The sequence below is a fragment of the Ambystoma mexicanum genome, chromosome 10 (assembly GCF_040938575.1).
Source record: "Ambystoma mexicanum isolate Mex_15411 chromosome 10, UKY_AmexF1_1, whole genome shotgun sequence".
Taxonomy (NCBI): domain Eukaryota; kingdom Metazoa; phylum Chordata; class Amphibia; order Caudata; family Ambystomatidae; genus Ambystoma; species Ambystoma mexicanum.
In genome coordinates this window covers 718414829-718486917 of record NC_090932.1, presented here as the reverse complement: position 1 = coordinate 718486917, position 72089 = coordinate 718414829, and positions in this window count along the sequence as shown.

The window sequence follows — 72089 nt, the reverse complement described above, 5'->3', positions numbered from 1 at the left end:
ATGTTAGAAAATGTAAGAACCCACATAAAAGGAGAGGTCAACAAGATGCTTGATCTTGGGGTAATAGAGCCCTCTACTAGTCCATGGTCTAGCCCAGTTGTGTTAGTACCAAAGGCAGGATCCAAGGATTTGTATTGAACTGAGTTCTTTTTCTGTGTCTTTTAGGTGCCGCGACGTTTTCAGCGTGGATGCCGGTTATGAAGAAGAAATGTGATGAGTAAGCGCGGTATGCGGTGCCTCTAGATGTTACCAAGCTAACCTGGAGTGTCTTTTCCCTCTTGCAGATGGATGAGAAGTTCCGGAGACAGAGTTCCCCCAGAGCGGCTGGGATTCAGGTAAGCGTTTGAAGCTCGTCCAGTCTTTAAAAATAAGCGAAGATTTGCTGAATGCTTACTAATGCCTTTTTTCTGTTCTTTTCCCTTTTCCTTAGGAAGCGGCGTGCCGGGATGGGAATGACACCGCCAAAGATGCCTTCAGAACAGAAGGAGCGATGAATGATGGGCAGAAGCGCTGCAAGGTAAGGCTGTTCCTAACAGTGTTCTTGTTCTCGCAGGAGCTGAGCGCAGAAGAAAGATGCAGACCTACTGGAGACTGATCCGAACACGGTGAGTGTCATGCTGCAGGTGCAGAAAACACAAAGCATGTTTCTTAGCCTGGGCGTGGCTTAAATAGTCTCTGGGCTGAACCACACCCAAAAGACTAGACTGCACATGCAGTTCTGGGAATCGAAATATGTGGGGGCATCCATCTTGTCCCCATCAATGCACTACAAGTCCAATCCGCAATGTTATCCTATGGGAGTGAGTGAGTCTGTCGCCACAAGTGCCAAGTCTGACTCCAAATGGGTCTTTGGAGGGATGGAGAGGCCCTTGAGGGTCATGTAGGTGATTGTGGCCTGCCTCCAGCCTGACATCTTGGAGGGCTGGGGACATGAGGGGCAGGAATCATGACAGATGCCCATCCTTTGCTAAGGATGGATGAGCTGGTGGATAGACTTGGCTCAGCCAAGTTCCTCAGCACATTTGATCTCACGTCAGGCTATTGGCAAATAGCCCTGACTGACCATGCCAAGGAGAAAACTGCATTCTCCAGCCCAGTTGTCTTATACCAGTTTAAGGTTATTCCTTTTGGATTAAAGAATGCACCTGCTACATTCCAAAGGATGGTTAATCAGGTTCTGAATGGGATGGAGGACTTCCTCATGGCATACTTGGATGACATTGCAGTGTTCAGCCCTACTTGGAAAGAACATATTGACCACCTAGGATATGTTTTGCAAGCACTTGAACAGGCCCATCTGACCATAAAGGCAAGTAAATGCCTAATTGGTCAGAGTAAAGTGGTTTACCTTGGGCATGAGGTAGGAGGTGGCAAAATAAGGCCTTTGCTCAGCAAGATTGAATCTGTGCAAAATTGGACAACCCCTTCTACTCAAACCCAGGTGAGAGCCTTCCTAGGCCTCACTGGGTATTACAGGAATTTAATTGAGAACTATGGATCCATAGCTTCTCCACTGAATGTAATCGCTTCTCCTAAGTTCCCTACAATGATCAAATGGAATGAGGAGTGCAATCATGCCTTTGAAAGCCTGAAGAAAGCCCTTTGTCAAGCTCCAGTTCTCAGAGTCCTGACTACCACCAACCCTTCATTGTAAAAACAGATGCTTCAATATAGGTATAGGTGCAGTACTCAGTAAACTGGATGAGAAAGGTATGGAACACCCCATTTGCTTCATCAGTTGGAAACTGAAGGAACCTGTGACAAGGTGGGCAACTATTGAGAGAGAATGTTTTGCCATTGTGTGGGCTTTGAAGAAGTTTAGACCATACTTTTATGGATCTACTTTCATCATTCCAACAGACCACCAACCCTTGAGATGGTTGATGCAAATGAAAGGGAAGAACCCAAAACTGCTAAGATGGTCAACCTGCCTCCAAGGTTTTGATTTTACCATTGAGCACAGGTCAGGATGTCACCACCAAAATGCTGATGGTCCCTCTAAGATGTTTATAACCGACTAGAGGTAAGAGACTCATCCAGGAGTGGATTAGATCCTCCTGTCTCTTAGTCTGGGAGGGGCGAGTGTTAGGGAGAATTCTCATTCTATGGCTAATTTCCCTTACCTATAGAGTCCCCCAGCAGCTTTGCTGGATTTGAAGGGTGTGTTTCTTTTTCCTGCTAAGAGTGAGTCTCTTTTTCCCACTCTTAGGCATTTTTGCTATGTGTGTTCTAGGCTATTTTTTGTGTTTAATGTCTATGGGATTTTCTCACCCCATAGAAACCATCTTCGCTCACATGTGTTGTACAGCACCCTCAGTGCAGTGACACAGGGGAGTCATAGTGACCCCCAAACATAGACTCCATACCCTGGGACTGATTACTGTCTCCCAGGGCATGTAAAGTCCCACGCAACTTTACTAGTCAATTTCTATGAACTAAACCAGTACAAACCATCTTACTATGGAGGTACTGGAAAGGATGAATAGTTTTTCCCTTATGTTCATTTTCGAGAGGGTACCGTACAGTCCCTCTCTCAAAAGTTTCTGGCTGGTGGCAGTGGTTACTACCGTAAATATTCAACCGCAAATATTTTCCTATGGGATTTTCCCATTGTTCGAGGCTACTACTTTTTCTGACAGCCTCTAACATACCGCCGGTGTATTTTAATATTAACTTTACTCCAGTAGGTTTTTATTGCCAGAACTGTAATATAACTTCTTTCTCGTGTCTTTCTCTAAACTCCTAACCCAGGTCGGGGATCCTTTGTTCGTCCTTTTGGCGGGCTTCTGCCGAGAAGCCCTCCTTTCGGCGCCACTGAGTCTGGGGTGGGTCCATTGTGTGGGAGGGGGAGTAGGACCCCTGGACAGGGTTGCCTCAGCAACCCATGTCGCACTCTATCCTGATAGGCTGGAGGGTCTCCCGCCACGATGACCACTCCACTGTGTGAGTGACAGCTTGGCTGTATGAATGGGGATCTTTTTGCATAAAAGCAGGGTCCTGAGGACTGGAAGAGCAAGACGTCGCCACTAGAACTAAGAATCCAAAGAGGACAGAAGCCAAAGACATCTGCAATGACTGAACCACTGGTGAAGCCCTGCTGCAGCGTCTTACCACTTTTCTCCACACGACGAGAGAAGATCTTCACCTCCAGGAGCCTTCTTCCCTTGAGCTGGTGGGGCCAACCAGTTTGCCAATCGCCGTCCCGGAACTACCGTGGTCGAATTTCCTGTACCCTGTACTCGGAGGCCGGATAGCCAGGCACAAGTCCACCCGGACCGCGATTTAAAGGAGCGTACCTTTTATTCGTCGGGCAGCACCGTGGCTGGTTTCATCCCTGGGTAGTGCAGTAACTCGAACCTTCCTGCACGACGAGAGCCTCTCTTCCTCTGCGGATCACCCGAACTGCAGAACTCCCAGGAACAACCACCACCGCAGGAGCCACTTCTCCATTTAAAGGTACATTGCTCTGCCAGGCCGCCCTTTCTTCGCGGTAGCACTAAAGGTGTCTTAAATCCTTTACCTACCTGTTGGGTTGGCGGCCCTTCTCTCTTAACATTGTCTTTTCAACTTCTGCATCCACCTCTTCAAAATCATTAACCAAAGACTTGAGTGCAGCTAAGAGAACATTTTGCTCCTGGGCCCTTGCCCTGTACCAACTGACTTTGGCACAGGCCTACTGACTCTGGTCACATTTGTTAGACCTGCCTTCTTTAGATTGATTTTCATCTAGAACTGTGTGGTGCACCTAATTCTTACAACTACCCTTTCCTTCCCATTTTTAAACCTTGTGAAATGCCATTTTGCTCAGTTTTCATTTAAGTATTGCCTATACTGATGCACTGTCTTGCTTAAACTGGCCCACAAACTTAGGGGAAGTGTTGCTAGGGTGTGTAAGAAACTATTTCTGAATAATTTGTGTTTTCCCTCCCTTGTAAGGAATTGTCAGAGTATCCCTTGTGTGTAGTTTTCACTGTGCCATTTTGCTCAGTTTTCACTCTGGTTCACTTGGTCTGCAATTTAACTTGGCAGTGTGTATATTTTTCCTCTGACTTTATTTAACTTGCTTGATGACTGTGATACATGTGTTTCATTAAAAGTGTAGAAAATAAATATATAACTACTTTTTAATACAAAGCTTTGGTCAGTGTTTCCTTGTGCCATAGTACTGAAGGCCTACTGTGTAAACCATGAATACTGCTCATCTCCCTCTTGAGATAAGTCTGACTGCTCAGCCACAGCTACCAACTAAATCTTTGTGGTACAGAACGATACCAAAGGGTATTTATTGCTCTCACCTGTAGTCTTAATCTTGTGTAGTGCTCCCTAAGGGAACTGCCCAGGATTTTGCCTAACAGCATCCTTCGTCCAGTCATCAGCTCAAACGGCAACAATTTTGTTGCAGAAGAAAGGGTAGATCTGATGGCCATCAGGACAAGAGGTAATCGAATGTCCCAACTTGGCCCAGAAACTGCCACAAACTTTTTTAATATGCTCACAATTGTCTTGTTGTATCTCTCACTCCACCACTAGAGGCTAGCTGGTATGCAATGTGTAGTTTCCTTTTGACCCCAAGTATCTCCCACATCTTTGTCATCACTTTGCTAGTGAAGTGACTACCTCGGTCTGACTCAATCCTTTGGGGTAGTCAAAAACGCGAGAAGATGTGGTTGATCATCAGGGCAGCTGCGGTTTCTGCCTTGCAGTTTGGGGCCGGGAGACATTCCACACATTTAGAAAACAAGCATATCACGGTCAACATGTACTTGTTCCTCCTAGAGGAGTGAATCAAGGGCCCGATAAAATTGACTTGTAAATCTGACCATGGCAGTGTCATCCCCCTCTTCTGGAGGGGAGCACGGTGTGTGAGTGATGTTGGCTGAAATTGTGCACACACAACACACCCCTTCAAGTATTGGTCAATGTGCTGCCCCATGTGCGGCCAGTATGCAACCTCTCGCAAGATTACTAATGTCCTATCAAACCCCCAATGACTGGCTGTGGCTGCATCATGGGCGTGACTTAGCATCAGGCTTCGGAATGAAGTGGGGACCACCCACTGGTCATGGCCAGCTATGGATCTCCTCACCAACAAACCGTCTTGGATTCGGAACATTTTTGGACATTTCATCAACACTCTGAGGTCCTCTTTCTCAATGTAATCGGTATCCAACAGGGGAAAGTTCTCAGGGTCCTCAATGTATTGATAAAACGTACCAATTATTGGATCCCCTTTTTGAGACATAATCAAATCAGCATCTGGGGTCTCCTTACTCCATTTTTCAGTTGAGAGATCATTGTGAGCATTTGTCTGGGACCTAGTGATAGCAGTGACCTGGATTTCCCCCAACAGGGACTTGATCTCAAGTAAACCCCTTGGATGGCTCCGGTTTTGACAAGCTGATCAGCTAGGTCATTTCCAGTTTTGTCTGGTCCCTCTACCCTAGAATGATCCTTGATCTTTTTCCAGTAGATGGTCATCCCATTCGAGGTGACCAGATCATCAATATTTTGGATTAATTTTCCATGTTTCAAATGTTTATTAGCACACAGAATGCCTCTGGTTTTCCAGTTAACCAGGTGCTCCACGAACCCCTTCCGTACATAATCCGAATCTGTGATTATGACCAGTTCGTGGAGTTGGTGTTTGACAGCAGTGAGGATGGCTTGATGCACATCCAGCAACTCTGCCACTTGACTACTTTCGGGACCGATTTTGTACTCAGCGGAGGGTTCTGGGGCATCATTCCCCCATGCATTTCCTACGCCGGCCACAAGTTATTTTTCCCCCGTTGTTGTCAACATGGTAGGAGCATCCATCCACATAGACAGTGGGCATTCCCTCACACTGGTCTTCTTCATAGACTTTGTGTGGGGAATTAAGGTATGCCTCCATGTTGTCCTTGATTTTAAGACTTTCGTCCTCAAGACAGTTTTCCCTGGCACAATCATGCAAGTCAGCCAGACCTTCGCGCGAGGGGACTATTCTTGTTTTGGCCATATCTCACCTCCAGAGGAAACCATTGCATTGACCGGTCCAGGAATTAATTCGGGAATTACTCACATTCCCGGACCGGATTCTGTCACTTTGGAGATATTGCAGAGGCTGGTGTGGAGTCTCCACTATGATGTGTTCCCCCTGGATAAACGGGCGGTAATCCTTCAATGCCCACACTGTTGCCAGGAGTGCCTTCTCACAATCGTTGACTTTTTCCTCCACAGAGGATAAAGTCTTACTCGCATACGAGATTACTTTATTGACCTTGTAATGCTTTTGATATAATACTGCAATCAAGCATGTATTTGAGAACCCTGTCTCCAAGAAGAACTCCTTGTTTTTGACAGGTTAAGCTAGGCAAGGCGCTGGTGAGAGGCTTCTTTTGAGTTTTCTTACTGCCTCGGCTTGCTCTGGACCCCACTCCCACTTGATCAAAAGATGGATCAGGGGTCTTGTGATCTGTGCATAGTCCTCAATGAACTTTCTGCTGTAATTAGTTAGTCCAAAGAGGCTCCTTAGTTCCCACAGAGTTGTGGGGTCTTTTAATTTCTGGAGTGCTTCCATTTTCTTTTCCTGGGGACAGAGACCCTGAGGAATTATCTCATGGCCCAAAAAATTGACACGGGTTCTGCACCACTGTGCCTTTTGAAAGGAGAGTTTTGCTCCGGCAGCCCTCAACTGTGTCAGAACATAACGGATCTCCGCTATGTGTTCCTCCACAGTTGAGCTTTTGACTAGAACATCATCTACATAGGCCAGGTTACCCCTTTCATCCAAGTCGGGCATGGCCTTGTGTAGAAAGATATTACATTAATTGCCGAAGTTGATGTATCCGAAGGGAGTCCGGGTCCATGTGTACTGCTGCCCCAAAGGTAAAGGCCAGCTTATATCGGTCCGCCCTACTGACAGGTACAGTCCAGTACCCATTGCTCATGTCAATGGCAGTGAATACCTTTGATCCCTGGATCTGGGCCAGCCCTTGGTCAATGTAGGGAAGAGGCCATCGGGAAGTATGGACCCGTTTGTTGAGCTCCCTTAGGTCAGCACAGAGTCTCCACTGGCCGTTTGATTTCAAGATCCCCAGCACTGGATTATTGAAGGTGCTGTGGACTGGACGAATTATCCCACGGGACTCAAGGTTCTCAATTATTTCAGTAAGGGACTCCATTGATGCGAGAGGCAAGCGATATTGCTTCACAAACACTGGAGTCATGCCAGGGTCCGTGGGAATTGTTGTTGTGCGGATGTCGGTGTGACCACAGTCATATGAGTCCACCGAAACTTAAGAAAACTTGTTTCAATTTTTGCTTTTGCTCCAGAGTCTCACAGGCATCAGCTAGTTTGACTCTCTCTTCAATCATCTGCCTGAAGCCTGGAAAGACTTCTAGTTTTGCGATCTCAGCGGCCTCCTCCAGCTGGGTGGAGAAGTCCCTGGTCAAAGTGCTGATTTATACTGATGGCTTCCGGTGTGGAAGGCAGTCCTCGCGGACTTGAAAGATCACCTCATCCCTACTGAAGTCACTGGTCACATCTTTTTACCATGAGGGCAGGAAGTGTACAGCATGAAATTCCCCCCATGCCGGGTGAAGATCCTGTCTGGTGTTGCGTCATTGTTGCTATCACTGTCAAAGCAGTCCTTGGGGATTGGTCCTATCAGCTCATTACCTAAATCTATGGAAAAATGTCAGTCAACTGCCATTCCAATAATGGTGCCTGCGGCCAGAGTGATACTCTTTAAGTCGCTGTTATCCACCTCTATTGGAATGGTGTTGTGTTCTATGTTGACTAGTGGTGTTGGGTTTACCCCCAACCCTTGCCGTTGGAAATGAGCATTGAGGTGGACATAGGCTTCAGGATTTTTCAGTTTCTGTCCTCTTTGAATGTTTACTTCCAGTGAAAATTGGCGGGTCCATTCTGGGATGGTGACTTCCTCTCCAATCGGAATTTCAACTGCATAGGGCAGCAGTTGAGCTGACCTAAATGCTTTCTCTGGGTCATTAAAGTCCATGGGATTACCCGCTAATCGGGACCAAGCTTTGAAGTTTATTACGTCCAAACTAATGGCAAAGCAATTGATAATGTCACTGCCTAAATAAAATGCAGCAGGGACATCTCGCACGACCCAACAATTATGGACTATGCTCTTGTTGCCTATGGAAATTTTGAGCATACACCTGCTAGGCAGGCGATGTTTGGAATTGGGTGTTTCCAGGTCCATTTTCCAGGTGTCTAACAGTTTAAATGTGGGAATGGCTGGATCTTTTGGGAGTTTTTGGAACATGGCTTTGCTGATGAAGCTCTTACCGTTGTTCACACACACTCGGGCGAGAACATAGTCCTTCCTTTCATTTAACTGAATACGGATGAACTGCTCTCCAATTTTCTGAATATCAGACAAGCTTTGAGCTGATTTATCCTTTTTCTGGACTATAGGAGTGGGATGTCATGATCTCTGCTTCCAAAAGGTCAGGGTTTTCCCAACTCCCTTGGAAGCAGATTCATAACCCAGGTTCCGAGTGCCAACCAGTCCCAATTGGGACCTTTTGGACCCAGTCCTGGCGCCAGTGGCACCAGGCTCATAAATATGCCCAGTCCCAGCGCTGGAAGCGCCGGGCTCATAATGCTTGGGTGGACTTGCCTGCAGCAGACCATGCTGCTTACTTGCCTGCCAGTTGAGCCTCTGATCCTCTTCTGTTTGGAACTACTTTTCCTGTTGGGTGGGGCAGGAGCCACTCCCTAGGTTCAGAACACTGGAACTCTTCTGGAAAGCAGGAACTCTTTTCTTACCTAGGCGTGGCTGTGGAAGGAGACACCTTAGCACTACAGGAGGCTATTTAAACCACACCCGATGGATGAATCTTGCTTTGCATTATTCTGCATCCTCTGCAGCAGAACGCTCATCGTGTCTTCTGCATCTGATCCTGGGCCTAAGGAAAAAGGCTTACCATCCTGAATCCAGTCTTCAGCAACACCTATAAAGACAAGAAAGAACAGGTTAGCATTACGGTCTTCAGTGACAGCTCTTCACTTACCTGGGCCATCGGCTGTCACCAACGCCTCGCGCTGCATTCTGAAAGACAAAGGCTTACCTACTCTTCGTGCGCTCCGGAGGTCTTCACACTGCATTCCGGCATCTGAAAGACAAAAGCTTACCAACTCTTCGCACGCTCCGGAGGCCTTCGGCGCTGCATCCCGCATCTGAAAGACAAAACAAGGTGCGTTTAAAGACATTGGGGAACTTTAATACTCACGTGCCATTACTCCTTTCCACATCTAACCCAGTGGGTATTCCGGCACCCTGCAGCCGCTCCAAACTTGTACCTGCAAAATAAAAAGACAGTTAGAGCGCATCGTGAAGCAGGCAACAAGCGCTTACTTACGTGCTTCCAGGCGCTTCTATTCATCACACGGGCTCCATCTTCAACTCACTTCAGCCCGTCATCCACCATCGCCGGAACCCTGCAAAACAAGAGACATCATTACTAAAGACTTTAAAGACATTAGAATTACTCGAAATTTACCGTTCGTGCAGTAAACGACGGACAGCAGTCCTCTGAAGTCAAGAGGCCTGCTCCCCTTATCCAGTGAAGAAACTGGTTACAGCACCCTGCCCCGAGGCAGATGGAGAGCAGGGCGTTCACTTACCTAAGGTGAGAGCGTTCACCTTCGGGGTTCTACAGGAGAAGAGAAAGGGAAGAAGAGAGAGACATTCAATAACCCAGTTCATTAATCCCATATTTTCTATCTGCAGACATCTTACCCTTCGAGTCAAACATACAGTGCACAGAGGTCCAGCCCAAAGAGCCAGCCGTGTGTTACACATCACCTTTGAAGATACGGTATATGCCCAGTCAAGACCGGCGCCTCCACGGGAATCAGGTGAGCGTTACAGAATGCAATGCCTACCACAAAACTCCCGTCCAGGCGCTATGGAAACCTCGGATACCGACCAACTAGCCCAGTTATTTGGGGAACTAAGGGCAGAAGTGCATGCAGCCCGTCAGGAAACGAACGCTCTAAGAAGGGAACTGATTATTTCCAAGGAGCGAACAGATGATCTGCCTAGACAATTGCTACAGTCACAAGCCGGACAGACCCCGTTACCCGCATCTGGGGGAAATCTTCCTTCTACATCCTCTATGAATCCAGTGCAGATCAACCTACCTGGGAATGTACCTCTGGCTCCGCCCGAACGATTTTCTGGTGACCCAAAGAGGTTTGCAGTATTTATCAATCAGTGCCGGTTGCATTTCTTATGCCGGCCAGCAGCCTTTCCAACTGATCAAGCTAAAGTATCTTTCATGCTTTCGTACCTTAGTGGCAATGCGGCAGACTGGTCCATCCCTCTAGTAAATCAAGATGATCCGGTCCTCCATGATTTTCAAGCTTTTCAGCTCAGTATGGAAAAACTGTTCGCAAGACATTCACAGGGGCAGGCCTTGGACAATGAGCTTCTTTCGTTGCGACAAGATAATCAAGACCTTTTGGCTTATATTGCGTCTTTCAACAGACTGATAGTGGAAACTCGATGGCCTGAGGACAAAAGGATTACGCTGTTTTATAGAGGTCTACGTGGAGAGCTCAAAGATGTGTTAGCCCAAGTAGTGAATCCCCCGCAAGACTGTTCGGACTATATTGACTTAGTCGTTCAAATTGACCACAGACTGCAGAACAGGAAGGCCGATCGTTCCAAGTTTGATGCTCGAGTATTTTCCAAACCACCAACTCCTACCAAAGGAGTAGACTCCGGGGAACCCATGCAAATAGGGGGCCTGAAAGGACCACTAACACAAAAGGAGCGGGAAAGGAGAAAACAGCTGCAATTATGCCTCTATTGCGGAAACTCGGGGCACTTTCTTCGAGACTGTCCGGTGAAACCAGCCAAGAAGGCAGTAGGAGCTGCAGTTACCAGGGTCACAAACTCTGAGCAGGGAAATGACCTCGCCCGACAAGAATAGAGGTCCTCTTGCCGAGCGTTAAAACCAGTTCCGTGACCTCGCATTTCGTGATACCTATGGTCCTCATTAGCCCTGAACATCCGGATCGATTACATGCGATTGAAGCTTACGTCGACAGCGGTGCCATCGGCAACTATGTGGATCATGAAATGGTTTTGAGGATGAATCTGACTCTTTGTCCAAAGGCTGTAAAGGACGTCATTACTATGGTGGATGGTACGGAGATAGCCTCCGGACCAGTAACGCATACCACCCAAGAAATGACGCTAGTAAGTCAAGATGGACACCATGAGAAGATCGTGTTCGATGTGATCAAGGCCCCTCAGTTTCAGATTATTCTAGGAATTCCTTGGTTAGAGAAGCACAATCCTCAGATCGATTGGCGAGCAAGAACGGTCCAGTTTCCAGAATGTGTCTCTACTTGTCACCCTCCACCTGGTGTTGCACTGGCAGCAATTTCTTCAGAGACTCCCCAGTAACCTCCCGAATACCTAGAATACCAAGATGTTTTCCGGAAGGATCAGGCTAACTCTCTACCTCCTCATAGGTCTTATGACTGCCAGATAGACCTTATACCTGGATCTACTCCTCCTTGTAGTAGAATTTATGCCCTCACCGAGCCTGAGAACCTTCACCTTCGACAATACCTGGCAAATGGGTTTATTCGTCCTTCCAAGTCCCCTGCTTCTTCAGCTTTGTTCTTCGTTCCAAAAAAGGAAGGAGACCTTAGAACTTGTATAGATTATCGCTCCCTGAACCAGATCACCGTTAAGAATAGATATCCGTTACCTTTGATCCCTGAACTCCTGGACCAAGTCAGAAAAGCATGCATATATACAAAGCTGGATCTTAGAGGATCTTACCTCTTGGTACGAGTAAAAGAGGGCGATGAATGGAAGACGGCCTTCCGCACCAAGTATGGGCTATTTGAATATCAGGTCATGCCCTTCGGACTTTGCAATGCCCCGGCCGCCTTTCAATATTTTATGAACGATGTCCTCAGAGAGCTCATAGATGTGTGTGTTGTTGTTTACATTGACGACATCCTCGTTTATTCTTCATCGGAATCTGAACATCGGAAACACGTGAAAATGGTCCTCGAAAGATTGCGTCAACACAAACTTTTCGCTAAGTTGTAAAAATGTGTTTTCAACGTGACTGAAGTTGAATTCTTGGGATTCATATTATCACCTGGCGGAGTGCGTATGGATTCAAAGAAGGTCGATGCAGTTCTCAAATGGCCATCACCATCCTCCGTAAAAGGTGTGCAAAGCATGTAAGGCTTCGCTAACTTTTACCGCAGGTTTATCCCCGAATTCTCTCGAATAGCCCAGCCCATCACTGCCTTGTTAAAGAAAAACAAACGTTTTGAATGGTCTACCGAGGCGGAACAAGCTTTCCAGGATTTGAAGACTAAATTTATCTCTGCACCAATCTTAAAACACCCTTGCCCCGAACTCCCCTACATCGTGGAAACTGATGCTTCAAGCCTTGCCATGGGGGCAGTTCTATCACAAAAGGACGCGGTAACCAATCAGTTGCATCCCGTGGCATTTTGGTCCCGCAAATTCTCGCCTCCTGAAATCAATTACACGATTACTGACAAGGAACTTCTGGCTATCAAGTCTGCCTTTAAGGCTTGGCGGCATTATCTGCTGGGGGCCCGACACACCGTTACTGTGATTACGGATCACCGAAACCTGCAATATTTGAAAACCGCAAAAGCCCAATCCTCTAGACAACTTCGTTGGGCATTATTCTTTGCCGAGTTTGACTTCATAATTACCTATCGACCTGGTACAAAAAACGGTAAAGCTGATGCCCTTTCTCGGATGGGAGTGGAAGAACACTTGATCAACCCTAAACCTATACCAATCATTCCCGAACAAAGAATTCTGGGTGTAATCGCCACACAATCCATAGAGGAAGTTAAGGATAAAGCCAGGCAACTTGTAACTCCAGCAGACATACAGAATTGGCATCTGCAAGGAAAGGACTTTGCAGTAAAGGACAACTTATTGTATTTCCAAGAACGATTATACCTACCCAGCACAGATTTACAGAAAGAAGTAATCTCTTGTTATCACGATTCTTTAATGGAAGGACATCCCGGTATAGCCAAGACATCAGAAAAGATCAAGCGCTACTTCTGGTGGCCGTCTTGGAAAAAAGATATCAGAGACTTTATAATGTCCTGTGGAGTATGCGCCCAAAACAAGAGTCAAAAGGAAAGACCAGCAGGCCTCTTACGCCCTATTGACGTCCCACCTCGCCCTTGGCATACGCTTTCTATGGACTTCATCACCGATCTACCTCCATGCTCCCGATACAATACGATTCTAGTAATCGTGGGCTTATTCTCCAAGATGGCGCATTTCATTCCGCTCAAAGGCTTGCCAACAGCAGCAACTCTGGCCCGAGAATTTCTCGAAAACATCGTCCGACTGCACGGTTTTCCTTCGGTTCTAATTTCGGATCGAGGTAGTCAATTTATTTCTCGTTTTTGGCGAAGTTGCTGTCGGTCGGCTCAAATTGATGTGAGACTATCGACCAGTCACCACCCTCAGACCGACGGACAAACCGAGAGGACCAATCAAACTCTGGAACAGTATTTACGCTGCATGCTGCAACAAACTGAAAAAACTTGGAAAGACATCCTTTGGATAGCCGAATATGCCTACAATAACTCTGTCCATTCGGGAACTGGGAAAACCCCGTTTTTTCTTTTGTACGGCAGTCACCCTCGAACCTCGGAGTTGGATCCCCTCCAAGATCTTGAAACACCAGCAGTAGACTACCTGCATTCTACAATCACCCAAGCCTTTAAGGAAGCTGTTTCTCACCTTCAAAGGGCTAAAGAACAATACAAGAAAGGAGCAGATCAACATCGGAAGGAAGCCCCTCAATATCGAGTAGGGGATCAAGTCTGGTTATCCACCAAATATCTACCTCTAAAAGGGCCACGCACATTCAACCCAAGATACCTTGGTCCCAATTCCATCACTACCATAGTAAACCCAGTAGCGGTCAAGTTGGACTTGCCCCCGCACATGAAGATACATCCGGTCTTCCACGTCTCTCTATTAAAACCCGTGCAACCTCAAACCCGACTAACTAAATCTCCAAAACCTATCTTAGTTGATGGGGAACTCGAGTTTGAAGTCAAAAGCATTCTGGACTCCAAGATCTCCAAATCTAAACTATTTTACCTAATTGACTGGAAAGGCTACGGCCCCCAAGAGAGATCCTGGGAACCTGCTGAATATGTCCACGCTCCTCACCTAATCAAAAGATTTCACCGAACATTTCCTGACAAGCCAAAACCCCCGGAGAAGCCCGGTTTGGGAGGGGCCTTGAGGAAGGGTACTGTCATGATCTCTGCTTCCAAAAGGTCAGGGTTTTCCCAACTCCCTTGGAAGCAGATTCATAACCCAGGTTCGGAGTGCCAACCAGTCCCAATTGGGACCTTTTGGACCCAGTCCTGGCGCCAGTGGCACCAGGCTCATAAATATGCCCAGTCCCAGCGCTGGAAGCGCCGGGCTCATAATGCTTGGGTGGACTTACCTGCAGCAGACCATGCTGCTTACTTGCCTGCCAGTTGAGCCTCTGATCCTCTTCTGTTTGGAACTACTTTTCCTGTTGGGTGGGGCAGGAGCCACTCCCTAGGTTCAGAACACTGGAACTCTTCTGGAAAGCAGGAACTCTTTTCTTACCTAGGCGTGGCTGTGGAAGGAGACACCTAAGCACTACAGGAGGCTATTTAAACCACACCCGATGGATGAATCTTGCTTTGCATTATTCTGCATCCTCTGCAGCAGAACGCTCATCGTGTCTTCTGCATCTGATCCTGGGCCTAAGGAAAAAGGCTTACCATCCTGAATCCAGTCTTCAGCAACACCTATAAAGACAAGAAAGAACAGGTTAGCATTACGGTCTTCAGTGACAGCTCTTCACTTACCTGGGCCATCGGCTGTCACCAACGCCTCGCGCTGCATTCTGAAAGACAAAGGCTTACCTACTCTTCGTGCGCTCCGGAGGTCTTCACACTGCATTCCGGCATCTGAAAGACAAAAGCTTACCAACTCTTTGCACGCTCCGGAGGCCTTCGGCGCTGCATCCCACATCTGAAAGACAAAACAAGGTGCGTTTAACGACATTGGGGAATTTTAATACTCACGTGCCATTACTCCTTTCCACATCTAACCCAGTGGGTATTCCGGCACCCTGCAGCCGCTCCGAACTTGTACCTGCAAAATAAAAAGACAGTTAGAGCGCATCGTGAAGCAGGCAACAAGCGCTTACTTACGTGCTTCCAGGCGCTTCTATTCATCACACGGGCTCCATCTTCAACTCACTTCAGCCCGTCATCCACCACCGCCGGAACCCTGCAAAACAAGAGACATCATTACTAAAGACTTTAAAGACATTAGAATTACTCGAAACTTACCGTTCGTGCAGTAAACGACGGACAGCAGTCCTCTGAAGTCAAGAGGCCTGCTCCCCTTATCCAGTGAAGAAACTGGTTACAGCACCCTGCCCCGAGGCAGATGGAGAGCATGGCGTTCACTTACCTAAGGTGAGAGCGTTCACCTTCGGGGTTCTACAGGAGAAGAGAAAGGGAAGAAGAGAGAGACATTCAATAACCCAGTTCATTAATCCTATATTTTCTATCTGCAGACATCTTACCCTTCGAGTCAAACATACAGTGCACAGAGGTCCAGCCCAAAGAGCCAGCCGTGTGTTACACAACACCTTTGAAGATACTGTATACGCCCAGTCAAGACCGGCGCCTCTACGGGAATCAGGTGAGCGTTACATGGGATTTTCTGATTGTGAATTAGTAAGAATTTCAGAGTGTTTCCTTCCAGTGTGGAATGCCACCTTATACTGGACGGAAGGTTGATTTTCAGAAATAGAGAGGACTCCACATCACCAGTTTGTTGTCCTACTGCAATTGCTGTCACGTCTGGGATTTGATTATTCTGGAAGTGAAATTCAATTTGGTCAGGTTTTTGTTCAACCATGTGGCATGTGCCGTTTAAACTAACATGATTGACACTAAATTTTATTGGTTGGTTAGTCTGGGTCCAGAGGACCTTGTTTACACAATTTATGAGGGGTGACAATCTACGCAGGATGTCATTCCCTAGTAAACAATGTGTGCCCTCTGGAGTCACAAATATGACCGGGTGCTTCACCTTGTGTTACCCAATTTTAATGTACAAATCTGCAGTCCCCTCGACGGGAATTTCGTTCCCGTGAAAGTTCTGAAGTTGTCCAGGAAGAGGGGTGAGAGGAATTTGGTATTTCTCCCCCCTTCCCGAATTCAGTTGATCAAAGGCCCTTTTTGACAGAAAGGTAGCTTGGGATCCAGTGTCCACCAGTGCCAAAATTGTACATTGCCCCTATATTTGGACCGGGGCATAGAATCTTCTCTCCTTTTCCTCAAAGGGGCAGAGGTAATGCACATTTTTGGCCCACTGGTGGGTTAGTTTCTTTGCCTTGGCCACTGACAAAGAGGTGATTTGGGCAGAATTCTGTTTGGGCTCTTGAGAATCTGCAAGAAAAGGGTGCCAGCTATATATGGGAGAGGTTTTGGGTTCCCCTGGTTCTGATTCTGGGCTGCCCCCCCCCTTTTTGGAGGCAGTCACCAGGACGGGTTTGAACCAGGGGATTTTCGTATTGGTGATTCTGGATACTGATGATGGGCGGTTCTAACTCAGTCCCCACCTCTACCCAGTCTGGATTTGGATCCTTTGGGACCCATTTTTCTTTGGGAGGTGTTCCCCCGTCCGTGAAGGGGAAGATCCTTTTCCCAGGATCTTCTGAGGATCCCTCTCCTTCAAACTGGAAGATTTGTACTTCCTCCTCCAAATGGGTCTTTTTGGGCTCTTTATTTCTCCTACCCGCCCTCTGCTCCTTGGGTTGCAGACTTTCGGAGCCAGGTGATTTTGGTTCCAGTTCCTGGGTTTCCAGGGGCTTTTCACAAGTGGGGAAGGAAGCTTCCTCCCAGGCTTTACACTCCCCTTCCCCTTGTGCCTCTTCCCTGCGAACCGGTGGGTTGTCGGGGTTCTTCTTCCGTCATTGCTCTGGAGCACCAGATCCTGGATTTGAGGCATTCTGAGCCACCATGCTCATCTGTTGAGCCCTCAGCATGCGACCCAGATCCTGTGCCATGTTCTAGACCTGGCGCTCTAGTGGTGACACGCGCTCTGGCTGGTACAGGGTCCTCATGTCTCCCCTGGGTTGATCCCAGGAAGGGTAGCTATCCCTTCTCACAAAATACCCTGGGTTAGGGAAGTTTGGGTACCCCCCCACCCTTGGCCTCCCCTCTCCCAGATTAGGCTGTCTGGGCTCAGGAAAGTGGGGAAATAAGGATGGGTTGTTTTGGGGGTTGAAAATTTGTGGGTACCTAAGAAAGACATTTTTTCCGATATTTGGGGGATTACTGCCCTCTTGATAAAAGTGAGGAGGGAAGTTCCCTGGGTTTCCTGCTGTCTGGTTGGATCCCCCCCCTTGGGCTGGAGGAGTCCACACATAACACAGGATGGGCCTATTACCCTTGTAGCACGGGCTGATATAGTCAGGGGAGTTAAGGGTCCCATTTGTCGGGTTACCTCCCTGGCTCCCTGTTTGTGATTGGCCTGAGGGCCTTCTGGGTTTGGGGTTGTTTGGATTCTGTGCAGGAAGGTTTTTAGGCCCCCCCATCTCCAGATCTAAAAAGGGGGCAACCTTCACCTCCGCCACTTCAGCAGCAGCAGGGGTGTTGGTTGTTTTGGGGCTTTTTCCACTATTTTTATTTTCCAATGGCTTCTGTGCGTCATAAATGCGCATGCCTTGACCCAGTCTAGTGATCTTTTCTCGTGAAAGTCCCTCACTAGCTGGGTCATGATATATTTAGGGAGAGCATGAAAGAAGGTGTTTACAAATTCTTTACTGTCAGTATGCACCCTTCTAGTGGTCTGCGCAAAAGCATGTTTTAATTCCTGAACAAATTCCTGCAGGGCCTGATCTTCCCCACATTGGAAGTTGTAGGCTGCCTTGCGAGCCTCTTGAGGGTTCCTGTGAATGGAAAAATGTTTCAGGATGGCCGCTCTATAGGTGGACCATCTGATCCTCCAACCCCGCAAAGAAGCTGGAGTACTCGAGAGAAAATGTCCACTTCACATACTGAATACAGCTTTGGCTGTCCTTCAGATGGAAAGTGTCCATCATATGTTCAAATAGCTCAAGGTGCTTCCAAACTGAATATTTTGCATTCTTGTGGTAGGGCGTAATGACGCTCCTAATGGCTTTTATTTGTTTCAGGGGATCCTTGAGCAAGGCCCTTTTGACATTGTTGGCTTTTTTAGTTCGGGTCACCCTAGTCCACTCATCCTCTGACTCAGAGGCACTGCTACCAGAAGTGGCTGTCTGGTCTTCCAGGCTCTCCCGGATTCTGCAAACTTGGGAGTGGCTGGCAGAATGTGGGGGCCTAGTTTCTTGAGTCCTGTGGTGCTCATAAGAGTCTTCTGGCTCTTCCTTGCTCCCAGGATTGGCTGAGTACCCCTCCACTGTCCTAGCTGGGAAGAGGTTTTTAATATACTCTTAGTCGGCCTATCCTCATGGAATTCCCCACTAAATTTTACCGTCTGATCTCTGGATAAGTGATATTTCTGCGGATCCATTTGTAACGCTCACCTGATTCCCGCAGAGGGGCCGGTCTTGACTGGGTGAATGCCGTATCTTCAAAGGTGATGTGTAACACACGGTTGGCTCTTTGGGCTGGACCTCTGTGCACTGTATGTCTGACTCGAAGAGTAAGATGTCTGCAGATAGAAAATATGGGATTAATGAACTGGGGTTATTGGGTGCCTCTCTCCTCTTCCCTTTCTCTTCTCCTGTAGAACCCCAAAGGTTAACGCCCTCACCTTAGGTAAGTGAACGCCGAGCTCTCCATCTGCCTCGGGCAGGGTGCCGTAACCAGTTTCTTCACTGGATAAGGGTGCAGGCCTCTTGACCTCAGAGGACTGCTGTCCGTCGTTAACTGCACGAACGGTAAGTTCTGGGCACTTCAAATGTCTTAAAAGTCTTTTGTAATGATATCTCTTGTTTTGCAGGGTTCCGGCGATGGCGGATGGCGGGCTGATGAGAGTTGAGGATCGAACCCGCGTGAGGAATAGAAGCGCCTGGAAGCACGTAAGTAAGCGCTTGTAGCCTGCTTCACGATGCGCACTAACTGTCCCTTTTATCTTGCAGGTACAAGTTCGGAGCTTTAGAGAAGCTGAAGGGTGCTGGAATACCCACTGGATTCGGCGTGGGAAGGAGTAATGGCACGTGAGTAATAAAGTTGCCCAATGTCTTTAAACGCACCTTCTTTTGTCTTTCAGATGCGGGATGCAGCGCCGAAGGCCTCCGGAGCGTGCGAAGAGCTTGTAAGCTTTTGTCTTTCAGATGCCGGAATGCAGTGCGAAGACCTCCGGAGCATGCGAAGAGTAGGTAAGCCTTTGTCTTTCAGATGTCGGAATGCAGCGCGAGGCGTTGGTGACAGCCGATGGACCAGGTAAGAGATGCGCTGCCACTGAAGACCGTAGTGCTAACCTGTTCTTTTTTTGTCCTTACAGGTGCTGCTGAAGACAGGATTCCAGGATGGTAAGCCTTTGTTTCCTTAGGCCCAGGATCAGAAGCAGAAGACACGATGAGCGTTCTGCTGCAGAGAATGCAGAATAACGCAAAGCAAGATTCATCCATCGGGTGTGGTTTAAATAGCCTCCTGTAGTGCTTAGGTGTCTCCTTCCACAGCCACGCCTAGGTAAGAAAAGAGTTCCTGCTTTCCAGAAGAGTTCCAGTGTTCTGAACCTAGGGTGTGGCTCCTGCCCCACCCAACAGGAAAAGTAGTCCCAAACAGAAGAGGATCAGGGGTTCAACTGGCAGGTAAGTAAGCACCATGGTCTGCTGCAGGTAAGTCCACCCAAGCATTATGAGCCCGGCGCTTCCAGCGCTGGGACTGGGCATCTTTATGAGCCTGGTGCCACTGGTGCCAGGACAGGGTCCAAAAGGTCCCAATTGGGACTGGCTGGCACTCGGAACCGGGGTTATGGGTCTGCTTCCAAGGGAGTCGGGCAAGTCCTGATCTTTTGGAAGCAGAGATCATGACAGCACCCCCCCTCAAGGCCCCTCCCAAACCGGGCTTCTCCGGGGGTTTGGGCTTGTTAGGAAATGTTCGATGAAATCTTTTGATTAGACGAGGCGCGTGGACATATTCTGCAGGTTCCCAGGATCTTTCTTGGGGACCGTAGCCTTTCCAGTCAATCAGGTAAAATAGTTTAGATTTGGAGATCTTGGAATCCAGGATGCTTTTGACTTCAAACTCGAGTTCTCCATCAACTAGAATAGGTTTTGGAGATGTAGTTAGTCGGGTTTGAGGTTGCACGGGTTTTAATAGAGAGACGTGGAAGACCGGATGTATCTTCATGTGAGGGGGCAAGTCCAACTTGACCGCTACTGGATTTACTATGGTAGTGATGGAATAGGGACCAAGGTATCTTGGGTTGAATGTGCGTGGTCCTTTTAGAGGTAGATATTTGGTGGATAACCAGACTTGATCTCCTACTTGATATTGGGGGGCTTCCTTCCGATGTTGGTCTGCTCCTTTCTTGTATTGTTCTTTAGCCCTTTGAAGGTGAGAAACGGCTTCCTTAAAGGCTTGGGTGATTGTAGAATGCAGGTGGTCTACTGCTGGTGTTCCAAGATCTTGGAGTGGATCCAACTCCGAGGTTCGAGGGTGACTACCGTATAAAAGAAAAAACGGGGTCTTCCCAGTTCCCGAGTGGACAGAGTTATTGTAGGCATATTCGGCTATCCAAAGGATATCTTTCCAAGTTTTTTCAGTTTGTTGCAGCATGCAGCGCAAATACTGTTCCAGAGTTTGATTGGTTCTCTCGATTGTCCGTCGGTTTGAGGGTGGTGGCTGGTCGAAAGTCTCACATCAATTTGAGCCGACCGACAGCAACTTCGCCAAAAACGAGAAATAAATTGACTACCTCGATCCGAAATTAGAACTGAAGGAAAACCGTGCAGTCGGACGATGTTTTCGAGAAATTCTCGGGCCAGAGTTGCTGCTGTTGGTAAGCCTTTGAGTGGAATGAAATGCGCCATCTTGGAGAATAGGTCCACGATTACTTGGATCGTATTGTATCCGGAGCATGGAGGTAGATCGGTGATGAAGTCCATAGAAAGCGTATGCCAAGGGCGAGGCGGGATGTCAATAGGGCGTAAGAGGCCGGCTGGTTTTTCCTTTTGACTCTTGTTTTGGGCGCATACTCCACAGGACATTATAAAGTCTCTGATATCTTTTTTCCAAGACGGCCACCAGAAGTAGCGCTTGATCTTTTCCGAGGTCTTGGTCATAACGGGATGTCCTTCCATTAAAGAATCGTGATAACAAGAGATTACCTTTTTCTGTAAATCTGTGCTGGGCAGGTATAACCGTTCTTGGAAATATAATAGGTTGTCCTTCACCGTAAAGTCCTTTCCCTGCAGATGCCAATTCTGTATGTCTGCTGGAGTTACCAGTAGCCTGGCTTTATCCTTAACTTCCTCTATGGATTGTGTGGCGATTACACCTAGAATTCTTTGTTCGGGAATGATAGGTACAGGTTTAGGATTGATCAAATGTTCTTCCACTCCCATCTGAGAAAGGGCATCAGCTTTACCGTTTTTTGTACCAGGTCGATAGGTAATTATGAAGTCAAACTCGGCAAAGAATAGTGCCCAACGGAGTTGCCTAGAGGATTGAGCTTTTGCGGTTTTCAAATATTGCAGGTTTCGGTGATCTGTAATCACAGTAACGGTGTGTCGGGCCCCCAGAAGATAATGCCGCCAAGCCTTAAAGGCGGACTTGATAGCTAGAAGTTCCTTATCAGTAATAGTGTAATTGATTTCAGGAGGCGAGAATTTGCGGGACCAAAATGCCACGGGATGCAACTGATTGGTTACTGGGTCCTTTTGTGATAGAACTGCCCCCATGGCAAGGCTCGAAGCATCAGTTTCAATGATGTAGGGGAGTTCTGGGCGAGGATGTTTTAAGATCGGTGCAGAGATAAATCTAGTCTTCAAATTCTGGAAAGCTTGTTCCGCCTCGGTAGACCATTCAAAACGTTTGTTTTTCTTTAACAAGGCGGTGATGGGCTGGACTATTCGAGAGAATTCGGGGATAAACCTGCGGTAAAAGTTAGCGAAGCCTAACATGCTTTGAACACCTTTTACGGAGGATGGCGATGGCCATTTGAGAATTGCATCGACCTTCTTTGAATCCATACGCACTCCGCTAGGTGATAATATGAATCCCAAGAATTCAACTTCAGTCACGTTGAAAACACATTTTTCCAACTTAGCGAAAAGTTTGTGTTGACGCAATCTCTCGACGACGATTTTCACATGTTTCCGATGTTCAGTTTCCGATGAAGAATAAACGAGGATGTCGTCAATGTAAACAACAACACACACATCTATGAGCTCTCTGAGGACATCGTTCATAAAATATTGAAAGGCGGCCGGGGCATTGCAAAGTCCGAAGGGCATGACCTGATATTCAAATAGCCCATACTTGGTGCGGAAGGCCGTCTTCCATTCATCGCCCTCTTTTACTCGTACCAAGTGGTAGGCTCCTCTAAGATCCAGCTTTGTATATATGCATGCTTTTCTGACTTGGTCCAGGAGTTCAGGGATCAAAGGTAACAGATATCTATTCTTAACGGTGATCTGGTTCAGGGCGCGATAATCTATACAAGTTCTAAGGTCCCCTTCTTTTTTTGGAACGAAGAACAAAGCTGAGGAAGCAGGGGACTTGGAAGGACGAATAAACCCATTCGCTAGGTATTGATCCAGGTATTGTCGGAGGTGAAGATTCTCAGGCTCGGTGAGGGCATAAATTCTACTACAAGGAGGAGTAGATCCAGGTATCAGGTCTATCTGGCAGTCATAAGACCTATGAGGAGGTAGAGAGTTAGCCTGATCCTTCCGGAAAACATCTTGGAATTCTAGGTATTCAGGAGGTAACTGGGGAGCCTCCGAGGAAATTGCTGCCAGTGCAACACCAGGTCGAGGGTGACAAGTAGAGACACATTCTGGAAACTGAACCGTTCTTGCTCGCCAATCGATCTGAGGATTGTGCTTCTCTAACCAAGGAATTCCTAGAATAATCTGGAACTGAGGGGCCTTGATCACATCGAACACGATCTTCTCATGGTGTCCATCTTGACTTACTAGCGTCATTTCTTGGGTGGTATGCGTTACTGGTCCGGAGGCTATCTCCGTACCATCCACCGTAGTAATGACGTCCTTTACAGCCTTTGGACAAAGAGTCAGATTCATCCTCAAAACCATTTCATGATCCACATAGTTGCCGATGGCACCGCTGTCGACGTAAGCTTCAATCGCATGTAATCGATCCGGATGTTCAGGGCTAATGAGGACCATAGGTATCACGAAATGCGAGGTCACGGAACTGGTTTTAACGCTCGGCAAGAGGACCTCTATTCTTGTCGGGCGAGGTCATTTCCCTGCTCAGAGTTTGTGACCCTGGTAACTGCAGCTCCTACTGCCTTCTTGGCTGGTTTCACCGGACAGTCTCGAAGAAAGTGCCCCGAGTTTCCGCAATAGAGGCATAATGGCAGCTGTTTTCTCCTTTCCCGCTCCTTTTGTGTTAGTGGTCCTTTCAGGCCCCCTATTTGCATGGGTTCCCCGGAGTCTACTCCTTTGGTAGGAGTTGGTGGTTTGGAAAATACTCGAGCATCAAACTTGGAACGATCGGCCTTCCTGTTCTGCAGTCTGTGGTCAATTTGAACGACTAAGTCAATATAGTCCGAACAGTCTTGCGGGGGATTCACTACTTGGGCTAACACATCTTTGAGCTCTCCACGTAGACCTCTATAAAACAGCGTAATCCTTTTGTCCTCAGGCCATCGAGTTTCCACTGTCAGTCTGTTGAAAGACGCAATATAAGCCAAAAGGTCTTGATTACCCTGTCGCAATGAAAGGAGCTCATTGTCCAAGGCCTGCCCCTGTGAATGTCTTGCAAACAGTTTTTCCATACTGAGCTGAAAAGCTTGAAAATCATGGAGAACCGGATCATCTTGATTAACTAGAGGGATCGACCAGTCTGTCGCATTGCCACTAAGGTACGAAAGCATGAAAGCTACCTTAGCTTGATCAGTTGGAAAGGCTGCTGGCCGGCATAAGAAGTGCAACCGGCACTGATTAATAAATACTGCAAACCTCTTTGGGTCACCAGAAAATCGTTCGGGCGGAGCCAGAGGTACATTCCCAGGTAGGTTGATCTGCACTGGGTTCGTAGAGGATGTTGAAGGAAGATTTGCCCCTGATGCGGGTAACGGAGTTTGTCCGTCTTGTGACAATAGCAATTGTCTAGCGAGATCGTCTGTTTGCTCCTTGGAAATAATCAGTTCCCTTCTTAGAGCATTCGTTTCCTGACGGGCTGCATGCACTTCTGCTCTTAGTTCCCCAAGTAACTGGGCTAGCTGGTCGGTATCCGAGGTTTCCATAGCGCCTGGGTGGGAGTTTTGCGGTAGGCTTTGCGTTCTGTAACGCTCACCTGATTCCCGCAGAGGCGCCGGTCTTGACTGGGTGAATGCCGTATCTTCAAAGGTGATGTGTAACACACGGTTGGCTCTTTGGGCTGGACCTCTGTGCACTATATGTCTGACTCGAAGAGTAAGATGTCTGCAGATAGAAAATATGGGATTAATGAACTGGGGTTATTGGGTGCCTCTCTCCTCTTCCCTTTCTCTTCTCCTGTAGAACCCCAAAGGTTAACACCCTCACCTTAGGTAAGTGAACGCCGAGCTCTCCATCTGCCTCGGGCAGGGTGCCGTAACCAGTTTCTTCACTGGATAAGGGTGCAGGCCTCTTGACCTCAGAGGACTGCTGTCCGTCGTTAACTGCACGAACGGTAAGTTCTGGGCACTTCAAATGTCTTAAAAGTCTTTTGTAATGATATCTCTTGTTTTGCAGGGTTCCGGCGATGGCGGATGGCGGGCTGATGAGAGTTGAGGATCGAACCCGCGTGAGGAATAGAAGCGCCTGGAAGCACGTAAGTAAGCGCTTGTAGCCTGCTTCACGATGCGCACTAACTGTCCCTTTTATCTTGCAGGTACAAGTTCGGAGCTTTAGAGAAGCTGAAGGGTGCTGGAATACCCACTGGATTCGGCGTGGGAAGGAGTAATGGCACGTGAGTAATAAAGTTGCCCAATGTCTTTAAACGCACCTTCTTTTGTCTTTCAGATGCGGGATGCAGCGCCGAAGGCCTCCGGAGCGTGCGAAGAGCTGGTAAGCTTTTGTCTTTCAGATGCCGGAATGCAGTGCGAAGACCTCCGGAGCATGCGAAGAGTAGGTAAGCCTTTGTCTTTCAGATGTCGGAATGCAGCGCGAGGCGTTGGTGACAGCCGATGGACCAGGTAAGAGATGCGCTGCCACTGAAGACCGTAGTGCTAACCTGTTCTTTCTTTGTCCTTACAGGTGCTGCTGAAGACAGGATTCCAGGATGGTAAGCCTTTGTTCCCTTAGGCCCAGGATCAGAAGCAGAAGACACGATGAGCGTTCTGCTGCAGAGAATGCAGAATAACGCAAAGCAAGATTCATCCATCGGGTGTGGTTTAAATAGCCTCCTGTAGAGCTTAGGTGTCTCCTTCCACAGCCACGCCTAGGTAAGAAAAGAGTTCCTGCTTTCCAGAAGAGTTCCAGTGTTCTGAACCTAGGGAGTGGCTCCTGCCCCACCCAACAGGAAAAGTAGTCCCAAACAGAAGAGGATCAGGGGTTCAACTGGCAGGTAAGTAAGCAGCATGGTCTGCTGCAGGTAAGTCCACCCAAGCGTTATGCGCCCGGCGCTTCCAGTGCTGGGACTGGGCATCTTTATGAGCCTGGTGTCATTGGCGCCAGGACAGGGTCCAAAAGGTCCCAATTGGGACTGGCTGGCACTCGGAACCGGGGTTATGGGTCTGCTTCCAAGGGAGTCGGGCAAGTCCTGATCTTTTGGAAGCAGAGATCATGACACCATTTCTCTAATTCTCCCCTCATTGGAGTGTCCCTGTTCAGAGAAGATTGTCCTAGCACTTGGGAACCCATACATAGATACCCGCCCATCCAGTTCTAGGAGGCGCTGACCTATTGGCCCCATATTTCCCCTTGGGTTAAAGTCTACCATCCCCATGGTCCTTGGTTCATGTGAGCCAGTGGACACGGGCATGGCAGAGTCCATGGAGTTGAACAGATGAAAGTCTCTGGAGCCAGGGTTCCCGAGTTTATGCTCAGGTGTTTCCTTCTCCCATCGGATCTCATCTCTCTCAGCCCCTACTCCCTGTTGCCATGCAATAATCTGACCCTTCTGCTGTTCTATTAAGGCCTTACTGGTCTCTATTAATTGTTCCTGCATAGCCACCTGTCTATGGAGCATGTCATTTTTCTCACAGAGAGCCTCATTGTCTCTCTGTGCTTCCTGTCTAATTTGGGAGTATTGGGCCAATTTTTGCTGAAGGAGGGTCACCTCCTGAGTCTGATCCTTCCCAGCCTGGACATTCTTTGCTATAGCATCTTCCACCCTCCTGGTGTGGTCAAACAGTTTTTCGTAGTCCCTTTTGAGCTCACCCAGTCCCTGAAGAGCCAGACAATTTTCTTCCATCTTGGTTTTTAAAAAACGGACTTCCTGGCTTATGGTGTCCGTTTCCTGAATTAGAGTACCCCTCTGTGCAGCCAGGTCGTCCCTTTGTTTTTTGAATGCACAGCTTTCTGGCGCTCTTCATCAAATTCGGTTTGAGATTCAAGGTCTTTAAGAATGTATTTATTATTTTCTTCTTTTATCTCATCAATCTGATTTCCAGAGCGATTATCTGATCTGCGCAGGCCCTATTATAATTTAATTGCTGTTCCAGCTTTTGTTGGCTCTGTAATAGAGAGTCCAATCTTTCCTGACACTCTTTTTGCAGTGCCAGTAATTTGGTATCCTGCTCTACCTTCTCTTGCTGCAGGATATCCAGATCTCCTTTTACTTTTATCGGCTACTGTCTGGTTTCATTCTCTGATTCTTGGCTCTTTTGTAGCCTTTGCTCTGTAGAGTCCAAATCAGTTTGGGTTTTTTACTAGTGATTGTACTTGCCTTTTTGCCAGATTTAGGTTTTCGGCATATTTTTCCTATATTTCTCCAATGTGGAGGTACAGGTATGCCGCTATTTTGCCAATCTTACATGGCTCTTCTTTTACCTTAGGGGCCATGTACAATTCACTAAGTGCCATGTGTAATGGACCCTGATCCTGCCATATATCTAATTCTGTGGCGGTGGCTTCTTTTTTGATTTCCTGCAGCCAGACATTCTCATCCTGCTCTGTCCATTCACCCCTGACAAATAATTTGCAGGTGTTCTTTTGCCATATTAATTTCTACAGGGGTCACCATTGTGGAAATATTAATTTCCTTCTGACTTACAGGAGTTATTTCATTTTTGCAAAACAGGCCAAAATCCTTAGAGCGTTTCTATTTAAGGGCGTTTTTACAGTGCAACACAGTGTGGTAGCCCAACAGGGCTTATGTACCCTGTCAGTCAGCACGCTCTATTAGACTGTCACAAGTGGTATGTCTAATTCAGAAATCCCGGATGAGCTCCCAATCTGTAAGTGATTTCAATCCGACACTTCACCTAAGTGAACGCCTAGCGTGTAATGCACAACTGATATCCTTATTTATTTTGTGTCTTAAAGTTATTTTATTCTGAACGATGTACCACTCATATCACGCCCCTCTCTTGGAATCCCCCCGGTCACACACTGAACCAGGAATCAGGCTGGTTTGCAAAGTTAAAATATTTAATTATGTAATTACAATATAATCACACTATGTTTAATGAGTATACAATGATCACCTACGGGGTGATGTAACACTAAGCAATCTCTTTAATCAGAAGGAGTAATAGTGAGCAAAACAACTCAGCACAGAAATAATACTTTGTATAGGTTCAGATCAAATAGCAGTATGGTTACTATTTCCCCCCTGCACACCCCTCAACCCCCCAACAGGCAATGTAAAGAGATAGGAGGAGAGAGAACAGGTTTCAGGAATACAGAATTCAACAAAATGTCAATCCCAATTTCCCCCCAGCAAACGCAAGAGAGAAACAGAACTGATTGGCAAACTGTCAAATGGTTTTTAAAGTTATCTGAGAATGGAATGGGTAAAACACTAAATATAGTTTAAATTGCTGAAATTGTTGAAATTCTTATGGGAGCCGCTTTAGATAGTTGCAGACAAACACTAGCAATGATTTGATACTAATGAGCAATGTGAAAACTTAAAACTGAGGTCGGGTGCAATCAAAAGATGTTTCACACGTGTAATATTTTGTCAAAATGAAAATTTGCGGCAAACTTTTCTGCGTGATGTAATTGTTTCTAGCATACAATTTGAGGAAGTGATGGACGTTTTAGTGGTGGTCGTTTTTATGAGATAGGCCAAGAATGGGAAAACAGGGATGCACTTTTCAAAGACAAATGGGATTTCTTTTACACTAGGTTATGGCTATAGAAAAAGAGAATACCACACAGGAATCTACATCAATCCTGGCCAGGGACCCCTCACGTGGTGGATAATCAGATGGATGGTCCTCTCGCAGGGTGCTCTGCCAGGAATCGGTTAGTGGGTGAATCTGTGTGTATTTTTCCAGTCTGAGCTGTCTCTATTTATGCTTTTAATAAAGGGGGTGTGTGCTGGTTTATCCCAATCGCGCCTCCTTAGGCAGGCGATTGGCTAGAGTCTCTTCTCTCCCTTGATTGGAGAAGAAAACAGGGTGTCACCATGATGGTTCGAGTTTATGGGTCAGAGAATCCTCCCCTTGTCCCTTGAACATAAATTCTACTTTTGGTACAATACATATTTACATGTGTGCAATCTTTATAACAATAACATATATAGATTACATATTTCATGCAGCAGATACTCCTCCAAGTCTAGTCGCTGTGGGATCTTGTGTCTGCTTTTGACAGAATTTCGCTCTTTTTTGTCTGGAACACAATGACCAGTTTACCTGAAAATTTGTACAAATATGCGGTTTGAACATGGGCATAAGGGTATAACGTTTCATACTTCTGGCACAAATACATTTGGTGTAAAACCACCTTTTCCGACGTTTCCTTCGAGAACATGTCACACGGTTTTGCTGCCTCTTAAAATGTACAGTCACAATTTAGATACACAAATATGTGATTTTTGTAATTCAAACAATTTTAAGTGGTGAGTTATAGGTCTTTAACAAAATGTTTCTTTGTGAATGTCCAGCCCCAAATGGCTGTTTGTCTCCGCCTCCTTCTGGCTCTCTGCAGTTAGAAGCAGTCTCCTCCCATTTCCTCCAGAGGCCCAGGCCATTTTACGACTCTTCACACTTAGCCTTCCTTTAACTGGAGGAAGTCCATTGTCTTCTTCCCCTGGCAGACCAAATTTTCCTCCCCTAATCTAATCATCACAGAGGTGTGATTTCTTGGTGGAGTGAGCAGAAGGGAGATGCCTGGCCCCCATGGGGGAAGCTGTTGGACTGGTTAAATTGCTTTAGACAGTCTTAAATTCAATGTCATTCTGTAACATTTTTTTTTCTTGGTTTAAAACAAACTTGCAATTTCAAAACAAGCAGCTAGAACACTTATTCCAGCTTCTAAACCATGGGATTTAATAGTGACAACCTAGGTTACTCTCAATAACAGGTCACTTAGTTTTCAGACATTAGATTTCAGTTGCACAAGTTTACAGTTTTAATGCAATCTACTGACAGCTGTCATACAGGCGGCCACGGGTACCGCACCCAGATTTTTTCAGATTTCACAGGCAGGCACATTTTTGCTGTGAATGTTTTGATGACAAATTCAGCTTTTCAGAACATTGGCTGTCCATAATGATTTCTTGAACTAAGTGATTTGTAACACCCAGCCAGAATATGGATGTTTGATGGTGTTTTGTTCCGGCATTCTGCAGTTTCAGCAACCAAGAAAAAAGATTTAAAAGCAGGATTCTGGATTTCTTTCAGCAAAGCACTGCTTTTAATGCAGGCTTCATTTTCACTTGTTGGGCAGCAAAGTGACATGTTTCAGGAGTGCGCTCTCTGTTCCACCACTGACAACATGCATGGCAGATTTGGCAGCTATCTCTTTATGTTTTCTATAGCGCGATTTCCATAGATTTTGGCACGCACAAGGGTTTTTGCGTCCATTTTGATAATTCTGGCACCACCAGAGCACAGTGATGCCGCAGGGCAGAGCATAAGTGGGTTAATACATCCCACAAAGCATGTAAAGTCAAAATAAATCCTCACTTCATAAGGAAGCTTTGAGTTATCTGAGCATTTTGATATGCTGCATATAAAAGAAAGATGTACCAAAAAGTGCTAACCAAATAACATGTCAGCATGTTAAAAATTACCATAATTTGCTAGAAACACATACAATTATCCAAAATGATCAGAATTCAAAACTTCGGGATCTCAAAATATTTGCCTCAATGTGTAGCATCATCTAAGGTTATCACAGTAGCACCAATGAGATTTGAGCATACAAACAAAATTAGCTTTTCTTTGCCCCTATTAACGCAAAACTCAACTATTGCAATGGTATGCTGGTTGTTACCTCACAGTACAATATGAAGAAATTGCAAACTATTCAGAATGGAGCAGTCTGAGCAGTTTGTGTGTTCGGGAGGCAAATGCATGTGTCAAAGGTACATTGGCTATCTATGGAGCAGAGAGTGCAGAATAAAGCTAATTCCCTTGTCTACAAGTGTTTGGCTTCTGATGACCCTCTGTGTTTTAGCTCTCACATCAAAAGGAAACCCATAAGAGGTTTTCATCTCAAACATTTTGGAGGCACCAGCGTTGATATATGGGCTCTATCATTGGCCCTTTTTAGGAAAGGTATGAAGACCTTCCTCTTTAATAAAGGTAAAGCTTAAGGAGGTTTTGGTCTTAGGAGCCTAGAGCATATGCTTTTTGTTGTCTGTACTGTCAGCACTCTGGGGCCCTCTGGTGTGTGGTGCTACAAAAAGAAATAGATCAGATAGATAGATAGATAGATAGATAGATAGATAGATAGATAGATAGATAGATAGATAGATAGATAGATAGATAGATAGATAGATAGATAGATGGGCAGCCCCCTCCTTTTTGGTCAGGTACCTGGGACACCACACATACATTTAGAAAACTAATCACAGTAGTATCAAAAGTAGTAAACATGCTGATTCATTGTCAGTTTGGTATCCAAAATTACTCTGACTTCCTGAGGTGGGCCCCAGTCCCCAGAATCACTAACTCAGTTTTGACATTGTTAAGTGCCAAGGCATTCTGTGCCACCCAAGCATGAATAAGTGAATAGATGCAATTAATGGCCATGGAATATTCTTCATGAATACGTGTCGATTGGAGAAGTGTCTGTGTGTATTCAGCAGAGTATATTTGACAGCCACACTATCTAATAAATCAAAAAGGGGACAAGTAAAAATAGTGTACAAAGTGGGGGCCAAGCAAGAGACCTGAGACACACTGGAGGTCAGTTTGATAAGGAGAGCAGATGTCTTACCAGCAGCAACTCTGTCTAGTCTATCAGTTAAGAAAGATGTGACCCAAGAGGAGCACAGAGAGGACAAATTAACCACCTCCAAGAGGCACTCAACCAGGATAGAATGGTCAACAAAATCAAAGGCCACCAAGAGATCAAACAGCATTAGCAGGGCAGTATGGCCACCATCATTATACATGTGATTTTAGGTTTAAGATCTATGAGGGCAGTCTCAGTGCCAGGATGTGCACGGAAGCCTGTTTGCCTGTCGATAAGGATCCCAAAATGTTTAAAGATGCTGCTGTACCTGAAGATAGGCAGCTTGGTCCAAGATTTTTTACTACAAATGAGACAGAGGTAATAGGGTGATAGTTCCCAACAATGCTGGCATCGAGTGACTCCTTTTTAAGTAATGGTGTGATCAGCACTTCCTTGAGACTATCAGGTACAATAGAGACATCAAATTAAGCATTCATTATTGTAGTAATGATAGGCATTAAAGAATCAGCACAGTCCTTGATCGCGAAGGCAGGACATGCAATCACCTTGCAAAAAGTAGGTTTCAAAGATTTTAGAACCTTCAAAACAAAGTCTCAAGATACATGACTAAAGTGAAATTGGGGATCTGAGAAACATTCCTTAGTTATTCATGGGTGTGAGGAAGTTAAACAGCTCATTGTTTATTAAATTCAATATTCTGATATATTTTTAATTTAGCTATCATGACATCTTTGCATGGTTTCACACCAAGTATCATTCTTCTCCACAGGTAAGTGTTTGGGGGGCTTTTCCCTCATATTCTTTCAAAATGCAAAACAGCTCCCTAAAGTCAGATTTAATATGAGAGTCAAAATCACCCATTTTGGGAGATTTTGCTGACGGATCAATGCCTGACTGACTGGGTCCATTGCTGGTTATTTCAAAATCAGAAGTTGCATCTTAAAAGGTAATTAAAATAAGACTACCCATTCCCTAAATTTGTCAAAATTTTATCAGGGTAAAATCTGGGAAGGGAAGAGGACTGGGAATACAGAGGAGATGGAATTCGAAATTGGGAGCATTGGTGCTAATATTCTAATGGCCTGTGTTTCCTCATTTATAAATTGAATGCAAGATGAGAGATTGTTCTTTTTGGCTCAAAAATGAAAGAACTGAAAATGTTTTGGATGCCACTTTAAAGAGTTGATCGCCTTTGTGAATATTTGCTAATATAGCTAACGGTCAGATCTGGTGTTAAAATTATAAAACACTTTGACAACTATTGTTTACTTTGTTGGTAATTTAGGTAATACAAGTGCATTCCCCATTTTGAATATTTATTTTGAAGCTGGTGTTAAGTCAGGATGGGCAATAGTGCAGTGCAGATACTATCAGCTGTGGTGATACCATGCTTTGATGCAGCCAACTTACACCATAGTATATTCTGGATGTTTTCTCAACAAAATGCATGCTAAAAGAATTCATTCTATTCATTAAGAAATGTGCCAAGTGCAAAACCTCTGCATTATCCTATGTGTAGTACTTAGGTAGAGTGAAGTTCATTGGGGGTTAGGGGGCAGAGAGCATTTTCCACTAAATATCTGTTACAATAGTACATCTCCAGCCCATATTTATTTTGAAGCTGGTGATAAGTCAGGATGGGCATTCGTGCAGTGCAGATACTATCACCTGCGGTGATATCATGCTTTGATGCAGCCAACTTACACCATAGTATATTCTGGATGTTTTCTCAACAAAATGCATGCTAAAAGAATTCATTCTATTCATTAAGAAATGTGCCAAGTGCAAACACTCTGCATTATCCTATTTCTAGTACTTAGGAAGAGTGAAGTTCATTGGGGGGTAGGGGGGTGAGGGCATTTTCAGCTAAATATCTGTTAGAATAGTACATCTCCAGCCCAGAAATAAAATTATATTAAAAGCCTTCCATGAAGGACCCTTTTACAACTGTGCATATTTCTGGAAAGAATGAAATCCATACATGTGCACGGAAAGTCATACGCACATACATTTGTGTTTAGTTAAAGGTACATACACACACACACATATAGAAAACTGCAGCCACAATTTCAGCAAATTCGAGGATACATGTGCATTCAGAATAGAGCAGATAGATTCCCGAGGACAGTAATTGTGAATGTAAACTTACATGAGCCAATGCAAACAAGTCACTTCTTGACTGTAAATGGCTTAGCACATAGCCCTATGTATCAGTTCCTCGCCTACATGCCAAGTGGCATCTACATGGTTAGTGTATTCACAATCTAACACCTGCACAGGGTATTTGGTGTGTAATTATATTTTATTTATTGATGTAATTTTCTCTGGTGCCATACTTGACTTGATGCTGGAGAAAACTAAATGTTTAACCATATGTCCATTGTGTAGAATATTTCAGAGAGACCTTAGTGCTGTTCAGAAAATAGATCAAAGGTAAGCAGTAATGTCAATAGATAAGTATCTACTAGAATATATCAGATTTATATGGAGATTGTTTTGAGTGAAAGTGGATTGCAAGTGGATGCCTTTGTGCACTTGCAATAGTGGGATTCCTACAGGCAGGTAACATTTTGTTTTGGTTTAGATAATTGTGTATGTATGCACACCATGTGTATCATATTGAAGTGGGCTTCAGAGTAAAGCTGGAGACCCAGTAGTCTAAGATTGACCTAATTCTTGTAAATACCTTTTGATTTGTGGATACCTCACTGTCTGTTGTCTGACCGAAATTGCAGGGTGGGTCGTCTGTATGTGTGGCAACATTAGATTAACTTGTCACATCTGCCTGAGCCAATATTAAAACATAGCAAAAACACTTGACAGCATAAGTGCTTATAACGGCTATCACACATTTTTCATTAAAGTTTTTTCACAGCAGTTTTAATTGCAGATCATACCACGGGTGACACCATGTAGCAATGCATTAGGACTCATAGTTCAACTTTGGGGAAAGGAAGGTCATTTTCACTCCGTTGTGAGTTAAACCTGTGACGTAAAAAATTACAGAGGTCTATGCAGCAGGTGCATTAAACTACATAGTTATTTTAGCAATATATGCGATATTTTATCAAAGGGCAACATACTGAATATATTCTGAAATAGCAATGACCTATGTGTAATCTACATTATAGGACCTAGATGCCTTTTATTAATATGTGTGTACACGTGCAGTTCGTGAATGCATTACAAATATCTTTATTATATATAAAACCTAACATCTTCGATTTTGTTTTAAAGGCTTTTCCGTCATAATTATTCACTCTGCAGGTCGTAGAGCGCATACATCATTATTATTTTACCAATGCCCTGCTGCACATCATCTTTAAAAAAAAAAATGGAAAAAATATGAAAGCCATCTGGAGACAATTTTGCCAATCATTCGTTGCGAGTTCAGATGGCAGAGCGCGATGGAAACTCGCTGTTTAATGCTGCACGGATCGATGTCACTCATTTTTACCACTCCCTGGAGTGACCCCTGGAGCGGAAGAAACGAAATCCAGCTCCTACGCAGCTAGAATTCACTACAGTAGCAATATCTGTGTGCGTTTTTGTCAGGGCAAGCCAGCTTGCCTTCGATTCATAAACAGCCAAAAGCAGATACATTGAATTTTTTGATGAACAGCAGACTCTTTATTTGAATGTAAGCATTGTGTAAGCACGCTTTTTTTTATATTTGGATATTCAGACATCTATACAAATGGCACATCATACGGGGGCATTGCTCGTGCATTTAATACAACGTTTTTCTTTGGTGGTGGTGTTCCCATGTTTATAAATGTGGCACATGCAAATTCCCAATCACAGAGGATTTGTAACAGGTGTGGGAGATATACTTAATAACTGGAATGCAAAGACAGCTGTACTTGGGAAGCCATTCCTGCCCAAAAAATACATGTATTTCGACAGATGATGGAGACGAATCTACCCAAGTACCTCTTCCCTCATAATAAAGTTTGCCTTGAAGCAGTTTTTGGTTAATTTTTTTTAAAAATAATAATTGCATGCTTCGTATTATCTTCCCATAACCCAGATACAATATTATTGTTTGACATTTTCTTCGCGGCATGTAATGTGAAACTCTTACTTGCCGTAGATATTTATTTGGCATTCCTTGATGAGTATTTTACCTATGGAACAGAGAAGCTTCCAGATTTGCACGGACAGTCGGGCTTCTGTAAAAATGTCGTTTCAAAGCGTGCGCTGAAGAAATGAGGCATTATCGGGAAGAAATGTATCTGAAAAAATAAAGAGCATGAACGCTGACCTGAGCAGTAAAGAGCTACACCTACATAGCGTCAATGAACAGGGGCTTGACTGCTCTTCACTTTCCTTCCTCCCAAACTTTCTTAACAAATGCCACACTGCTGCAAATGAGCTTCAGGCCTACTCCTGAGGAAGCATTTCTTTTCATGTTTTATATCTTTCCATTTGTTTTCTTCTAATGCCTACTTGTTTCTGCCAAAAGCCCGGGCTCTTATCCATACAGTAGTTTCCTCTATAGATCCCTTTTCCACCTTAATCTTCGGTGTTTTTCCCTTTCCACCTCCTGCAGGTGTCCCCTCCGGCTACGCGTCCGAGTGCGTGCTCCCTGCTGGGATTTTTACTCAGCCAGGTGTCATGGCCGCCATGCTGAGTGATAAACAGTAAGTACAACCTGCCGGGCTAATATTTGCATTATGGCTTTTGCTTTGGAATCAGGGTTGTAATAAGACGGCATTGAGGAGCGCATAATAGTGACAGGGCACTTTCTGTACTTGAATATTTCTCGGCCTACCTACAACCGAGAGTCGTAGGGACCCCCCGCAGGTAGCACTAATCATTGGAGCTCCGGTGGCTGTATCTCCTCACACATTTAACCAAGAAGGAATCATTGTCTTTGATTGTCCATCAGACCTAATCCTTTCTCAGCAGGGCACTTTTTTAGCATAATTGCAGAGAAGAAACCATAAGATGCATTATGTGTTTTTCATTAATAGGAAGTGACGTAAGCCATTTTACTGAAAAGGTCACCACATTTATTGCACTAATCCAGCATTTACAGGTTTCTTCCAGGCAGGAAAAAAGATTACCTTAAACTTGTATGTTTTTTTTTATCCCTTTGTACTATATGAGAAATCCTCTCTGGAGCTGTAAGGAGCCCTTGCATGATCTCCATTAGAATTATGTCAAATCAAAAATGGTCCGCCTAATATTGGGATGGGTGCAATTTGGAACTTGCAGCAATTTCATACCTGCTGCTAGAAATCATGTAATTTACTGCACTGTACATATTCACACACGCCAGATTGGTTTCAGTCATTTTAAGGTAAAGTCTGTGGGTCTCATTTTATTTCTCTTGCTGGAAAAACTTTTTTGTCACTTGTGCTGAAGAGATGGGCTAAAATCAGCTCCAGCAATCAATACTATATTTGAATTTTAAGTACTTGTAAGTAACTGTAGTGCTCTGATCCTTGACAAAAGACTAAGGAGCCTCTGTCATCTTCTTGAAGTTACTTTATACCAGTTCATGTTTCAGGTGAGAGATTACAGGTTCAGGATAGGTAGAGAGTAGTGGAAAACAGCTGGGAAAGACACACACCAGGCCCACTATGTCATTCACCCACGGATAGGTCCCTCAGCCAATCAGGTGGCTGGAAACATGGGCAAGAACTGCCAGTGTCTATCCTGAATGTGAGGAATTGACATCTGGCTAATTAACAAGCAACAAGTACCCATTTTCCTAACAAGTTCTGTGGACAGATATGACAACACTGTCATCAATTATTAAAAATCAATGATCCTGTAGGTCACTGCTCCGATTCGCTCATCGCTTGATGTGCCTTGCAATCTGATGTAAACTGGGCTGAGAATGGGCGTGTGTGGCTGGCTGACATGCCCCGCAGTAGACGTTGGGGGGTGGCGAGAGTATGTGTGCTTCTGCATACTGGGTCCTACTGTGCTCTCTCCCCACCTGTTCCATCATCCTGGCATGGTGCAGTTCATTGTGGCGAATTGCATAGCAAATGTCGAAGTTTCCGTGCATATTAGGGGGCGACCACATTTATGTTTTGCCAGTTTCAGGCAGCCGCCTCATGTGTGAAGGTGCTGAAATCCGAGGAAAGGGGTGAAGTGTCCAAATGACATATAGCAGTCATGTCTGGAGGGTCCTAACAGGTAACTACGCAAAGTGGGGTGCATATTGGTAACACAGTGTGGAATTGTATAAGGAGTAACACTTTACCACAAACTCAGCCACAAACCCACACATTTTCATTTTTATAAATATAGATACAATTATGTGGGTAATTCAAATTCAGGAAGGGAAGTCTGATGATCATATTCCACTTCCTTAAACTCCATGTGACCAGTTTCCTCAGTAGCCTGAGACTCAGCCCCTCTTCTCCAGTGGCACAGAGCAAGTTCAAGGGTCACAGGTGCCTACTTGACAGCTGCAGTGACAAGCAAATATCTTCAACGCAAAGGTTGCGTTTAAGATATGCACGCCTGTTGCAAAAAGTACATAACTATGAGACTGCTGTCTTGGGGGCAAGCTGAACTGTGAATATATGCCATGCCCGAGTTGGGGTAAGGTGGCTAGTACCCCTCCTAGTTATCCAAGCCACACCAAATTGAAATCACATGTGTCAGCCATGTGAGCCCAGTTCAGCTGTAGAAGGGTTATGTGTAATTCCCACAGGCAGGCTTGAGGGTTGACTGTTCCTTTTCTGGGGGCAGGCAACACCCTCCATACTATGACAGCTACTTCACAGGATGATGGCATGAAAACAGGAATCAAAGGGCACACCCATTCACTAAAGGCTAGTCCTCACACCAGGGCGATGCATATTTGAAGGCCTTTGATTCTATTGAGAAGATAAGGGGATGCTTAGTGTAGGCAGAGAGTGTTTTTTTTACATCTGGCGGAAGGTTGCACCATCTTGTTTATCTCTGCCTCTATATGTCCTTCCTGTCTCCTCCACTTCCTGTAGCACAAAGCACTTTGGGTGTGATATCAGAAGGCCACTTGTTACTAGAACAGGGATTTACCCCTATAGCAGGATGGATTTACTGCCATCACCTGGGGACATATTTGTATTTTGTAATTTGGGATTTGTATTGCGCACAGAATGGACCAAAGCATATAATGGCGCTGATGGAAATATAATTCAAGCAAAACATAGACGCAAGTATAGAATTGCCAGGATATAAGGAGAACCCCATCTAAACAAAAACGTTTTTAATGCTCTGCGAAATTGGTACAGTGAGCCAATGGTCCCCAGCTCTAATGGTAAGGAGTTCCATAATTTTGGACAAACACAGAGAATCTTCTATCTGCCCGGGATTTATGCACTTTATGGGATATTGATTGAAGAAGAGCATCACTCTAACTCAACTGTCTAACGGGCTGATAAGAGTGATTCTGATCCCTCAAATATTGAGGGACAGTACCATTAACACATTTAAAGATAAGGCAATCAGCCTTGTATCTAATGCGATCCTCAATCAGCAACCAGTGCAAATCACGATGGAAAGATGACACATGGGCAGTTTTGCCCAACTTAAAGATCAAGCTGACCACCGCGTTTTGTGCTTTTTGGAGCCTGTGAATTTGATTAGCCGGAACAAACTTTCAATCATTTGAGATCTTAAAGCAGTGATTTTACAGAAACCAAGTTCTCTTTATCCCTTTGAAACTCTTAATGTAGCTCTAGTGAGGGGGCTTGGATATTGTTCAATCAACAACTGTTGAAATTGAACAATTTTTGTTGAGGGTGGCAATAAAAACAACTTTTATTTTATATAAAAATTGTCAAATCAATATTTGAGTGAGGACTTCCATATAAAGAAATTTAGTTCCTGTCACACAACATTCACAGGCAGCATTACACATGTGGAGTGGACTGATAGGTCTATTGGATAAAAATCTTCTCTGTCATAACAGTTTATCCTGGATCCGTCTGATCATCCCACTGATGCATATAGATCTTTGTTAAACAAGCTGAAAAATACTCAATTGATAAGGACAAGTATGACGGAAGAAGAGGAATCAGTGCATGTGGCTCACTTAGGATGGGCTGATATATTTGTAAAAGGGTGAGCATAGCAACCATATCTTTCAACCTTGTCCAAGCCTCCAATACAATACCTTTTGTGATCTGGCCAGGGCATATATCTTGGCGAACAATCAGAAGAAATGGAAAACTGCACTTAGTGCAAAGTGCAAATTATGCGAGGAGGAGGATGAACATTTGCACCATTTTGTTTTTGCATGCCCTGCATATGAGCCTTTAAGGTCAAGCAGTATTAAACCTCATTTACTGAAAGAAGATTTTACTGAGAAAGGGAATGCAGCAATGCCCCTTCTTCCGGGGGACTTCACTTCAACTGTGATATCACTAAATCCGTAGCTGGTCTTATTTACGGGGCTTAGCAGAAAAGACAAACTATCCTGAGCACATTCTTCTAGGTTGTTATAGAGGCTGTGATTGAGGACGATTATAGATATTTCCTCAGACTCTCCACTTGGACCTGCCTATGCTCCTTAATGGGGCTGTTTAAATTAGGGGTGAACAGAGTGACATGTGCTTATTCTTCTCAAGCTGAACTCTCTCCTTTTAGGTAAGACATTGTATTCTGTATTTTATTCAAAGGCAATGTACTAAACTGGTTTTTAGTGTATGGAAAGGAAACTTTGTATATTATTTTAATTTGTTTTATATTTCAGTCATCTCAAAGCATTAAAGCTTCTCTCAGCCTCACGGGTAGAAGCTGGGACAACTAAGAGGGTCTGCAGTAGCTTCCTCTGCTGTGCTCTTTCTTTGGGAAGCATCCTTTGATTTTGAGACTGAAGAATACTTGTGGACGCTTGGTAAGGTTGTTCTGCAGAGTGGAGGAAATATTCAGTTTATGTCTATGGGTATTTAACAATCATTTTGGAGCTTCTCCCTGGTTGGTGTAAAAATGGAATGGAAGAGATTAGAAGGTGGCGTTGGGGGAGAGTAAAAGAAGGGAGAGGACAAGAAGACAGGGGAGATTTGTTAACAGATTAGAGTGAGAGTGGTGGCAAACGATTATCAGGATGGAGGAGCATCTGAAAGGAGGAATGGGCAGGGCCAGTGCAATGACTTTCGCCACCCTAGGCACCCTAAGCAAAAGGCCATTTTGACACCCTCCCACTGCCAACTACATGTGCCCTGACTTTAGCATCTTTGTCCCCAAAAAGTGTGTTCACCCCTTAACATGCATGGAGTGCCTTAAACAATTACACACGGCTGTTTTGGCATCATATTTTAGATCTTCTTTTGATAACAAGGTCAAATCAAAAGACTTTTATATGTTACCTAACACTTAGATGTTTAGGAAAAATCTGTGTCAGGCACAATTAAACCCACCTGCAGACGTTCCAGGAGGGATATACCATGATTATGACCTGCCTGGAGTGAGTGACCAGTGGGGTTCTGATGTTGTTTTATCAAGACATCCTGTAGGGCCTCCCTGTTTTTACTTTTGCACCAGCAATGTCGTGTGCTGTCTGAAAACAGGTGTAAGTAGGAAATAGGACTATTGCTAATGCCAAGTTAGTGACTCCGAGACCTGTGAGCACTGTGATTTGCTGCATTGCCACTTTATTTCGATTTCTTTACTACTTTTTAGTAATTGATTACAGAGGCAAAAAACGGTGTGTATAGCACCCCTTGCTAGCCAGCAGCCTAGGCAGCTGCCTAGTTCTCCTATTGCTTTCACCAGAGTAGGGCATATATATGTAGATTATGACCATAATAAAGGTCTCCAGTTACTTGTTTGTATACTAGCATGCCTGCAATAACACTTTAGAACATGCATTGACAAAGGCAATAGATTTTGCTGCTGTATAAGCATTTATATAGGCATAAACTTCATAACTCTAGGTATGCATGCTAATTACCAGATAGTTTAATCATAATCCCAGAAAGAACCATCTTTTACGTCATGTTCTCTGGTACTCACACTATGCACCATATATCGGTACCCAATAACAGTTAATGCAATCAAAAGCCTGGACACCCACCATATCAAAAACCAGGGTACTTATACCTTTACAGGGCATCGCCATAAATACACCAGGTTCTTGCACCATTGCCATTACCATCCAATACCCAGGTATTCACTTCAATATCGAAGCTATGCACAGTTAGGATTCAAGGCAATGCCAGATTCCATTATGTCCAACTAGCAAAGAAGTGCTTGGATATACTATTCCCAATTAGCATAGCAGTGCAAGATTCCATTATGTCCAATTAGGACAGCAGTGTCAGGTTTAGTTATGCCTGCTTAGCACAGGAGGGCTATCCCAATATGCCAGATGATCACATGCAATAGAAGATTCTAACATGCCCAACTAGCACAGTAAGACCACATTAATTAGTTATAGTTATCACAGTAAAGCAAGGCACTGTTATGAAGCACCATCACCGTAAATCCAGACTTCAATATGCCCAGCTAGCACTGTATTTACATATTCTGTAGGGGTTCTATGTGTGTGATGCAGAAGAATGTATTTGGTGCTGTGTGAGTGTGCAGTGCTGTGGCACCATGTGCACTCTGGGGTGGTGTGTCTGAAGTGCACTGCTGGCATGGGATGTGCAGCACAATTCTGAGGGCAGTCTCTGTGCATTGCAGTACCAGCGCATTGTGTGTGGCGGTGTGTGTGTGTGCATCTATGTGTGTGCAATGCACTGCTGGGGTGGTGTATATGTGTGCATGCAGTACAGTGCTGAGACCATGTGTAAGCAGTGCTGGAGTGGTGTGTGCATTCAGTGCGAAGGGTGATGTGTGTGCAGTGCTGTGGCAGTATGTGTGTGCAGTACTGGGATTAGCTTTGTGTGCAGTACAATGCAGTGCTGATGACCATGTGTGTGGTGCTGAAGGTGAACTGTGTGTGTACAGTGCAGTGCAATAGGTGGTGTGCGTGTGTGTATGCAGTTCAGTGATGAGGGGTGTGTATGCAGGGCTTGATGCAATGTGTGCAGGGAAGTGTTGCGGCTGTGTGCCCACATGCAGTGCAGGGATGGTCTGAGGGCAGTAAAGTGAGTAAAGTGCTACAGGCTGTGTGTGCAGCATGGTGTTGGGATTGTGTGGATGCAGAGTAGGGGTGGTGATAGTGCATAACAGGTCTAGAGGCCGCATGTGGAGAGCAGTGTTGGGGTTTGTGCATGCATTCATTGCACGGATGGTGTGAGTGCAGAGCAGTGTTGGGGTAGTGTTCATGTCTGCAGTGCAGTAGGGTGGTTTGATTGCAGATCAGTGGAGGTGTGCAGTGCGGAGGGGTGTATTTGCATTGCTGAGCCATGTAGGTGTACAGTGCAGTGGGGTGGGATGCAGCCAAACTCGTAATGAGGCCCAATTCTTCTTTGTACTGTCCCACTAGCAAATAATATTTAAATATTTCTCCTAGTTGGAGAAGACAACCTTAATAGTTGTATATCTGCTAAACTGTGCAGGGAAGAGAAACCATGTAATCTTGTGTTTCTGAGGAGGGTACATTTTTGTGCGATAAGCTTTTATTACAACGCATTCATTTGATTTAGAAAATGATAAAATGACCGCAATTCTATTTGTATATCAATGCATTTTTACACTGAATCATACAGAGTATGATGTAACATTTTAGACTTAATGCTCAAATCATTTCTTTATCGTTGAAAAGATGCTCTGCAGATTGTATTTGAGTTTTCGTATTTACCCTCCAACCTCTGACAGGAAGGTGGGTGGGTCTGTGACATCATCCAGCTGTACACCCACTCTCCCCTCTACTCTGCCAGGGCACCTTAATGAGCACTGCAAGTTAAGAAAAGCTGTGTCTATTTGTATTTTGAACACTTAGAAAAAGAAATGCACATTTTAGAAAAAAATAAAAAAACGGCCCTGCTTTACAATGGCCAAACATAAAGAGCCCTTCTTTTCCTTTGCTCCGATTGTAGGGGGGGGATACATCCTATTATATCCCCCCTGCTTACAATTCTGAGGGGGATTTATCCCCCTTGTGCCCCCATTTCCTATGCCCATGCTGCCAAGATCCTCTTGCCCGATAGAGCAAAATTCTTTACCCTAGATACACATTTTAAGGTCTTTCCCAAAAGTGTTGGGATTTGCAATTTCTTGGCTGCGATCAGCAGATGTCTTGGCCGAACAACATAAGTTCGGTCTTAGCTGTATTGAGCCGTATTTGGTTTATAGGCATCCAACTAATGAATAGCAACAGTGAAAGGGATGATCCCTGCGGGACCCCACAGTTCAACCTAATCAGATCAGAAATACATTCACCTAATTTCATCTGTTGTTGACGGTTTGTCCTTGCCCCTTTGTGCTTTAACTATCCCTCAACAAAAGACACACATTCCATAACTTGTGTAGCTGGGATAGGGTTAATTTACTTTGCATTGGGGGGGTTCAAAAGTACTTAATTGCCTAAGAATATTTGTTAACCATTGTTTTATTCCCAAAACCTTTTCCCTTTGACACCAAACTCATTACTGCTCTAAATGTACCAGCGATATATTAATGTCCACAGTGTCTTAGTTATTTAAGTCACCTCAGGGTGTAGGAAGTATCTGTGTTCCATCCCAAATGGGTATCTACTGATTTATTGAAACTGAGAGTTTTGATTTTTGAAGTATATTTTTGTGTTACACATGTTGCTCCCTTCTAAGGAAGGGTTATTCAACTGACTGTTACATGAATAAATAATGGTTTAATCAAACAAACTTGAGTGTAAGTGTTTATTTGAATACTTGTCACTGTGAAACTCTGTGTTACAACTCTATAACTCACATTGGCCCATCTTGAGATAAGCCTGGCTGCTCAGTCACTTTACCAACTTGTGTAGTACATGCTTATACCAATGGTTAGGTTAACTATTGCCAAGAGGACAAGGCTGGTGCAGTCTCCCACAGGGGACTGCATACAATATTTCCTAACAGTGGACTAGTGGCCCCTTCCCCAAAACAGCCAAACAGGGGAAACCCTGCATAGGCAGAAAAACCCCTGGAAGGATACCGTGAAAGGGATATCCGGTGAAGTGCTCAAAGAGAACTCAGGATCAAAGGTAGGCACAGTGACTGACTGGAAATCCTTGAAGTGTGAAAAGATGCAGTCCAACTAAATCCAGCTCTGAACGATGTGCAAGACACTGAAGAGAAGAAATCAGCATGTAGACCTAGGCAGAAGGCCCAAGAGCAAGTACAGAGGCAGGAGTCCAAGAGAGCGTGAGTAAAGAGAACCAGGTCCTGATGAGACGGGAACGAGGAAAAGAAGGACAGAAGAGAGCAGGGGAAACCCCAGCGAACCGAAGACCAGCAGACAAGCACAGAGGAGTGGGGAAATCCACTCGGGAAACCATGGGGGAGCCCCGGCATGAAACAGACCCAGTAAGGGTAGCAAACAAAGGCGGGAGAATTACAATAGGCAAAGCACAAGAGATAGGCAAAGCCAAAAGAACGAATAAAGCGCCTTACCCCTAAGGATGTCCAGAGGGTTGCGACATGCCGTGGCTGACAATCTGAATGAAGATATTCATTCAGGCAGCAGCCATGTTGCAAACAACAAGTGCGTTCTTGCACGTTCAGGAAAGACGTGACATACCTTCAATGGTGGAAGGTCCATCGGCTCCACAGATCCCACAGAGGGACAGATGTAACAGGTATTCTGGCATTCCGAGATATGTGTTGTTGGCATAGTATATTCTTCACAAGACAAGGGCGATGATGGCACATGTTCTATGTGTGATGGTGAGGAAATGTAGGATCCACTAGATTGTGTGTCAGTGGAAGAAGCACTTCTTTACTATTGTGTGGGCTTGTAGTTCGAATGTTAGGTTGTTGTCTATTAAAATTCAGAGGTTTTTAACCACTTTTGAAGGTTCCGGTTAGTTTCCCATTTCAAAAGGCAATGGGATGTGGTATTGGTTCAATGGGTTTTGGGCGTGATCATGATTTCTCCTTTGTCTGGGTTGGTTTGATGCTGTTGGTACACACCCAGTCATTTATTTCTGTGAGCCAGTTGATAATGGTTGGGTCTTGTTCTCCGGGAATTGTGGATTTTATGGATTTCTGTGTCATCTGCATAGTTGTAGCAGGTGAGTCCATGTCTTTTGTTGAGGTTGATGAGGGAGATCATGGAAATGTTGAAGAGGAGTGGTGAGCGTGATGGGCCTTGTGGAACTCCATAGGTTGTTGTGGTGGTGCTGACTGAAAGGAGGTAAGCCATGGTGTTTCCATCCTTTCTGCCAGGAAGGATTTTAACCCTAGTAACGCCATGTTGCTCATTCCTATTTCTTCAAGTATTTTGATGAGCATTTTCTCGTGGACTGTGTTGAACACTACCGATAGATATAGTAGTATTAGTACCGTAGTTCTGTTGGAGTTTACTTTGGTTTTTTCAATCATTCCATATAGTTCATTGTGGTGTTTCCATTCCTCCCATAGGTCGGATGCCGACTTGTGCCCAGTCTAAATTGCAGTTTTTTTCTACATTTTCCAGGATTTGTTTGTAGACATAGCTTTCTAGGAGTTTTGCTAGTTACGGGATGTTTGAAATTGGTCAGCAGTTGGTTAGATCTTCCACGTTTCCTGCTGGGTCTTTTAGGAGTGCTTTGATGTGTGCTAATTTAAAGGGTTGTGGCACATTTCATGTTGCTAGTAAGTGTTTAAAGAGGTTGCAGAAGTATTCCCTGTATGTTATTTGTGACCGGATAGTCTTCCACAGATTTAGCGTGCAAGGATCTGCTGCTGAGCTGCTCTGTTGATTTTATGCTTCTGTTGAATTTTTCTGTTGAAATTGGTGAGAAGTCTGTTAGTCTTACGGTTGGTTCCAGTGTAAGCTGGTTAGGAGTGTTGATGTTTTTGTGTATACTCTTCATGACTCGCTGGATGTTTGTGATTTTGTTTCATAGTGGTTTGAAGGGTCATTGCATGGTTTTGCAAAGGGGTTAGCATGTTGTTTCAAGCTGTTCTGTTTCTTATATTTTTAATTTAGCTGAACATCTCTTTATGATTGTTGCATGAATTAGTGATGCATTTGTTGGAGTGTTTTTTTTATTTGTAGTATTTTGGCTTTGTATAGTCATATCTGTCTCTGGTATGTGATTTATTTATTGCTAATCATAGTTTTTTCCTTCATTCTTCTTTCCTGTTTGTTTTCTTCAGTACTCTGTGGTGGGGTGTGAACCAACTCACCATTCTATATTCTTTAGCGAGCAGTCAAATGTTTTCTCTAGTGCAATGCTATTTAGTGTTTTTGTGATCCATGTTTGGATTGTTTCAGTTATTTCTTCAATGTTGGAGGAGTCCAGGGTGGTGGTTGATGGTTTTGCAGATTCTAGTCTGGTAATTAGGTCAGTAGTGTCTTTTATTTCCAGGTTCTTTTCAGAATTGGTTTTGTTTGATGAGTTTAGTTAGTAATCACTTTGGTGGGAGGTTCACAAAGGGTATTATGAGGTGGCTGCACCAGAGAATCTGCATTCAGCAATTGCTGTAGGTGCATTGTTGTTAGTTGATTTGTTAGTGTTTTAGGTGAGTTGATGTTTTCTTCTTCGAAACCAGATGTTGACTTCTCCTAGTATGAGCAGTTAGTCATATGTTATAGCGATGTTGGTGATGGCGTCCTTAAGTGTATCAATGAAAGTAGGGGTGTATTCCAGCAGTCTGTAGATGACTAGGAATGACAAGTTTGTTTTGTGATCTAAGGCTAGGTGTAGACGGAGTGATTTATAGTTTGGGATGTTCATTGCTGCTGCTGTTGTCGTTGACAGGTGATCTCTGTATGCAATAGCAAGACCACCTCCTATGTTTGTTCTCTGTGGGCTTGTTTCAGTTTGAAGTTGTTGGGTAGGAATTCATGTGCATGAACTCTGACATTTTGATTTAACCAGCTTTTGGTGAGTCATAGGATGTCTGTTCCTCACTCACTTAGGTGTTTGTATATCCCTGTGGTGTTTTTTGACATTGATCTGGCATTGGCTAGGTTACAGTGTATCCTTTTCTATTCTGTCTTTTTTTTTTCCTTTGAAGGTGGCATTGGTGATTTGAGTTGGTGTGGATTTCTTTTTCCTTTTGATTCCGCATTTTGGTTTTGTTGCTTCTGTTTCTTTGTTGAGTAGATCTAGAAGGTTGCATTTTGGGTTGTTGTTTTCTACAGGGTCGTTTGCCAGCTCTTGTTGATGATTCTTTGCATCTTGCCAGTTTCTTGTGAGGAATGTTGTGTTAAGTTCAGTTTTTTCAGTTGTGGTTCTACATGTTTCTTGTCTGTACATTGTGTTTCTCGCATTCCTCCTTGTATGTTTAATATGTTTGTCAGAGGTTGGTTTTGTGAGTGGGTGGTACATTGATTTGGTAGCGTGGAAGGTACAGTGATTTTGGTCTTTTATCAGTGACTGGGCTTTCTTCCAGTGAGCAGTTAGGAGAGTTGTTTCTTGGTGTTGATTGGTTCTCTGGTGTGGTGGTTTGAGATGGTTTGTTCTATTTTGCCTATTTCTTGTGTGTTGGTCTTTCCTGGTACAAGGCATTTCTGTGGTGCAGGCTCGATGGTTGGAGGGTAGGGGGCTTTTCTGATTCTGGGTCTGTTTTTCTTGTTAGTTTGGTTGTTCTGGTCTCTCACCAGCGAGTGGTGAAAGACACTCTGTGGTGGTTGTTTCAGAGTTGTTAAAGGTCTCATGATGGTGGGGCCCCTACTTCTTAGTGGCAGAGTTCAATGCATGGGGTATACCATGGTTAGAATTAGCAGCAATGTTCCCTCTAAGCTGTGCGCATGTGCACTTGCCCAGCTTCCTTCTGGGTGCCGCTCAGAAGATTTTTATCAGCGCACACAGACAATTCTCACCTATTCAAAAATATTTAATAAGGCACAAGCCACAGCAATTACCTGAAATTTTCTTTCTCTTAAAATAAGCAACTAGACTTGATATTCTGCTAATTTGCATTACACTACTATGTACCTAAAATCCCTAACAGCAAAATACAACACAAGAGGTTAAAAACGAATATGAAAAACTGGCTCCATGACCAGAAGAATCTAAACAATATATGCCTGCACACATTAACCAAAAATGTTCCCTCCCCACCCATTGACTCCTAAACCTGACTCTACCACACTTTTACCATATGACTCTAACTTCTGCCCGAGAGTCCATTAAGATACTACCGGACAACCTTGAATCTTTCCCTCTTGGCTCTGCGAAAGGTTAGCAGACGTGTACCTACATCCACTTGTTTTATATTTGTTGTAACATGAATAATGTGCACGCGCCAGAATTTCTGTTACTCATTGTGCCTTACCAAAAGCGTCACCCACACTATATAAACTAACTTCCAGCTCAAATATCGGATACCGACTGCAAGTAAGCAGGCTACTTAGATGTGTAACCAAATCCCACACTTCCTCTTCTTTGTACATATGTCACACAAGTGCTTTGAAGCTCCCCCCTTGTAAATTAAAGCATTATGAAACTCAAATATTAATTTGCCCTCTAAATATGTTGAAAAGACAAATGTGATGCTCAGCTTCTCCTACTTTTGTATTACTAACATTATCCTACATTACCCTATAAGTAGAGTGCAACATTGCAATATCATTTACTTAGCCTTCAAGGGATAATGGGTATGGACTATGCCTGGGATTAATCGTCCATAGTATCAAGGCACCGGTTATTCAGACAGGAGAATGCTTTTCACACAATCTGCATTGTTTCCTTTGGGCATAGACCATCACACATTATATGGTAACTCGCTTCTATACAAAAACAGTTTCACTGTGTACTTGTGTAATCCTACACAATGATATAAGGGTGGGGTATGTTGCAAACAATCTTGTAAGCACTGAAAAAGAAGTGTGCACATGCAGAGTCATGACATTCTTAAAACGCACATCATATGTTAAATATGCCTTGCTTGCAGAGCATTGTGGGTCTGCAAATATCCCAGTGAGTGTTTACTGCTACAATCCCTCACTTTTTACAGTGCTCTATCAACTAGTATTGGAGGCATGCACAGGGGCCAGGGAAGGGTAAGGGTGGAAGCGGATGATCAACAAAGCAGCACATTTTAAGGAGCAAGTCACACGTTTCAGCAGTACACTGAAGGAAATGTGTTGTGTGTTTGTGAAAGGATAGGAAATTCTAGTACCTATCTAAACAACAACACCTCCTTTTTTTTCTATGCTCGACTGCTGAGGGCATTTCAATATAACCATGTGTTCTGTGTGTGAAATCTTTAGCATCTCCCTGCATCTTATTTAACTGATCTCAAAGAATTACAGAAGAGGGATCCATTGTTATAGAAGAAGCCACTAAATCATGTGTATCTCTGATGAATTGATGAAATTAACTTAAAAGGCATATATGTGTGGTTGTCTTCAACATGGCTCCATAATAAACCTCAGTAAGGCTCTTGTTTAATTTTATCTAGGCTGTGGTGTGGAAGGGTTGGCAAAATTATACACTTTATTATGTGCCCTGTCATTTCACTCCCTATGTCAGGGGTACAAGCAGGGCTCTAATCAGATGTTGCTCCCTACTTGGAGTCAAATGATTTTTCAGTGTGAAAAAAGGAGTAAAAAAGTCATTAGCTTTGCCAATAAGGATACTTTCTGCTTATTAAAAGATGTTCTTTCCCCATAAAATTCCTTTTGAGATCAGGCATTAATGCCACTGCTGTACTGGTCACTAATCTGAAAAAATATAAGTGGAGCTTTGTGGGTTGAAGCAATATTCATTGTTTTTTGTTTTTGTTAGGCACATTTTAATTTTTTTAGTGAGTAAAAATGCAGTAACAGCCAGGACATTAGCAGGGGTGAGGGGGAGAGAAAGCAGAAGCAAAGAGGAGGGTTTTCAGGTGCTTCCGGAATCGCAGGTGGTTCTCCTCAAGTTTCAGGGTGGCAGGGAGGCTGTTCCGGAGGGAGGCCCCAGCAGAAGAGAACGATCTGCCACCAACTCGTTGCTTGGAGAAGCGACTGACCCTGAGGGAGTTGGAGGCGGATGAGCGAAGAGCTCGGGAGGGAAGGTATCTAGGAAGAGTGAGTTGAAGGTATTGAGGCCCCAGACCCCAGAAGGCCTTGTGGACGATGCAGAGGGTTTTGAACTTAATCCTCGCAGCCATCGGGAGCCAGTGCAGAGATTTCAGTCCTGGAGAGATACGATCCCTGGGCTTGAGGCCAAGGACAAGTCTTGCAGTCCTGTTCTGGATGAGTTGCAGAGGGCGTAGAGTGGAAGCAGGCAGATCTAGAAGGAGACTGTTGCAATAGTCCAGCTTACAGAGAACCAGTGTTCAAGAGACAGTGACCCTCTGGGGGAAGGAGAGAAAAGTAGGAATACCTCTGAGGAGGTGCAGCTGGTAGTGTGACTTCTTAGAGACGTCAGAGATGTGGGGGGAGAAAGAGAGTGTGGAGTTGAAGATGTCCCCAATGTTTTTAGCCTTGCAGGTGGGAGCGTGGAGTGGGCCAAGAGAGGCCGGCCAGAGAGCTACAGGGAAGGAGGGAGTGGGTGTGCCGATGAGGAGAATCAATGTTTTGACACATTGATTTTAATTGGCATTAATCCAACAGCAAATCTATTCTGTTTCTTGACAGCCACATCAGTTATGACAAGAGATATTTGAGGGCCACAAACGCCAGGGAGGTCTTTCGCTGCAGTAACTGGCTGACAAGCCCGCCTATTCAAGGAGTGGAACCCACTTACCCCAATCCACCACCAAGATCCAACCTACCTAACGGTCAATGAACAATAACGCACCAGCCTTAATAAAGACCCCTTGGGTCGAAACATGTGCAGGCTGACCACGAGATTATCGCATCAAGAATAAAATTCCCTTTTTTTGAAAACTCAGAATACAAAGAAACATTTCTTCAAGAATAAATATTGTTTGCACGAGATATCTGGGAACACAACTAAGATATTTGTGAAAATGAGTGATTTTCCAGTGGCATAAAACATACAGGGCTTCATTATGACTTTGGGCAGTATCCTGACATAAATCTGCCAGAAAAACACCCAAAGTAACTCATATTGAGTCCATTGGCTTTTTGGTGGAATTACCGCAGTGGAAATTCCGACGATTTTGGCGTTGAGTTGGAAGATTTATCCTGGAGGCAAATCTTCCACTCCAGGCCCGAAATCGGAATTTGGTGCAGTCGTAAAGTTGGCAGTAATGGAGTTACCGTCAACCTTACCACTTACCGCCAAACGGTAATGAGGCAGACATTTATCTCTGCAGAGAAGTACGCTTGCAAGGTACTGTTCCAGATATTGAAGTATTGGACTGATTGAGTTTTCTGTATAATCACATATGACATTTTATTTTAGCCCATGTGTTTGGAAAAAGTGTTGTAAGATTTTTAAAGAATTGCAGTGGCTGGGAAGAGGAACTTCCTTTCCAAACTCTCTTCTGCGACGGTAGCTCACAAAGTGGCTTACCTCATTAGTCAGTTGCACACATGGAAAATAATGTGCACACAACAGCCAACAGGTTCTGCACATAGAGAAAAATAATTAGAGGGAACATTGATTAGCATTGGAGGTTCAGTGTATTAGAGTTAAAAGTAGCCAGATGACAAGGTGGCAAAGTTTAAAGTGGGAGAGAGGCAGATCTTCCAGACTCTGAGTTCAAAATGCAAAGTTAAAACTCACAGCATTAAAGGTCAGCGCCCCCCAGAAATTGATGGATGGGCGTCCCTGTATAGATTCAAAAATATTATGGCTCATGTCTCTGACAAGGAAGCATCTTATGAGGAGAAAGTCAGGGAATTAGATCTGCAGAAATACTGCCTCCAAAGGGACCAGTTGGTTTGATTTGCAGAAAAACAGCATGAAATGAGGCCCCAAAAGAGCATTCTGAAGACCTCCACCCAGTCAGGGCAGTGAGGGTGATCCTCTGCCAACCCTGTAAGCAGGGAGGAGTGAGAAGACTACTCTCCTGTGCGCCACAGGGGAGAAGAAGCTAGGCCCCACCATTCTGCAAGCCTCTACCAAGCTCACAGAATCAGGGAGCACCTAGGAGATCATGAGGGGACCTCAAGCAGTAGTGCCTCTGAGGGCGAATGGACTCAGGTGACACAGCAAAAGAAGGCAAATAATCTAAAGAGAGTTGCGGTGAAAGAGCCCATTAGGCAGATCAAGGCAATTAGGAATTTCATAACACTGTACCATAAAAATGCAAAATATTCTTTCTGGGAGCATTTGGAAGTCTATGAACAAATGATGGACACTTTCCACCTTAAAGATAGCCAGAACTGCATAGATTATGCCAAATGAACGTTCTCTCTGGAGTACTCCAGCTTCTTTGCTGGACTGGAAGACCAAAACCATTCAAGATGGTCCACCTACAAGGCAGCCATTTTGAAGCACTTCTCCGCTCACAGAAACCCCCAAGAGGCTCGCAAAGCAGCCTACAATTTACAATGCGGGGAAGATCAGGCCCCACGAGAAATTTTGCAGGATCTAAAATGCACCTTTGCACAAACCACCGGGAGGATGCGCACGGATAGCAGAGAGTTTATAACTATGTACTTTCATGCGCTTCCAAAATCCATCATGACCCAGTTGGTGAGGGATTTTCATGATAAAAGGATTCTGGACTGGGTAATAGAGCAGGCTACCCACATATATGAGCTTCAAAAACCTCCCAAAAATAAAAATCAGGGAAAAAAACCCAAACCAACCAACACCCCTGCTGCTGATAAGGTGGCGGAGGTGAAGGTTGCCCCCATTTTGGACCTAGAAATGGGGGAGCCTAAAAATGAACCTACCCAAAACCAGAAAAATCAGAGGCAAAGAAGGCCTTCTAACCAATCAGCGAGAGGTGTCAGTCAGGGAGGTACTCCCACCAATGGGACCCCTAACTCTGCTGATTACATAAGTCCCAAATACAAGGGCAACCAACCTATCTTGGGGTATGTATGGATTCTCCCAGCCCAAGGGGGGGGTCCAACCAGGTAAGTACCGCCCCAGGAAACTTCCCTTCTAACTTCCCTCAGGAGGGCAGTGATTCCCCTAATCCTGGGTTAAGTTTCTTTCCCTGGTATCCACAAAACCCCAACCTGCAAGACAACCCTCTTTTCTTTCCCTGCTTTCAGGAGCCCAGACTACCCAATCAGGGAGAGGGGAGGCCAAGGGTGGAGGGTTACCAAAATCCCCAGTACCAATGGTACTGCGGGAGAAGGAATAGTTACCCTTCCTGTGAACCCCCTAGGTATTAACCCAGACCCCCCACCAGCCGGAACGGGTTTCCCAACTGGAGCGCCAGGTCCAGAACCTCACACAGGATCTGGGTCGCATGTTGAGGGATCAGCAGAACCCTCAGGTGAACATGGAAGCTCAGAACCCCGCAAACCAAGGGTCTGGCACCCCAGAACAATGACAGGGAGAGAACCCTGATAATTCACCGGTTCTAGAGAAGGAGGCACGGGAGAAGGGGGTTGTAAAGCCCTAGAGGAAGCTTCCTTACTCACTCGTGAAAAGCCCCTGGACACCCCGGAACCGGAAAGAAAATCTCTTGCCCCTGAAAATCTGCAACCCAGTGAACAGAGGGTGTGTAGGAGAAATAAAGATATCAAGAAGGCCCATTTTGTGGAGGAAGTTAGTGTGCTTAGAGGATTCTGGGAAAAAAAATCTTCTCCTTCAGGGACGGGGGAATTCCTCCAAAAGAAAAATGGGCACCAAGAGATCTGAATGAAAACTGGGTAGGTGTGGGGACTGATTCAGTGCCACCCATCCCTGAACCCCAGAATTGCCATTCTGAGAAAAAAATAGCAAAGGTGGGATCCTCCCCACAAACTGGTCCTAGTGACTGCCTCCAGGTAAAAGGGGCAGCACAGAGCTAGGGGAAAAAGGGGATTCCATAATCCCATCTTTTTCAGGATGTCAAATTTTTACTACAGGTTCCCAGACTCTGGCACAGAAAATTGTCCAAAATGCCACTGTGTCGGAGTCTAAAATAAAGAAATTTACCACCCAGCTCATGGCCATTACCTTTGTCTGCTTGAGGAGAAGGAGGCCCCAGTGCGGGTGCAAGGCCAATGTGCATTTTCTGCACTGGTGGATACTGGATCCCAAACCACTCTTGTGTCAAAAGGGCCTTTAAGCAGCTAAATTCAGGAAGGCGGATAGACACCAGATCCCTCTCACCCCTCTTCCTGGACGATTCCAGAACTTTGACGGGAATGAAATTCCTGTCGAGGGGACTGCAGATTTGGAAAAATTGGGAGGCATAAGGTGAAACACCTGGTCATAGTATTGACTCCAGAGGGAACACCCTGTCTACTAGGGAATTACATCGTTCGCAGGTTGTCTCCCCTAATAGACTGTAAGGAACAAGGTACTCTGGACTCAGATTAACAGGCCAATAAAACCATGTTAGTTTAAATGGCACATGCCACATGGTTGAAAAACAATCTGATCTTATTGAGTTTCATTTCCAGAATAATCAAATACCTGACTTTACAGTAATTGCTGTAGGACAACAAACTGGTGATGGGAACCCCTCTGGAAGTTAAAATTGGAGAGGAGGTCATCACCCCTGGATGGACCCGACAATTCCCACTTGAATTAAAAATTAAAAGAGGACAGAAAATGCAGAATCTTGATACATATGTACATCTCAATGCCCATTTCCAACAGCAGGGGTTGGGGCTAAACCCAACACCATTAGTCAATGTAGAAAACAACACCATTCACATAGTGGTGGAAAACAGCAACCTCAAGAGTATCACTCTGGGGGCAGGCACCATTATTGGAATGTCAGTTGATGACCAACATTTTTCCATCGATCTAGGAAATGAACTGATAAAACCAATCCCCAATGACTGCTTTGACAATGACAGTGACGATGACATACCACCAGACAGGGTCTTCACCCAGCAAGGGGGGAATTTCCTGGTGTACTCTTCCTGGCCTTACTGGGAGCAAGAGGTGACCTGTGACATCAGGCAGGATGAGGTGATATTCCTGGTCCACAATGACTGCCTCTGCTATATGAGACCCACTGTCCAAGTCAATACTCTAACCAGAGACCTCTCCATCCAACTGGAGGAGGCTACTGAGATAGCAAAACCCAAAGTCTTTCCAGGCTTCAAGCAAATGGTTGAAGAGCGGGTTAACCTAGCTGATGCCTGAGAGACTCCGGAGCAAAAGCAAAGGTTGACACAGGTGTTCTTAGATTTCCAAGATATCTTTGCTGTGGACTCGTATGACTGTGGTCGCACCGAGATCCATACTACAATAATTCTCACAGACCCTGGAATGACTCCAGTATTTGTGAAGCTATATCGCTTGCCTCTCGCATCTATGTAGTCCCTGACGGAAATAATCAAAAACCTTGAGTCCTGTGGGATAATTTGTCCAGTCCACAGCACCTTTAATAATCCGGTGCTGGGGATTTTAAAACCAAATGGGCAATGGAGACTCTGCACAGACCTTAGGGAGCTAAATAAATGGGTTCACATGTCCCGATGGCCTCTCCCCTACATTGACCAAGGGCTAGCCAAGATCCAGGGGTCAAAGGTATTCACTACCATTGACCTGACAAATGGGTACTGGACCGTGGTCTTCAGTAGGGAGGACCAATACAAGCTGGCTTTTACCTCTGTGGGGCAGCAATAAACCTGGACCCGGACTCCCTTTGGATACATAATCTCCTGCAACGAAATCAACATCTTCTTGCACAAGGCCATGCTTGACTTGGGTGAAAGGCGTAACCTGGCCTTTGTGGATGATGTCCTGATAAAAAGCTCAACTGTGGAGGACCACATAGCAGAAATCCATTAGGTTTTGACACAGTTGAGGGTTGCTGGAGAAAAACTGTCCTTCCAGAAGGCACAGTGGTGCAGGACCCGTAGCAACGTCTTGGGACATGAGATAACTCCTGAGGGGTCTCTGTCCCCAAGAGAAGAAAGTGGAAGCACTCCTAAAACTGAAAGACCCCACAACTCTGCTTGAGCTAAGAAGCCTCTTAGGACTGACTAAGTACAGAAAGAAGTTCATTGGGGATCACGCAGACATCACAAGACCCCTGATCCATCTGTTGAAGGGGGGGGTCAAGTGGCAGTGGGGTCCAGAACAAGCCAAGGTAGAAAAGCAACTCAAACAAATCACTCACATGTGACTTGTCTAGCTTACCCTGTCAAAAGCAAGGAGGTCTTCTTGGAGACAGGGTTCTCGAATACCTGCTTGACAGCAGTATTATATCAAAAGCATGACAACGTCAATAAAGTCATCTCCTATGCAAGCAAGACTTTATCCTCTGTGGAGGAAAAATTCAACGATTGTGAGAAGGCACTCCTGGCAACGGTGTCGGCATTGAAGAATTACCGCCTGTTCATTCAGGGGGAACACATCATAGTGGAGACTCCACACCAGCCTTTGCAATACCTCCAAAGTGACAGAATCAGTGCCGGAAATGTGAGTAATTCCAGAATTACTTCCTGGATTCTGTCAATGCAAGGATTTCCTGTGGAGGTCAGCTATGGCCAAACCAAGAACAGTCCTCTCGCGCACTGTCTGGCTGACTTGCATGATTGTACCAGAGAAAACGTACTCGAGGCCGAAAGTTTTAAAACCCAGGACAACATGGAGGTGTACCTGAATTCCCCGCAAAAAGTCTATAAAGAAACAAGTGCTAGGGAATGGCAACAGTTTAGGTGGATGGGTACTCCTACCATGTTGACAACAACAGGGAAAAAGAACTGGGGGCCGGCTTTGGGAATGCCTGGGTGAATGATGCCCCGGAACCCGCCGCTGGGTACAAAGTTGGTCCCCGCAGTAGTCAGGTGCTGAGCTGATGGCAGTTTATCAGGCCATCCTCACTGCCATCCAACACCGACTCCACGAACTGGTCATAATCACTGATTTAGATTAAGTCCGGAACGGGTTCGTGGAGCACCTGGTAAATTGGAAAGCCAGAGGCATGCTGTGTGCTAATAACAAACCACTCAAACATGGCAAGCTAATACAAAATATTGATGATCTGGTCACCTCTAATGGAATGACCATCTCTTGGAAGAAGATCAAGGGTCATTCCAGAATAGAGGGGCAGACAAAACTGGAAATAACCTAGCTGATCAGCTGGCCAAAACCGAAGCCATCCAGGGGGATCTCCTCGAGATCGAGTCCCTGTTGGGGGAAATCCAGGTCACTGCTGTCACTAGGTCCCAGACAAATGCTCACAATGAGCTCTCAACTGCCCAGTGGAGTAAAGAGACCCTAGATGCTGATTTAATCACAGCACAAAAAGGGAATCCCATTATTGGGAAATTGAGGATCCTGAGAACTTTCCTCTGATGGATACCGATTACATTGGGAAAGAGGACGTATGGTTTTGATGAAGTGTCCCAAAATGTTCTGAATCCAAGAAAGTTTGTTGGTAAGGAGATCCATCTCTGGATGTGACCAGTGGGTGGTACCTACCTAATTCCAAAGCCTGATGCTAAGTCATGCCCAGGACGCGGCCACTGCCAGTCATCGGGGGTTTCACACTACTCAAGACATCTTGCATGAGGTTGCATACTGGCCACACATGGGGCAGGACCTCGACCAATATTTGAAGGGGTGTCTTGTGTGTGCACAATATCAGCCAAATTCACTCACACACCAAGCTCCCCTCCAGGAGAGGGGGATTACACTGCCTGGGTCAGATTAACAAGTAGATTTCATCCGGCCCGTGATTCGCTCCTCTAGGGGGAGCAAGTACATGTCAACAGTAACATGCTTGTTCACCAAATCGGTGGAATGTCTCCCAGCCCCAAATTGCAAGGCAGAAACGGCAGCTGCCCTGATGATCAACCACATCTTCTCTTGTTTTGGCCTACCCCAAAGGATTGAGTCAGACCAAGGAAGTCACTTCACCAGCAAAGTGATGACAAAGATGTGGGAGATACTTGGGGTAAAATGGACACTTCACATTGCATACCACCTGTCCTCTAATGGGGGAGTTGAGAGGTACAACAAAACAATTGTGAGCATTCTAAGAAAGTGTGTGGCAGATTCTGGGCCAAGTTGGGACATCCGATTTCTGCTGGTCCTGATGGCCATCAGATCTACACCTTCTTCTGCGACCAAGATGTCTCCATTTGAGCTAATGACTGGGCGAAGGATGGTGCTACCTCAGCATCTACTCTATAGAACACAAGAGCAGACATTGATAAACACATCCACAACTCAAGAATACGTTGAGAATCTAAGAAAACATCTTCAACATGCTTTTGCGTACGCTCAGCGGAATCTGGAAAAATCAGCAGAGGAGATGAAGACTCAATATGACTTAAAAACAACTAAAAAGGAATACCAAGTATTAGACAGGGTTTACTTGTACAATTTCCAAAGGAACTAGACCAAAGAACAGAAATTTCTCCCAGCTGGCGCAGACCTTTTGAAATTGTAGATAACATTTCACCTGTTGCCTACAGAATCAGCATCCCCAAAGGAGAGCTGGCAGAAGAGAAATGGGTCTATATTAATCAGCTAAAGGGTTGTCACCCTAGGCACAGTTTGCAGCTGATTGAGGAGCCAAGAGAAAGTCAAATAGAGGAGACATCGGGAGAATGAGAACAAGAAAAAGAATAACCAGAAGGGAACAGGTAAGCTCATAGGTATATCTATCTAACAGGGAGTACTTTTCTTCATTATCAGTGCAAAAAGTGTATTACCAAGTAAACATCGATAATTATCTGTGTCTTGTGAGGGATTATTTGTTGTTATTGTCTGCATACTGTAATGATCGTAATGCAGGTGTGTCCCACTGCTGTCAATCTTCTGGGAAGGCAGTCAGTGGGAAAATGTTGAAACCGGTTCTTATTTATTCACTAGATTTATACAGGTTCCGCCCCTTCATATATCAAGGAGGACTTCCCCGGGGACCTGGAAAGGAAAGACCAAAGGAAAATCTGGGGTGTCGCTCCACACCACAAAAAAAGACCAAAGGAGAATCTGTGGGTGTCGCTCCACACTCCAATAAAAGACAACGGGAGGCCATAGCATACCGCTCCCTGATGGAAGAAAAACTACACCTGATTTACCCCACTTTGCCCTACTCTCCCTCAACAAGAAGTCTCAGAAGAGTCGGGGGGGATTTGTGGGGTACATTTACTCACCCAGCAGAATTCCCCTCCATAACCAAGCTGCACTTCAGCAGATATCAGCAGAATGGCTGCGCTGGCTCCTTTGACCACCATTTTCTCTCATCAAAACTGCAATTTGCAGCTACAAAATGATGGCTGCACTGTCTTGCCAAGCACGTATTGGGCTAGATGGAACAGGGAGCACACTGAGAAAGGCGCCTAATGTGTTTTCTTACATGTTCCAAAGAAGAGAATTGAAAGGCAGCGCTGATTTGCTGCTAGCTCAACATTTCCCCTTGAAAAAGGAAATATTTGCCGTTTAAAATTATGGCACCATGATGCTCTTTTTCATCTGTTCAACATTATAGAGTACTGATCCATGGAGATCCAGCTGTGCCCATCCATATTCAGATTGTGCTCCAGCGAAAGAAAGCATGATCACTGAATGACAGGCAGTGTCAGTCAGGTAAGATCTGGGAAATCTCCAGAAACTTTACGCTCAGCCATACGGAAAGACAATGGACTTTCTGCTACAAAGTGTCAAAAATAAACTCTTCAAAAGAAACCCTAGCTCTCTGTGCATATGTCAATTGCAGTGGACCTTTGCCTTGAACAGATTGCTGTGTAAGGGACACTGACTATGGCTGAAAACAATGTTTGGAATCCAGATGGGAGAGAAAAACGAATTTGAAAGGGGCATCCCGGCAGAATTCACCACGTGTCAAAATGTGCTATTGCAAACAAGAACAATACCTGTTTTAAAAGTGTCATGTTGACTTAGGCCCTATCCTTGCCTAGAAATGTAAGTGGGTTTTGGGCAAAATCTAGATAATTTTTTATTTCATCAGACTTGCTTCTGATTCAGAACAAAATAAAATAAAATAAATACATAAATGCATTGGCTGTACTGGGGAACCAGCCAAACAGGTTTCCTGCTTGGCTTCAAAGGACATCTGGGTGCTGGCAACAGAAGGGTCTTCCCCCAAAAGGAACCACAATGGATTTCTGGGACACCTATGTGTCACTTATTACTCCTTTGAAACTATGAATGCACCAAGAGGAAACATATCACACGCTCGTCAGACTTGTGTCTGGGCTACAGCCTGTTACAATGGAGTTCCAGGACACTTAGGTGTGAAACTGAAAATCACACCTGCCCACAACTTCAAATGGGCGGCTTCAAAGCCAGCTCCAGAGCAGCCTTGGAAATGATGCCCTTATTTGGGAGACAATGCTGGCCATCTGGCTTAAAAGACCTTTTTTATTAATACACTTTAAAGACTGTTATTTCTACAACTGGACAATGCAGTGATGTGAAAGTTGTACAGTATAATTGTAATATACGTGGCTTTTAAACAAGATATTGTGGTTGTCCATAGCATGTATGAGGCTCAAACGCCAGGAAAATGTGAATCATGGCAAAAGTACATACGGTGGAACAGTAAAAATAAATGAAAATATGCCCTATGATAATATGTACACATGTTTTTTTCCAACATTCTTTTTATTTGATTTTGTCAAACAAAAAAAAACATACTGTTTCACATGCATTAATTTACATATTGCATAATCATACGAAATGAGCATGACATCATAACATAAACATGAACTGAACAAAATTAGGCGGGGGCGTATTGCCAGTTTCTTATGAGGTGAGCAGTTTACGTCACCCTGTAAACACAAACAGAACGTGGCCAGGTGGGAGTAATGAGGTAGGAGGGGGGCAGTCCCGTGGGACCGTCTCTCGGGGAAGCTGTAGTTCTTTGGGGAATTTATTTAGCTGATCAGTTGACTTATGCAGCGAAGCGATAGTAGGAATTTGATTGGGGCTGAGTGTCACCAAGTTCGTATTGTCTTCTGCTGTATTTCAGCCTGGGTTGGTGGCCGTTGGATTGGGGGGTCTGTCTCCTTATGGGTCGTGGGGCTTGCCTGTGGGTTATTTTAGTCGTCTTTGTCCATCCAGCGGAGGGTGGGCGGTCTTCTTGCCATTCCTGGGTACTGGTCCGCATAATCTAGGAAGGGTACCCAGATGTTGAAGAATTTGTTTCTGTTCCCCAGGTGGATTGCGGTTATTTTCTCTGCTGCTGCGATGTCCCAGCATTTGGACCACCACATGCTCACGGCCGGGCCCTCTGGGTGTTTCCATAATCTTGCTACTGCTATCTTCGCTGCCGTGAGAAGTTGTGTGCACAGGCCTGTCAGGTTGCCGGAGAGTGGGAATTGGCCCTCTCCTGTGCTGCCCAGCAGGACTATTCCTGGGTCCCATGGGATCGTTAGTCCCGTGATTTGCCTAATTAAGTCCAGTATTTCCTTCCAGTATTTGATCGATCTTGGGCAGGACCAATGTAGGTGAAATAGCGTGCCTGTGTCTGTGCACCCTCTCCAACATAGTGGGGAGATAGTTGGGTTGCTCTTGTGGGGAATTTCTGTAGTTAGGTACCATCTGTAGCAGGTTTTAATCGCCCCTTCCTTGTTGGTGACACATTTTGAGCTCTTCTGCATTCTGGTCCAGATGTGTCCCCATTCCTCCCCATGGATCAGTCTGCCAATGTCCTTCTCCCACTTTTTCATGTATGCCTCTGTTTGGTCGGGATCCGTTCTGTCCAACAGGCCATATAGGGCTGATGTTTTCCCTCTGGGGGGTGTTGTGAGCGTTTGTTCCAGCGCCGTCAATTGTCTGCAGCCCTGAGTTCTCATGGGCTCATGTGAGAGCCAGTGTCGGATTTGTGAGTAGCGGAATCGTTCTGTTTCCGGTACCCCAAATTTTGCTTTGCATTCTTCGAAGGTTAATGGGGTGCCCTCCTCGTAGAAGTCTCCCACGTGCTTTAGCCCTCCGGTTTTCCAGAGGTTGAAATTATTGGGTGTTATTCCAGGGGTGAAGTCCGGGTTGTCCCAGATCGGGGTTAGAGGGCCGGTCGTGTTTCCTCGGTTCCATCGCCTGGCTGCTTTCCTCCAGCTCTCAACTGTATTCTTGGTAGCGGTTAGGGGTCCCTCCCTGGGGGGGCAATCAGTCTGATGATATATGGGAGTGCTTCTAGGGGGCTTTATCACCAGTCCTCCTCTAATTTCACCCAGCGGGGTCTGTTGGTGGATGGGTTCCAGGCGAACGCTGGTGCCAGCTGGGCGGCCAGGCAGTATCTTTCTATCTCCGGGGCCCCCAGGCCTCCCGCTGCCTTGCTTCTTGTCATCACCCTCCTCGCTATCCGCAGCTTCTTGTTCTCCCAAATGAATTTCATGATATTTGTTTGGAGCTTCAGCAGGTCCTTCTTTGGGACGGAGATTGGGAGGGCTTGGCAATAGTAGAGCATCCTTGGTACCAGGTTCATTTTAACTGCTGTTATTCGTCCCAGCCAGGACACTTCTTGCTTTTGCCATCTTACTAGGTCCTTTTGGAGCTCCTTAAGTAGCAGGGGGAAGTTCAGCTTATACGCTTCTTCTATTTTCTGTGGGATCTTCACTCCCAGGTAGGTTAAATGTGAGGTAGTCCATTGGATGGGGTGACTGCTAGCTAAAGATTTTATCGTGCACTTGGTATGTTGATTCCCAGGGCTGTGGATTTCTCGAGGTTAATTGAGAATCCAGCTGCTGCTCCAAAGTTGGCCAGTTCGATCCAGAGTGCTTACAGTGATAACTTTGGATTGGTCAGGGATAACAGAACATTGTCACCAAATAGCGCTATCTTGTATACCTCTCCTTTGACCGATAGCCCGCTTATTGCGGATTTTTGGCGCACTCTGTTGGCTAATGGTTCCATGGACAGAGCAAAGATAAGCGGGGACAGCGGACAGCGCTGTCTCATGCCTCTGGAGATATGAATTCTGGGTGATTTGTTGCCATTTATTCTTAGTGCTGTGGAGGGGTGTTGGTAATTAGCCAGGGTCCATGTTCGGAACTTCTTCTACCCTCTATTAGCTGCTGGCTAACAGGCGGTGTTCATGTTCGGTCCGGGGGAAGGCAGCCGGAGCCCCCGCCGTGTTAGTTGTGCAGGGGGGCGGCCGGTGCCGACTCAGTCACCCCGAGGGCAGCTCCCCACCTGGCTCGCTGAGCTCCACTTTGCGCTCTGCTCTCTCTGCTGTGCTCCACGGGACTCGCGGAGCTGCTTGCCGCGTCGAGCAGGAGGCCGTCGGGTGCCGAGCCAGTCACCCCGAGGGCTGCTCCCCGCTTGGCTTGCTGGGCTCAGATTTGCGCTCCGCTCTCTCTGCTGTGTTCCACAGGACTCGCAGAGCTGCTTGCCACATTGAGCAGGAGTCCGCCAGGTGCCGAAGCAGTCACCCCGAGGGCAGCTCCCCGCCTGGCTCGCTGGGCTCAGGTTTGCTGTACTCCACGGGGCTCACGGAGCGGCTTGCCACGCTGAGCAGGAAGCTGCCGGGTGCAAAACAAGTCACCCCGAGGACTGTGCCCAGGACGTCACGATCGAGTCCCTTTCCCTTAGCCTCCTGACCACGACTCTCCCTCCAGGGCGCCGGACCGCCGGGCGCTGATGTAGTCGCCCCGATGGCAGCGCTTCGCTGGGGCGGACGGGGCTGATAGTCGTGCTCCGTGGCCGAGGATTGGCCTGCGCTCCGGGATCGCTGAGCCCCACGGGATCCCCAGGGGTTTGCAGCCCAAGAGTCACGGTGCTCCGCTATCTGCTCCGCATCAGTTCCAAGGACTACCAGGGTCCGATGGCCGCCATCTTTTGTGCGGGCTCCCGCCTTCCCCCTTCACCGCCGATTCCACGGAATTACTTCAGATCCCCAGCCCGCAACGGGACCGGGGGTAGTGCAAAATATGCGGAGAGGATTCCGCCATCAGATACACCGCTCGTGTGTGCTGCGGATCTCTCTTCACCAACGCATTTTCAGCGGATGCGTGGCGACAGCCGGGAACTCTCACGGAGCCGTACCGACCATTTTGGCTCCAAGCCACGCCCAAATATATGTACACATGTTTAAAATTGTGGAATTTTGGCTTAAGCGGTTCCCACTAGAAATCGTGAAAAATGATTAGAAGGGTGAAACAATGTCATACAGACCTGGGAGTGGGAACACCATGCTGTGTATGAAACAGGTCATTTGCCTATGTAATTTGCAAAAGTGCCACAATTGTATAAATGCGTGATTTATGTTAAGATTGATTTTTGGCAAGAAGGACTGTGGGATGGCTTTGTACCTCATAAAACACAACCCCATAAACTGAGTCCCCTCCTTGAGGATGCAACCAACAGAGGCGGACCTATCTGGTTCTTAGGGGTAGGTCTAGCTTAGTTCTGCCCAGCAATGTGATGTCAGCCGCTTTATAAATATGGGAAGCTGACAGAGACAGGGACACACACTCTTCTGGATTTTCCAGTGCCTGTGTATACTGACATACCACAGTCATCTTGCCAGATTCCAGATTCTACAGCCAGGCAACATTGCTGACCCTATCCAGGCAGGGCCTTTGATCCAGAAACCCCACTAAAAATCCCAATAACCAGGGGGAAAAGCTGTGGTAACCTTTTTGGGAGTATCTTGTGACCATACCAGCTTTTTGCCCCACCATCTGCATCCCAGCTGTAACCTTGTTATCCAGTGATTAGACAGGCCCAGCTGTTGTTCTGCCATGCTGTGCCCAGAGCCTTTGAGTCCAGAACTCGGTCGGCTGTCCCAAATCCCAAACTCAAGTGCAGATTGTGAGTATTTCCCCATCCTATAGCAACACATAGCATACCCTATTGTGATACCTTGTCTTTGTCCTACTCTATAAGTAATCCTATCCATACCCTGGTAACTTGTTCAAACTGTCAGAATTCTTTGTGCATCCAGTCCTTAATCTCCAAGCGTTAGCGCCATTATTCCATTCAGTACTGTTTTGTAAGTCCTTAGTAATATTTTGATTAAATTAATTCATTATCCATAATAAAAGAGGAACACCACGTGAAGGGTTACAGCTGCAGTGTACCTTTTCTATTCACGGGTGGAGTTTCTCTCTTCTAGAAATTAAATCTAGTTTAAGTGATACTTGTCCTTTCCTTTCCCAACCGATTTTCTCTTTTAACAGCTTTTATTTTCAAAACCGAATATTCTTTCACATTGAAATCCCATCCAGTTATTCAACTATAGTCACTCTTTCACATTCATATTGTCCCTGTGATGTGCATCTATCACCCAGCCTAATAACCGCACTCCGATTCTGTCTATTTCACCCATTTAAAAAAACAAACGTTTTGACATTAAAAACTGCAAAAAGTGGAAATGCAACATTTCAACGTGTAATTTTGGCTGCACTGTGTTCTTACTTTAAAGTTGCTTTTTGAACTGTATGCCCTCTGTAGATACCTGTACAACCGCATTTATATCTTTGCACAATCAACCGAATTGTTTAATTCACTCTGGTTTTCTTCAACTTTTTGGTTTTCATCTTAATGATAAACCAGGACATTTACTAAAGAAGTTGAATTTTGTTGTCTTCATGCATTTGTTTTAAGCATATCCATATATTTGTTTCAAGTATAGGACTTCATATATGTGCTTTATCTTAATGGCAAATCAGGATATTCACTAAAGAAGCTGAATTCTGTTGTCTCCATGTATTTGTTTAAAGTACATCCATGTATTTGTTTAAAGCATAGGATTTCATGTATTTGTTTAATGTACTCACCTTTGTGAAATAAAAACGTGTAATATATATATTGTAATATATTTTTGAACAAGATGTTTTTGGTGTGACTCTACAATGCTATATGGTTTTCATGGCTACCCTGGGTAGTTCCAAGTTAGGATATCCATTTGTTGGATTAGAATTAGTAGCTTTCTTGAATTTATTTTTTTACAGCTGATGTAACTCCTTGTGTATAAATATTTGAGACCCCCTCATTAGCTGTACCACATTTGGGGCCATCCCCTTTTATACTCTGTAGATACCTTGCCTTGTAGTTGCTAGTGATATTACATCTGTGATACTGTGATAATTCATATTTAACTCATTTATTCAACCACATGTTAAATTAATTAATTACCAATTCCGAGTGTCATTTTATGCAATTGCAAAGGGTTTGCTGCTCCTTTCTTCACACTCAAAATTCGATTAATTGTGTTTTGAGGGAGCATTGCAGGGGGGAATCTTAACTCAGTGCTATCTACCCGACTCAGAGCATCATAGCTTAAAATGAAAGACTCTCACAGCATCAAGTTTCAAAGTTATACAATCACAGCATCAATGTTAAAAGTGACAGACTCACACAGTGGCAAAACTCAATGTTATCAATACACACAGCCAGGTTCAAGTGACAGGGTCTCACAATGGCCAAAACATACATTTGGGAAAGTCCACCTGTGATAAAGGAGCCAACGTTAATACCCACAGTGACAAAATTCACAGTGACAGATATACACAGGTGTCAGGAACTGACAGGGGTGAATTCTCAGAGGTGAGATAGAAAGTGTCAAGAAACCACTTGGGTAGCTTACATTGTCCCTTGACTTCCTCTCTGTGGTGCCTTTCATTGGCGGAGGCTGAAGTGGAGGGCTGGGCACCACTCAAACAGCATTTGCCGTATTCTCTGCCCTTTGCCAGCTGCTGGGGCAAGGCTACTCTGGGGCACTTGGTTAAGGCTGTTGTTCCAGCTCATGTGACCCTCCCGACAGCCAATCCTATGTGGGAAGGCTGGCTGAGTGGAGGCGCTGCGAAGGCTGGTGGAGAGGAGATTTTTGGCATGGTTTGTGCTTTTTAGAAAGGTTTTACCTTTGTACAGCAATGTGGAAGGAAATTCAATCCAGATGCTCTGTTCAAGCAGGTACATTACCTTCTTGTGTCTCTGCAGTGCCTCTGCTGCTGCACATGCATGTGTGTGTTGGGTGACAAGCCATTGTATCTGCATTGTATGAGCTGCTCTTTGCACCACCATCCTCTTCATCGGAGATTGAGTCGACGACTGAACTGCCACTCTTGTTCTTCCTGAACAATATCCTTCAATCTGCATCAAACTCAACTGTGCATCTCATCCTCAGCCTGTTTGCTGTTGAACATCGACTGCCAAAGTGAACCTTGTGACCTCCACCATCCTCACTGTCTCATTCACTTCAAACTACAACCTTCTTCTAGTTCGACCACCCTTTGACAACCGCTCGGCACTGGACAACCATGAATTCCACATCCCAAACTGACTTGATCTACCAAACAGCACAAAGAAACCGGGTTCACCATTGTGCATCTGCCAAGACAGTGCAAAAGGTACTACTGACTCATAATGTCCCCCCAGTCCAATTTGGGCTCTAGGAACTGGTTATGTCACATTAATTACTTTGTGCAACCTCAAGAACACATCCTTTCAAAAATTGAATTTTTTGTGGCCCGTAAGTGACTTCAATCCAGCAATCCAACTAAGTCAATGCTTAGGATGGGATGCCCAATGGAAGCCCTTTTTTATATATTGTTATGTCAAAGTTCTTTAAATCTGGATGATGAACCCTTGTATAACGCCCCTCTCTTTGAATCCCCCTGACCTCACTGAGCCAAGAAGTAGGTTTGTTTTGCAAATTAAAAGATTTATTTGAAGAATTAAACAATATATATATATCACACTTTAATGAACAAAATAATATTCGAATAGCACACTTATGAATATGGACGGTAATGAACAATGGATAATATTACAAAAGTAACCATCTCTTTAATCACTTGTGGAGTGTGGATATGAATGATACTGTAGCAGAGAATACTTTGTGTGATTCAAGGAAATGCAATAATGGGAAAGAATGCAACACAGAAATAAACTTGATATGCTTTCAACAAAAGATAATATGATCACTTTTTCCCCTGTGACTACTCACTCCCCCCCTATGAAATATGAAGAGATGGAAATGAGGGCACACAAGTTTCAGGAATCCATCCAAGAATGCAGTTCAATTCCAGTTTCCCCAGAAAGCTTAGAGAGACACAGGAATGATATTAAAACACAGGTCAAAATTTTTGAGTGTGATTGCAATGGATGGGAAAATATGCTAAATTGATTTTAATTCACTAAAGAGACTCAGGATGAGTGATAGTTACTTTAGATTGGTTCAGATCAACACTAGCAATGATTCATGAATGATTATCAAATTGGAAACAAAATTCAGCAGTGGAAAGCAAGAAGCAGCTATTTTTACAATTGGTGAAATGGAGCTAAATTGCAATTCGCAGCAATTTTTCCGTGTGTGTAGATCGCGATTACGGAAAAACTATTAAGAATTGGAATGTCGGGTTTCTTGGGAAGCTTAAGATCTTAGCTTTAAAATGACAGTTAAATTTCGCTTCTAGGACATGCGGTTAAAAAGATACGGATGTTTTGTGAAGGTAGATTTTCAGAAATAAAGTAAAGATTTCAGAAATGACAGATGCACCTTAGAGATTTAGAATCAACAGGATGAACTCAGGATTCTACAATGCAGTTCTGGATAGGTTGAAATGAATGGAAGAGGATTACTTTAAAGTAAGAGATTGGTTCTGTACAGTTCTAGACTAGATACTCACTCCTAGTTGTGGAATGGAATGGAAATGGGGCCCGTCAAGATCTGGTCAAGGGATTGGGCTGCAGTTCTCTTGCCACCCGACAGGTCAGGCACCCTGGTCTGTGATCAGCACTGCACGGCAGTCTGTGCGGCCTCTTAGACTGGATCAAGTGGGTTTTGGATACAGCTCTGCTTTCTCTGGATCTAGGTTCTAGCACAGGGTTCTTGGCTAGAAGCAAACATCACAGCCCGGCTGTTGAGAATCAGGTTGCAAAAGATTCTGAGGCCTGCTGAAGAGGATTCAGCTTGTGGATTAGGCCTCTCTGCTTCAAGGTTCTAGAGTTTGGTTCTAGAGGTGGTTCTAGATCAGGAGTCTGGAGTCTGGAATCTAAGTTCTGGTCTCTGGAGGCTTTCGGCAGGGTGCTGCGCAGGAATCAGTTGAGTAGTGGAAAGGTGTGTTCCCTATCTGTCCTAAGAAGTCTCTATCTGTTTCCAAAGTGGGTGTGAAGGCTGACTTTCTATGCCCAACCCCCGAAGGATTTGATAGGTCAGAGAATCTCCTGTCCCCTGACCAGAGAAAATGATCAGCGTGTCATGAGATGTCATCATGATGCTGTGTATATGGCTTAGCTGAAATCCCTCCCCTCTGCTTTTAGATAGAAAATCTCTTTTTCATAACAAACACATTTCCAAGGTGCACAACTTGTTCATAATACATACACACATCACAGATTACTTAAGGTACATTCTTGTCCAACTCTGATCTTCCTAGGAGCTTTGGTTCAGAAATGACAATTTATTTGCGCTTTTGGTGGGTTTTGCAATATTGGTTCTGCACCAAATTTGATGCATGCAGTTCTTATGTTCATAGCAAAAACACTACAGCTGCAATATTAATAAATCCCAGAGTTTGGTCTCAGAAAATCACATGACGTCCAGCTTAGTCTTAAATTGTGAGTGAATTTTTCATTGAAAGAATCTCCAAGTTTTACATTTCTGTCAGCTTGGTACGCTTTGTTTATAAGCAATTTCATAAAACATATATTTGCTATCAATTCAATACACACAATGGTTTGTCTCCGCCCCCAGAAGCTTGGCTCTGACTCAGAGGTCACATGTCTTGTTTCCTGCCAGGAGTTGTTGACCAGGCACACCCAAATCAGCATATTCTATTCAGTTGAAAGAGTCTATTGTCTCTTTCCTCCTGCCAGCAGGGGACATCTCCTCCTCTCACAACAGTTCTAATTAACATGTCCATGCGATATCCTCTCCTGTTGGTAGGAAGGACAAGGTGCAAAGGGTTCCCATGGACAGAAGGCCTCTTGAAGTTTCCTTCTAGTCAATTGCAACAGAGTTCCTTGTGAAAAAAAATGCATTTTATGAACTTAAAATAAGAAATATATCTTTAAATCAAGTCTTTTTCAACATGAAATCACTGCGTATCACTCTATATGGCATTTTGATGGAATTCTCTTCTTTGGCATATTTAGATTCTGAAACACATCTCTCCTGTCAGAATTTTGAGATCGCAGCACCTGTCGGAGGCGAGCAACGGTACTACACCCATTTTGACAGCTGTCTTTATATCAGTATCTTTAAAAAAGGATTTTGCTTGATAGCATATGATTCTTTGCTGATATTGTATTGATGTGGATTCTTGCAAAAGAGTAATGTGGAACACCCAAAAAGAAGGTTGGATCTTTTTGGTGATTTGTGAGCAATGATGTTAGCACATTTTGACAATCAAGAAAATGAATTTCCAAGCAGCTTTGTGTTGCTTTTGACAATCAGCATTGGTTTTTCAAGTGGTTTCAGGCTGCTTTGTGGATGGCCCAATGGTGGTTTTAGGCAGTGATCTCCTGTGCTCCCTAAGATAGGCAAAAGTATGGCAGCCTATCTTTCAGATTTTTACTGGACATTTTTGGCTGGTTTTGAGTGAGCAGCATGCTTTCCCGTGGCCATTCTGATGTTTCTGCTGCCAGCAATACACCGTACTGTTGCAGGGCTTGGATGAGTGGGTTGATGCATCCCACAGGCCTTTTCTTCCCTGTCTCATTTCCCAGAGTGCTGCATCCCCTATCTTTTCATATTATGTATTATTTCTACAGAGGTGCGTATTTGTAGTGTTTTTGTTTTAGTTATTATTGTATATGGTGTGTTTAATGAAAGTATATTGATTTTTACATTACCTTGATTGGGCATTCCTTTATTGCAGACAGTTCTACTTTTCTGTTTGGGTTGCTACTTAACCACTTTTACTCCCCTCATAGGAGCATAACCTTCCCCTGTCCGATGTTACCACAAAAGGGGAAGTAGGTATATCTCTTATCTGTGCCTGTTTTACCTTTATGATTGTGTTGGCTCTTGGTTTGCAGAAGTGTGAGAGCTGAGTAGGTGCTTTAGCCTCTACTCATCCTTGTACTCCTGCAGGGCAGAAGTCGATTCCTCAAACCGTGTTCCACCAGCCACCCAAACCTCCCAGTTGCTGCCATGTTTTTTCAGTGTCTCTGCGCCTGGCTCATCGACTAGCTCCTGTGGCCAATCCCATGTTAAAAAGTTCCCAACCACTGCTCCCCCCACTTACCTGACATCCTCATTCCCCATTGGGAGGCCACCATAGAGACAGAAAAGGGGTCAAGTTTCTTTTCCATCTACTATGGTGGTGGGCACATTGTTTTCCTTTTATTTGATGGGAGATTGGCCACTCACAAGATGCGCGCAGCCCATCACCCAGCAAAGAAAAAAAGTAGAAAACATTATAAAGCTATTCGAACACCAGACAGAGCCCCATTGTGCAAAAACATATCACCACATTTTGTGGGGGTGTACAGGGCTGGTAACAACCCTGAGCCATCGCCAAGGACCTTGCTTTGCTCAGGCCTTCCTAGCCTTGAGATGGCAGGCCATTAACAGCCCTGATTCAATCAGGCATTGAGCTAGGCAACCTCTCAATATTGCACTCAGCATCAAGTAAGCCTATCATACATTCAGCATCCCTCATTCAAAGTATTCAACACCTCTCTTCTTTCGAAACGCACACAAAGAGGACAC